The sequence below is a fragment of the Panicum hallii genome, chromosome 7 (assembly GCF_002211085.1).
Source record: "Panicum hallii strain FIL2 chromosome 7, PHallii_v3.1, whole genome shotgun sequence".
NCBI lineage: Eukaryota > Viridiplantae > Streptophyta > Magnoliopsida > Poales > Poaceae > Panicum > Panicum hallii.
Window position 1 is genome coordinate 27289425 of NC_038048.1, and position 71139 is coordinate 27360563.

The 71139-nt window shown below is 44.2% G+C and overlaps 6 protein-coding genes, 1 long non-coding RNA gene and 3 pseudogenes across 8 annotated transcripts; 6 read left to right on the plus strand and 4 right to left on the minus strand.

Annotated features, from left to right (window-relative positions):
• Positions 1-1613: 1613 nt before the first annotated feature.
• Positions 1614-4305, minus strand: LOC112900562 (annotated as a pseudogene).
• Positions 4306-5807: 1502 nt separating this feature from the next.
• LOC112900563 lies at positions 5808-7469 on the minus strand (annotated as a pseudogene).
• A 3140-nt stretch (positions 7470-10609) lies between these two features.
• Positions 10610-12583, plus strand: LOC112900564. Its single transcript, XM_025969412.1, has 6 exons — positions 10610-11016; positions 11484-11527; positions 11889-11929; positions 12138-12292; positions 12384-12449; positions 12546-12583. The coding sequence occupies exons 1-6, from the start codon at positions 10803-10805 to the stop codon at positions 12581-12583; spliced, it is 558 nt and encodes a 185-aa protein (XP_025825197.1). The 5' UTR covers positions 10610-10802.
• Positions 12581-13357, plus strand: LOC112899068. The gene is made up of 3 exons (XR_003229974.1): positions 12581-12654; positions 12749-12832; positions 13187-13357. It is a non-coding gene; the product is annotated as an uncharacterized LOC112899068 (long non-coding RNA).
• A 1766-nt stretch (positions 13358-15123) lies between these two features.
• Positions 15124-16201, plus strand: LOC112900565 (PE-PGRS family protein PE_PGRS26-like). Its single transcript, XM_025969413.1, has 2 exons — positions 15124-15521; positions 16147-16201. Exons 1-2 carry the CDS (start codon positions 15124-15126, stop codon positions 16199-16201), a joined length of 453 nt encoding a protein of 150 aa, XP_025825198.1.
• A 2882-nt stretch (positions 16202-19083) lies between these two features.
• Positions 19084-29577, minus strand: LOC112900567 (annotated as a pseudogene).
• A 2619-nt stretch (positions 29578-32196) lies between these two features.
• On the plus strand, positions 32197-33036 carry LOC112900569. Its single transcript, XM_025969415.1, has 2 exons — positions 32197-32799; positions 32896-33036. Exons 1-2 carry the CDS (start codon positions 32197-32199, stop codon positions 33034-33036), a joined length of 744 nt encoding a protein of 247 aa, XP_025825200.1.
• Positions 33037-34449: 1413 nt separating this feature from the next.
• On the plus strand, positions 34450-36192 carry LOC112900570. Its single transcript, XM_025969417.1, has 3 exons — positions 34450-34750; positions 34955-35288; positions 35805-36192. Exons 1-3 carry the CDS (start codon positions 34450-34452, stop codon positions 36190-36192), a joined length of 1023 nt encoding a protein of 340 aa, XP_025825202.1.
• Positions 36193-40994: 4802 nt separating this feature from the next.
• On the plus strand, positions 40995-45644 carry LOC112901663. 2 transcript variants are annotated; one of them, XM_025970623.1, is made up of 5 exons: positions 40995-41420; positions 44582-44684; positions 45012-45176; positions 45272-45406; positions 45546-45642. In XM_025970623.1, exons 1-4 carry the CDS (start codon positions 41149-41151, stop codon positions 45401-45403), a joined length of 672 nt encoding a protein of 223 aa, XP_025826408.1. In that variant the 5' UTR covers positions 40995-41148; the 3' UTR covers positions 45404-45406; positions 45546-45642. The 2 variants fall into 2 exon arrangements, with proteins under 2 accessions (XP_025826408.1, XP_025826407.1); XM_025970622.1 differs by having other exon boundaries at positions 40999-41420; positions 45272-45644.
• A 14124-nt stretch (positions 45645-59768) lies between these two features.
• LOC112901538 (hydroxycinnamoyltransferase 4-like) lies at positions 59769-61114 on the minus strand. The gene has a single exon (XM_025970469.1). The coding sequence runs from the start codon at positions 61112-61114 to the stop codon at positions 59804-59806; it is 1311 nt and encodes a 436-aa protein (XP_025826254.1). The 3' UTR covers positions 59769-59803.
• Positions 61115-71139: the final 10025 nt, after the last annotated feature.

Below are 71139 nucleotides of genomic sequence, written 5' to 3' on the forward strand. Positions count from 1 at the left end.
CAGCCGTGTGCTGCGGTCAGTGAGTGCTTGCTGGTAAAATACTTTATTTGATCACCCTTGATGTGTGCTGTGTGCCGTACTGCCGTGCGCTCCCTTTCTGCCTCGACAGTCGACAGCCCGGCCGTACCCCGTGTGGTGCGCGTGCTCATGAGCCGTGGCCCATCGGGCATGCATCCGGGAGCCGGCTGTGCAGTGAGCTAGCTGGGGAGAGTCGGCTGTACATATACAATGGGAAAGGGCAATATGGACTTATAACATACGTAGCAAAACTTTAAGATATGGCTTGTTGAGTTGGCATGCCTACATGGACGTCTAGCTTGGATGGAGGATGAAATTGAACCGGAGAACAAGAGTTCATGGACTAAATTGATCTTTGCAAGAGTACAGGGACGAACTTGACTCGAAAGCAAAAGTTTAAAAACGACATTGCCTATTTTGCAGAAGATAAACAGAAGGGGCAGTACGGAGGCGGGCGGCGGAGCGGCGAGGACAGAGAGCTGACCGTGCCCGGACGGTGGTGAATCCACTCTATAACCAATGGTCACACCTACAAAGCTGCAACTGACATTAAGCCTGGAGCCAACCGAAAAGGAACATTAATGGGCCATGGCTGTTTGGCCCGCGGTGTACTTCTGTATGGTCATATTTTTTATAGTCTCGAAATTTGTATTACTCCTATTTTGCAAATATGTTAATGAGATGAGGCCAAGTTTGTCAATTTTTGACTATCAATAATACATGATTTATTTAGAAAATAGGAAATCACATGTGTAGGTTTATATTGAAAAATACTTTCAGCACGTCATAACTTTTGTAATGTTCAAAATTTATTTTAGGAATTAATGATGGTCCAATTTACTATTTCAAGACTATCATGTCCAAAATATCAAGTATTTTGGCAACATATTATTTTATCTTTCACAAAAAAAATTATTTAAGAACCGGATGGTAACGGATGCATTGTTTCAAAATTATGTGTAAACTAGAGAGAAGAACAATTGCCACATTTTTAGAAAATAAGGATCCACAAGTTCAAGTGGTAGAATACGAATATAAACTCTCGACTAGCTAAATGAAAATTACAATTTAATTCAACAAGTGGGGTTTTGAAAACTAGCTAGATATGACAACATGTAGGAAAAAATCCCTCTAAATAAATGTTGCCAATTAATCATCCAAGCATTGATCTCCCATGCTGTTCCTTAGATTCTTCACAAAATTCATCCCCAAAAGTACTCTTTACACACTTGAGAGGAAAAATAAAATAAATGGAGAATTGTGGATGAGTGTCACAGATTCTTTCGCATCCCCAGGAGGACCAATGATGCAACGGCGCGGGCCTTTTTTGTTTCAGCTCAAATATACACAATCTACCCAAATAAGAATATGTGAATCTTTTGATCAAAATTATTAGTTGTACATCTATACACCGTGCATCTTATCGAAAAAATTTAACGTCATCAAACTAAGCGGCACAAGGCTAGTTCTACCATGCATTGCTGATTTCTTTTCTTCCTTTCAGAAAAAAAGTGAGTCCCAACCTCTGCTGAAAGCGAACCATGCTGATTCCTTGGGAAGTCTCATGTACAAGTATGGCCTCCGAAGCTGCATCGTTACGGATGCAGATTCTCTGACGACTGACGATATGTGAGGCCACGAGCGTGTTCATGTGGACTAGCGGCTACCTTCACCTTGTCGAATTGGGGGGGTGTGATCCCTTTCTCCAGGTAATACGCCTTCTCCGCATCAGCCAATCTAGTGCGGAACATCCGCCATTCCAGATTGCAGCGCGCATTTACCTGTGGATTCACAGTCAAATTAAAACAGTACAGGAGCAGTGGTGGACAGATCAGAGCTCACGCTCTGAAAAAAAATTCATGAGATCAGCAGATACTGCCTTACCCCTTTCCATGGTGCTCGTCTATTAACAGCCTCTCCCTGTCAAAACATCGACATTACAGAATCAGGAGGCATTGTGTGGAATCAAGTCTTGTGAGCTGTAGCCTATTGTTGCCTATACCTATAGTCTATACCTGATTCCCAAGCGAGGGGATGGCTTGATGAACAACCCATTGAGCATCAACAACTCCAATCTTCTCATGAGCAGGCTGTTCAGTTGAAGAGACAAAGCAAAAGGGGCCCAGCTCAGCGAAACCTGTACGAATGGCTCGTAGTAGCATGAAACATGCGGAAAATTTAGCAAGCCGAAGATTCATCCAATACCTCCACTCACCTCCTAAGGGCAAGGTCCATACCCCACCCATGTACCAAGTCATTCTGCGCAACACCGTGTCTAAGCATCAGCATACCAGTTTAAACAAATTCATAAATTAGCATGTGTTGCATCACCCCACCTGAACCATGTACCATACACAGTGCCATGCATTTCTAGAAAACACGGTCGCCATGATTTCGACAAATCTGCATATCAGATTGAACATGAAGGCAGCAGATGTTGGGCAAAAGGAGACTAGCTATAATCTGGAACAAAAATTGGGACCCTATGCTGCGCATGGCAGTAGATAGATGGGGATCAGTGCACCAGCCTGGTCTCTCCTCGGTTTCTCTGAATGAAGCAAAATATTACATGAGAAACTAATATTGATGACACCTTTGTGGTATTAAGCATTGAGAACTAATATGGATTCAGCTTCACTTGTGAACTTCTTGATCACTTTGTCGTTTGGTCATACGCCATGCTGGTTCTTTCTAAGATTCCAAACCAGGCTGAGAAATTTCCAACCCGTGCTTCCTGACAAGCTCAATGTACCTGGAATGCAGCATCAATGTCTCATCCTACTCAACATGGACCCAAAAAAAAACAGAAACAATTATATGTTGCTTACGCCTCTGCGTTGAAATGCTCGACACCAAGATCCTCGTCCCAGATGAATATGTACTCATAACTGGAAACAACATCTGCATGAAGAAAACGTTTTGGGAACCACCTTATGAAACAATAGAAGTACACAATTTTAAATTCCTAGACAAATGTCTCATACAAACATATTAGGTCAGGATGTTGTTATAAAACCTACCATTTAGTCTGTTTCCCAGCACTAACATGGATGGCTCTTCTGGACCACTCAAATTCATTCCATTCAGTGGTGCGACCATCATAATGGAATAACATAATGTTGAAGTTATCTGAAAACTATATAAGAAAAGAATGATTACAATTTCATACGGAACAAAGTGACTACCATGTCTACTCGGATGCATGGAAAATTATTTTACATCATTATTATGGAGCTGATATGTCTCATGTACTCAGTTTAAGAAGCAGGTAAATGTGTGTAAGTAGTTACCTTCTTTACTGCAGCGTCAATATTTGCTTTTTGTGCGATGCCAACTGTAAAAGTAACAAGGTACCTCGGCTGGCTAGTAAGATCCTGACGTATGACCATATAATTTAGATTATAGATCACACATGAAAGGGGCTAAAAAGAAACAGAATCCATGGGTTACAGCAGAAACAACCACCAACCTCACTAGGTTCACCCCATGATCTTCGGGGATAAAGATCTGTTTCAGGCACAAGAATGCCTGGTGGAATTCTTTCAGCACCTTTTGGGTTTGTAGAAACATAAATCTGCAGGTAGTTATGTACAGGTTTTTAAAAGATATTGAAAATCAAGGTTAGTTCTTGAGCTAATTGCGTGACACATAGTGCAGGCACAACAATTGGGCGAAGGCAATGGCTGGTCTACCTTCTATAAGCAGAGCACCATATATTTACACCCTTGGCATATGTCTTGATCTTATTTTTTTTTACACAATGCATGAGGAAGAACTAACAACAAGGCATGAACTAAATATAAGAAAGTACCAGACACAGTAAAATCAGGGCCTAAGACAGTATATAACTGATATAACAAGATCAGAAATACCTTGGGAATTTCGTCATATTTTGAGTCAGAACTGTCCTTAAGACTATTTTCGGTTGTGATGACAGCACTACGATCTTCAATGTAGGGGATAACAGAGGAAGGGAGATCAAACTACTAAGGGCGGTAGATTAAGATCTTTTAACCTCTGAACACACAGCAGGATAAAACATGATGAAAAGGGGGGACAATTTACGTTGGTTATGTTAACTGCAGGGAAGGAGATCACAAACAGGTAACCCAACAAGACGCCAGCAACAGCAAACGTCGAAAATACGAGTTTCATGCCCTCGTTTGACCTTGGTGTGCCGCTGCTGCTGAAAGTTAAACAGATGCATTACAGCCGCTAGCTTGGAGCCATTGCGCAAAGGGCTGAAATTGCATACCTCGGGCCGACACCATTGGGAAGCTTCGCCATGGGAGGTGCCAATGTTTTCTGCAGAGAAAGAACAAGAAACCAGAGCTCCTTGATCGTGCCAACTGCCAAACGATTTATTGAGCAATGATGCCTTCATAGGCACAAATGCTTTTTTCTCAGCAGGTAAGCAGCTGATTATGAGGCGATGCTAATCGATGCTAGAGCTTACCGGTCAAACGAGACCAAAGGAAACCAGAAGGATCGGAGTAGGACTCCGGCCGGCGCAGCAGGGTGGGGGTGGATTCGGACAGGGAAGCGGCGGTGCGCCCGCAACAAAGGGGGCGGGGGGCCCGGGGGGGGGGGTGTTCATTGGTTTGTTTGACGACGGAGGGAACCGAGTTTATGCTTACTGTAGTTTGGACTCTTCCGGTAAATCTGGGCCATCCATTCCGTTAATTATGTGGTGTCATTGGAACGTCGTTATAGCAATGAACCGGTGATTGCCGGTTTTAGTTGGAAAGTGCACTTCCCAATTTTGCTGTCAGCTGCCTGTAATCTCTCCTACTAAAAAGAGGCTAAGGGACGTTTTTTTCGGTCGTCGTCCCTGGTGCAACCGTCGCCCCCCCTCACGCTAATCGTCCCGCCGCTACGAAATCTCGACCGCGTGTTTATCAGGGATCACCGCTCGCCCACCTCGCCCTCCCCGACATCCTCCACCTCGCCCGCCCCCAACGCCCTCCTCCTCTCCGACTCCTCCTCTGCCGTCGCTCTCCCTCCTCTCCGACTCCATCGCGACGCCGGGGTGTTCTCCCTCCTCCTCCTTCGCCTCTGCGTAGATCCTCCACCACCACCAACCGCAGCCCCCCTCTTCCATGCAGATCCTCCCTCCTTCCTCCTCTAGCCAGGGTTTTCATTACCGGAAAAAAAATTATCGGAGGTTACAGATAAACAGGATATATCGGATCAAATTCAATTTTTTTTAAATTTTTGGCAGAATTTCACTTGAAACTGCCTCTAATCCATTAATCCATTAGTTATCACTGATTGCATATAACACCAAAAGAATATTGCAATAAAGGAGCACATATGAAAGGTTCAGCATAGAATGTAACTAAGTGACACATATTACAGTCACATAGGCCATATTACAGTCCATTGGATAGCAAAGTATTGGCTGCCTCAGATATTAGCATGTTACAAAAGTTTGGAGTGCATTTAAGCTACAGCACAACCACACAAAATCCTGAACCAATGAAGCATGCCACATCTTTTCCGCGGAGTTGTACAGCCCTAAAATTAATTACATAGGAAATGTTTAAACTCTATTCATGAAATGAAATCACACTAAAGCAATGGTTATAAAGTTAGCAAAGGAAAGGGTCATCAAACCTTTTATAGTTCATTGATGCTCTTGAGAGTTGGCTTCTTTTTTCTAGTTGATCTTGGCCGTAGAGGAGCTGATTCCCCATGATTAGCACCTACAATGTGATCACATGTATTTATTTTTGTCACCAACCAATACAATTATAGAAAGCCTACTTGCAAAAGTATGCAATTGTAGTTTAGTCACCTGAGCTAAAACCATCTGATACACCTACATGAGCTCTAGTACCACCACTTCCTTCACCACCATCATTATCACCTTTGCAAGAAAAAATAATATTCCAAAGAACAAAATTTACATGATGTTAATAGGAAATCTAAACTAGAAAATTGAACTGAAACTCACCATCACCTTCATTGGAACTACTATCACCTGACTCAGCATAAATTGGGCTGCCTTGTTCATGAGAAGAATCAGATGCATAGTCCTCTATAACTTCTTCTTCTTCATCCCATTGCTTTCTCTTTTTCTTTTTTCTGCCATTTTTTCCCAAGCAAAGCTTCCTCTTGAATGCAGCCAGCTCTTCTATGTCCATTTGCAGACTTTCAATGAGAAAGCTGCTAGGTGTGTTCCAATCAAGATCATCATCATCGTATTCATCGAGAATTGGTGTGGAATCGCTCATTGAATTATTTAGCCAATCCATGATTGGGTTTTGTTCATCATAAAGGGCAACATCCATCATCATAGCACATGGATCAACATCTTTTTCTTGAAGGTTTTGAAAGTCAGCTTCGAATTGTTAGATCTGTAGCTTCAAGTTATAATGCACTTTCACCAACTTGTGCAGCTTATCAAAGCCTAATTTATTTCTTAATTTTGTGTGAACAAGAGCAAAGGTGCTCCAATTTCTTTCACATCCACTAGATGATACATATTGTGAGACAATGCGTCTTGCAATCTTTTGCAATGTAGGGCATTGCCCTCCATATGAACCCCACCACTCAACTGCAATTAATTAAAATAATAATAATATGCAACAACAGCACATAAAGTAAGTTTCTATACATTGTAACTTGCTGCACTAACAACTTGCAATAAATGATCCAGCAAAGAGCACATTGGATTATTTCACTAAGATTCTCTGCACTAGTAACTTGCCAAAATGATCCAAGAATAGTAGCACAAGATTTTCTGGTTTCAACTAAGGACACAAGGAGTAACTAGGCATAGATATGCTTGTTTCAACTAGTAACTAGGCATAGAAGTGCACCTGGACTGCTTTTGCAATGAAGTGCTGACCAACGAGCTTCTGGATCTCCAAATACACCCTTCTTTTCAATGAAACAAGAATATTGGTCAATTGCAGCAGCAGCCTCTGAAGTTAAAGTAGCCAGTTTCTTTATTGCTAAAGTTACAGCCAATTGACAACATGATTTTTTTGCATGGTTTGATCTGTATAGCTCTCCAGGGTCAAGTGCAGCAGCTACAAAGGAAAAAAAAATAAGAAAACAATATTAGAGACATGAAAAAATACACATGAATTGAACAAACTATTTGTCCAGTTGTTACCTGCAAGCACAAGTGTCTCATTAAGAAGATATCGTGTTCTCTTACTGATTACTTTGGCTGTTTTGTTAAGGAGATCTCTTTTTCCCTGTTCACCTTTTCTCAACTTAGCACATGTATCATTATATGCCTATATCATCTTTGGAAGTAAGCCGGATAGAGTAGCATTCTTTTGCCGGTCAACAAAGCGAAGAACAAAGAAGATGGGTCCAACAGCATTAAGCACCGATTCCATCTTATCCCACCAAACCCTATTTGTCAGGCAATCATATGCAAAGGCATGGTCTTGCTCATTTCTCCATTCACTGTTTTTCCACTAAGCAGAGACCATCAATGACTTCAACTTGTCCTGCGTATCCCAAAAACTCTGCAAGCACAAAAACACTGTGCCAAACCTAGTGGCATTCCACCGAATCAGCTCTCCACCAATCTTCTCCCTCATCATAGCATGAAGTCTATTATGGTTGTAGAAGAACCTACATATGCGCTTTGCGCTATCCACTACATATGCAACATCGTCAAATCTTCCTATATCCTTCAACATCAAATTAATAGTATGAGCAGCACATGGCTGCCAAGTAATGTGTGGATGTTCAGTAGTGAGCTGCTTGCATGCTTTTTTATAATTTGAACCATTATCCATCACAATCTGAACGACAAACTTAGCCCCAACTTCATCAACCACTACATCTCTAATCTTCTCATAAATAAATTCTGCATTTTGAACTTCTCCGGTTGCATTCACAGATTTATGAAAGAACATGCGACCATTGCAAAAAATCATAAAATTGATAATACACATCATTGTAGGGCCTGTCCATGAATCGCACATAATTGTAACCCCATAATGACTCCAATCTTCCTTAAAAGATTCCATATGAGCTTCCAAGTCATTATAGTTCATATCTAACAGTGGTCCATCTATATCTCTTCCTTTTGGGATAGGTAGTTCCTCAAGCTGTTGAGTCAATTTAACTGCAGCCCGAAAGTAGGGGTAGTCAGCTTTCCTACCAGGTAAGTCATTGGCATGAAACCACTTCGCCCAATCCTTCCAAAGCTTAAGCTTGGAATCCCCATCAAGCATAATATCCACTCGTGGTTGTGATGGTGCCCTACTACGTACCAAATCTATATCAAACGGACTGTTGTGGCCTGGGTAGAAAGAATGCAATGAACTTTGTTTACTCAAGCTACCACAGCTACTGCCACTGCCAGTGCCAACTGTCTTGCCGACATTTCCAGCTTCACTACTAGTTCCACTTGCTCTCCCAAAAGAAGACTTGGTATTTGCCCCTCCAAGATTGGATACCCCAGAACTACTAGCAGCCCGAATGACAATACCACCACCTCTTGCTCTACCATCACGAGTCAAGTTAAAATCCCTTAGCGACTCACTCACTACTAACTCATATTGTGCCTCTTCATCAAGGCTAGCAATAGCTGTTCTATAATCATGCTCTATGAGAGCCTTCTCAATATAGAGATGACTTTCCCTTGTATCCCTCTTCTTTTGTTTGCTTTTTGCTAATTCATCCAACAGTATGTCCCTAACTTCGCGTGGCACCTTAGAACATGGCTGCACATTACCTTGTAATCCACACAAGTGCTCCCTTAGACGGGTAACACCTCCGCTTTGCTGGCCTGTAGGACAGTAGCCACACTTCCATCCAAATTTACCAACTTGTGTCCCATGGCTCCATGTGTCTCTAATTTTTCCTTCCAATTCTATCCGTTTCCCTAAAAAAGAATGAGATCTATTGTTAAAAAAAATACACATATGGAGGGAACTTGGAAAAATGACATGTATTTTGTGTCAAACGAACCTGCTCTATCAACTACATATGTCTTGGACGACCCACCAGCTGCACTGCATACCTCGTCCCTATCTGGTATGGCCTTCTCTTTGCCCTTGCCACTGCCACGGCAATCCATTCTCTGCAGTATGTCCTTAGCATTAATTTCAATTAATATAAAAGAAAATAAAATCTGTGTATAATCTGTTCGTTAAAGAACAATCAGACAATATATTTTTACTAGTATGTGATCCAGCAAGTCGAAACCAATAAAATAAATCATCACTCAAGCAGCTAAAATGAAAAAGGAACTTTCATTACTCAACAATTCAACATTAATCTACTACATTCATGCACTCCAAAATTTCAATCACTTCTTACAAATTTTACACTACACATCATCACAAATAATGTTGCTTCACGGATAACCAATTGGTATTTAACACACAGATGCAGATCATATGGCTCAAAATAGAAATAAAGATGCTAGCTACAAATCAATTACTTTAGTTGAAAGGAGGAACCTTAATCGCTAGAGAAAATCAGGAGCCACTCACAGGGAATCTTTGCTTCAAGTTCGGCCGCTTGACGTTCTTCTCCAAGAGCTCCTCTCAGGGCCTTCAACACTGACAGGGAGCCAAGGCCAGGATTAGTAGTTGTTAAGCAGGAACACATACACATCATACTAGAAATTCAAATCAATATGACCCCATGGCACTCAAATCAGCAAACAGTAAAAGCTTGAGCATGCATCCTGAATATAGATGAAGAAATAAAGACATCATATATATCTGAGATAGAGCAGAGAAGGTTATCTTTCTCTACGTCCTGCAAATTAAATTCACTAGCACTGGAAGCACTTGTAGGAGGAGGAGGAGCCGAGGATGGCGGTGTGGTGGTCTATTGTGGTTCACCGGACGGCGACGGTTTGTCGTCCTCCTCCTTCTCGCCGGCGCCTCCTGATGTCCCTGCGCCCTCTGCGGTCACAATAGGAGGTGGCACGAAAGGAGGGGCGGCGGTGGCGCTCCTACGCTTGCGCTTCTTCTTCTCGTAGGGGACCTTGGCCTGCGCCTCCCGCACCTCGCGGAGCGGTGGAGGTAGATGCGCACGGTGCGGGCGGCGAAGGGGTTGGACTCGGGGCGGCCGCCGAACTCCTCGTACGCGGCGCGGAGGCGGCCGATGAGAGTGTCGAGGCTGCCCCAGGCCTGGCGCAGCGGGCACGCGCAGGGCGCCGGCGGGTTGGGCTGGCCGAACCGCCGAAGTAGGCGCAGCCCTCCGCAGCCTGGAGGCCGGACCGCGGAGGGGCGGAGGGTGGGGGTTTGGAGGAAGAAGGAACAAGCGCCGCCGACGCCGCGAGCCTGTGCCTGGAGGCTGGAGGGTGGGGGATTTTAGGGTTTTGATGGGCTAGAAAGGTAAATGGGCCGGCGTGGGTAAATTTTGGACCACGGTGGCGCGCGCGGGAAAGGCCGAAATTTTTAGCCGGTATGGGAAAAAATCGGACCCCACCGATAAACGAGAAATATCGGAAAAATCGGTAAAAATCGGCCGATAAAAAAAACTCTGCCTCTAGCTCACCCTCACCCTCCCCCGAGGCGCGAGCCGCGGGCGAGAGACTCCCGAGCCGCCCGCACCCCCTCCTATGCTGCGCTGCCGGGGCGCGATCCGCGGGCCTGCGCGCTCGGCACCCCCTTCCTCCGCCGCGCATCCAAGGCACGAGCCACGGGCGGCCTGCGTCGCCCTCTTCCTGCGACATCCCGTTCTCCGCCAGCAGGTCGTGCCGCGAACAGACCGCCGCCTGCTCCTTGCCGGGCAAATTCCGGCCGCCACGGTGCCCCTCCTCCATGGGTAAGAGGTAAAACGGAACACCCTCGATGTCTCCTCTCTCTGTTCCCCCGCTCCCCGCGCTCTCCCATGGACTAAATCGCTGGAATTTTTGTCAACCCAAGTCATGGTTGACTTGTTGTCAATTGTTTCTGCTAAATAAAATGGAATTATCTGATGCCATATGTGTGCTCTTCTGGTCCATTTGCAGTGTTTTCTGCGGTTTCAGGCTCGAATTGTCGATGGAAAAGGAGCAGAACAAATGTAGGTTAAATCCTTTCTTTGATTGCACGCTTTCCACTATATGGTACATAGTTGAATTAATAGTAGGCAATGTTTCAGTTACATTTGAATTATGTTAGTTTCAGTCAACTTATTGTTTATATGTTCAATTGTGCCATGCTTATGAGATGTGCACTGCAACAAGTTGGGTTTCTTTTTGCACTAGTATGCATTTGGCTTCTTTGCATAAGTGCAATAGACCTCTACAATTTCAACCATTGGGACCACTATGTCTATCAAGTCCTCTCCCCATACTACATGTATCAATTTCTCAAGAAGACTCAAATTGGTGGCTGGATGTTAATGGGTGGAATCTTTCTATGTGTAACAGGTACAGATATGCTGTGCTGCTATTGCCTACTGTTTGGTTGTGGCCCTACTTGAATTGAAATGTCATAAGGCTGACACCTAGCTTTTTCTATTATTGTTGAAACTTTTGTGCTCTGAAGCTATGTATGCAGATCTTGGACACTTCTCACAATCATCAATTCAGGTATGAGATGAGTCTGTTACAACTTACAAGAACATGATGCATGTTTTGTACGAAATGGGAAAGTTGCTCTTCGTTGTACTATTTCTACATATCATGAGCATTGCCCCTCTGACAGGCAATGCAATTGTTGTGTATCTTTAATGCCAATTTGGACCTTCAAATTCACCTTTTTCCCATATGTTCTTTATTATACGACTTCATCTTTTATGGCTAGCTACTATGCAGCAGTTTAATCTTTTACCATTGATTAAAAGGAGCACTGAACATAAGCATTGATATATGATAGTTTGATATATATGATTGAATAATTTATTGTGACTTGGATTGCTTGATTGATTAAAGTTGGACCGCTCATTTGCAGGATGTTGCCAACTGCATCCGCCCTCTCCGGTTCCACCACAAGTGTGTATCTATAGGAACATGTTGATATTCTTCTTGTGTGCCAAACTCTTAGAATAAGCTTTGCGTCAGATTTTGCTTTTGGAGAATGCCGGAGACAGGCAAAGCTCTGCAATCATATCCCTATTACTTTGGGTTTTAGTTTTTTTCCCCTTCATGATTATGAATATGATGGCTTATTACGTATTTTTCATGCATTCATGCCTTGTAGATCACAAATGGGGGGCGCGTGTTTCTCTACACAACTCATTGATGGTGATGGGGTCTTCAATGTCTCCAAATTGGAGAACTTCATGAAGGAAGTTAGATTGGGTGCATGCAGGCTCTCGTATGCTATTGTATCAATAATGGGCCCGCAAAGTAGTGGTATGCGGTCTCTTTTTTTTCCATTGTTTCGACTCTGTTTACTTGATATTTCCGTTTGTCTGATTTCACCATCTTCCTCTTTTTCTTTCAGGGAAAAGTACACTTCTGAATCATCTTTTGGCCCCAATGTTAGGGAGACGGATGCTTTCAAAGGAAGGTGTGCTACTATTCCTATATATTTGTCACTAAACTTTCTGGGTTGTAGTTCTGTGTGTTCTTGTGTAATTTAATTAGTATTTCTTTACATGTTCAGGTCACAGACTACCAAAGGTATATGGTTGGAGTTGGTGAAGGCTAAAAACATTGAACCATGCACCCTTGTAATGGACTTGGAAGGAACTGATGGAAGAGAGAGGGGAGAGGTAATATAAATGAGCATACCTCCAATTTGGAAGTGGTTTGAATGTGTTTCTACTAGGTCACAGAAACCAAACCATACACTTGTTATTGCTGCAGCAGGATGAGAGCCTGGGGATTGGGTTGAATGCAATTGTGAAAAACATCAAAGGGGAACTTGACTAGCGTGCTACACCAGAGGTGGTGAAGTCCTGCTTTGCTTATTTCTCTATTTTTTTAATTGATGAAAAGTTGTTGAAGGCTTCTGAAATCCCTGCTCTGCTCTGAATGATGCAAAACATTGTAGTTTCCAGTAAAATTGATTATTTTTATATTTTAAATGTCTTATGGTCCTGCACACTAGCTACCTATTTGTTAAAATCTTGCTATGAGTATTGCGTTGTGCGAGCGTGGTGAGTTAGCACCGCAACAGCCAACAACTGGTATCACTTAATTAGTGCCTCCTTTCATAATCATTCTTGAATTAGTGCCTCCTGCCCTCCTTTCATACTCTAATATGACCTTCCTGCTACACAAATCATATTGGATGAGTTGCAGGTTTACCTTCTTGAAAAAAGCCACAGCTGACAGCGATCATTGACTCCACGAGCAGCCATAGCCTGGGGAATTTTTACTGGTTTATCTGGTGCCATGTCTCGAAGTGCACTTACCATTTTGTAGGTGTGAATTGTTCATTGTTGGTCCTCAACATTGGTGTTAATCTGAGCACTTTGGTTTGTATAAGAAGGCACAAAATAAGTTGTTTCATTTACTATGTTAATTAAGAAATTGCTCTAACTATTGCAGAGAATTTGGTCCATAATCTAAAATTATATATCCATCTTTATATTTTTGTCTGGTCTCCTTACTGTATAAAGGTTAACCGATTGGGTTTGAAAGGATTAAAGGGTGTATAAGAGGAACCTGCAAAAAAAAGTATATTTCTTAGATTTAGACTGTGGCATTTATGACATGTATTATTTGAGGAAATTAGTCACATGCTTATTCCTTTGTCAGGTTGAGATAAAGAATTTACAAATGCAAAGTTCTCATTTTTATATGCCAAATTAGGGATGGCAACGGGTAAAACCCGTGCGGATATTAACTTTGTATATCCGTATCCGCGAACCGAAATCCGCACCCGCGCCCGCAACCCGCCACGGGCACGAAACGACGCCCGTATCCGCTATCCGCGGATACCCGCGTACCCGCGGGCATGCCCGTGTACCCGCAAATTTTAGAAAATTAAGCACATATTACATTTCAATAGGAAGTAAACATCATATATGGGACAAAATGCTCTTTACAGCTATAGTTTCAGGTTTGAAGCATTACAGAAGTAGTTTACAGCTATAGTTACAGAAGTAATTAAAGCATTACTTTGAGATCTCATTTTGATGGGACAATTCTGAATGATGCTATTTACAGTTAATTTACAGCTATAGTATATATTTCATCAAATACAAAATTCAGATGGTATTGAATATGAATCCAAGGAATTCAGATAGCAATATCATAGAGAAACCGCAACCACCGACCCACACCGCCACACGACGAAGCGACCAAACGACCACCACAACAAAAAAACCACCAACGAGACCACCACGGCTCCAGCAACCAAGAGACACCCTGCACATTGAAACACCCTGTTAGTAATTAAATTATGTCGATACTATCATTTTCTTTATGATGTCTAATTGTCCAATGTTTTTTATGGTTCTTTTTAGTGATATGGCAGTAAGATATTAATGGCTCCAGGGGTTTTTTCTTCTGAATTTTCATTGACAGGTTAATGGTGTATGTATGCTTCTGAGCTGCCATGCAGAGATACTGCTATCTCTTGAATTCATCCACTGCCAGCTTTATCCTGCTGTCATGGATAAAATTTGCGTGGCTGTTTTGCAAAAGGGATCTCAAAGCCATGGAATCAAACAATTACGTATTATATCATCCCGTATTTGTGAAACCAGGTCTCTGACCATCTCTTCTGGTCTGTTAAATTTTCTATCATCTGCCAAGTAAGCACTGCATGGGGTATTGACCACTTATGTGTTTCTGAGCTAAGTCATCATTGCAACTTATATGCATTTGTTGTATGGATACTTAATGCAGTTCATTGGCAGTAAAGATAAATGATGTCTACTATAAAATCTAACATGTGCCATAACCATGACCTATGAAATTGATATTTAATTTACTATTATTGTCTACTATAATTTTTTTAAGCAAATTGGCAGGAGCTCTGCCTTTCGTTTTAGGTAGAAAAAAGAGTTAAGCAGAACAATAACCTAGTGCAAAAGACTATGGCATGGCACATTGGCACCCTCCCACAGCCTCAAAAAATAGGATAGCTCAACACAAGAAACACATGTGCAGGCAATACAATTATACAACATGGCACAATGGGCAACATGAGCAACCAAACAGGATCAGGAGTTTAGGACATCAACATTACCAAACCGGCACGGCGCGGGCGGGGATGGAGACGGCCGGGGATGGGGACGGCGGCGGACGGCTGCATGGCGCGGGCTGTGATAGGGACGGCCGGGGATGGGGAGTTGGAGACGGCCGGCGGCGGTGGCGGGAATGGGGATGGCGGCACGGCGCGGGCGGGGATGGAGACGGCCGGGGATGGGGAGTTGGAGACGGCCGGCGGCGGTGGCGGGAATGGGGACGGCGGCACGGCGCGGGCGGGGATGGAGACGGCCGGGGATGGGGAGTTGGAGACGGCCGGCAGCGGTGGCGGGAATGGGGTCGGCGGCACGGCGCGGGCGGGGATGGAGACGTCCGGGGATGGGGACGGCCGGCGGCGGGGGGATGGGGACGGCGCTGGCAGGGATCGGGGCGGGCGGCGGCAGCAGGGATGGGGACGGTGGCGGCGGGGATGGGCACGGTGCGGGCGGGGATGGGGACAGGCGGCGGCGGTGGGGATAGGCAACGGCGGCGGACGGCGGCACCGCGCGGCGGCGGGGATGGGCGACGGTGCTGGCCGCTGGGTGGGGTGGCGCCGTGGCCGTGGGTCGTGGCGGGCCGCGGGCTGGTGGTGGTGGAGTGGCGGCTGGGAGAGATGGGGACGGGAATCAGATGAAACCCTAGAATTGTTGTGTATATATATAACCATGCGGGCCCACATGTCAGCGGGTGTGGCGGGTTTGCAGGTTCGGGTATCAATTTTTCAAACCCGTTAGAAAATATCCGTCGGGTTTAGAGCTGTACCCGCGCCCGTACCCGCGGGCACAAATCCAAACCCGTACCCGTGCCCATCGGATTTGGTATCCGCGGGTACGCGGATATTTCGTACCCGTTGCCATCCCTATGCCAAATCCTCTACTACCTCAAAGGACCTCATCGTCGGCCTCTATGGATTTCAGCCGCCCGCCGCTTTTGGCACTACAGATGAGGGTCCAAAAGAGGAGCCTACGACTAATTATGTGTTCAGAGAATGGTTTCAGCCACCCTCCACTTTTGACTTAGTGTGTATCCATATTGCTTCTATGTCTACATTGAAATTTATGTAGGCATAGCAATTACCAGATCAAGATTCCAATTGTAGATACTGTGTCCAGAAAATAGTTTCTCGTGACATATGCACCAATAATCTGTTTGTTGTTGTTAACACCAAAGCTTCTCCATGATGATTATGCTCAGATAGCATGTGAAACATTTGGCCAGATAAGGTGTAATTGCAACATAACATGGAACAGGCGCATGCTACAATAATTTACACGTTTATGCTTTGAGCACATGAAAGGCAAAATTTTAAATAAGTGTTAAAAACATTTTCATGTTGTAACAAATGGATCACGGTAAATTTGAATGAAGTGGTTTTAGTTAATAAGCTGATTCTTTGATAGCAGTCACTTGATTCTACTACCATTGCATACAAGATCATCCCTTGATTTTAATGCTACTGAACATATGATTATTGTCCCGTTGCAATGCATGGGCATGAACCTAGTCTAAACTTATATTAGTCTTTTACGTAAGACTCTTTTGATCTCGGCCAAGTACTCTATTGCACATCCTATCAATATGTTTAGCTGGGTCGACCAGCCCCTGCTGTCACTAACAAACCCTTGCAAATGAATTCATGTACATGTACTTACCCACAGTAGCTGCACACACAGCTACCAGGGCTAGCCAACCGTCAATTGACCGCCTCAATCGAGATATCCTGTTGATGTCATTTAAGTTAATGACTTTGTTACGGCCAGTCGTGTGTTTGTCCTCTTGCACGGCAGCCTAAATTTACTATCCACCCTCCCAAGCAATAGCACATGCAAGCAATTTCAAAACTTAAAAAATTATAATTCTTAAACCATTCATCAAATTCACATTACGATTGTACAATTGTATCTCTTTCAAAGAGACCTTCAAAACAAGACCCCAGTCGTATATGTTTCGATAATATTTTTTAAACACACACAAATTGCTTTATGTATGATGGAAAAATACCAAAATAAATTAGTTAAAATGCTGAACTGATCTGCTAAAATTGCTATTATTAATCATGCGATATACATTCACCTACCCAACAAAGTTGTTTACCCTCATCCACTAATGACACAAAACAATTGATCTGAACTCCAATATCCACTTAACTGAACTCAGGAATGTGAAGCAACATTCTGTAAAGTCATAAACAATTTTTGCAAACATCATAAGCAAATTAGAGTCCATTAAAAGGTATTTTCTCTCAAAGAAAATATATCATTGAAATATAGTGGTTTGAGATCTCGTTTTGATGCTTTTATTGAAAAAAACAACTTTGTAATCGGATTTTGATTTCGATGCTCGACTTTGAAACTACGATCTTTCTATTTTAAAATTATGTGCATGCATCCGCTTACATCATTCGTCTTTTTTTTCCTTCTCTCCTTGACCCTCACGTGCATGCACACACCCACTACATGCACACATATTTGTAAAACGGGACGGCCGTGCGGTCAGTCTAATTTATGGCCATGTCCGTCATTTAATAACACTTACTAGTGTGAATCATAGGTTTACGAATGAGTTGTAGCTTTTATCTTAGGCCGACTTTCGAAGCAAGCACTAATACATGAAATGATTTGTAGGAGCACTAATACTGTAGGATCCAACCCACCTTTGGATATGGGTTTGCAGGGACGGACCACACCGTCAACCATCACTGAAAATCATACTGATTTTTAGGAGTGGATGATAACATGAACCGCACCTAAAAATAGATATTTTCAGGGACAGCTCATATTTCCATCCGTCCCTAGAAATCGTGGAGCTTTTTAAGGGTGGTTTATCCCGTTGTCCGCCCTTGCAAACCTATTTTTTTGTTGGGGGGGGGGGTATGGGGGTTCCGGGGGGAGGGGTTGGGGGTTCCAACATCATCCGCCCCTAAAAAATTGAACTGTATAGTGCTTCATCTTCTTCATCCCCGAGCTCATCACGATAGTGTTGGACCGAAAAAAGGGGAGGTTCTGCCGAAATTGCAAAAAGAGAAAAAGGAGGAGTTTTTTCTCTTCATTTCCTTGGAGTTCGAGGCTATAGGAGGTAAACTATGCTAATACTTTTATGCATTTTTTTGCTTCATAGGATAAAGAACAATTATAGCATGTTTAGAATATCTAGTCATGGTGTGGTTGGGTCATTTCGACCTCCATTCTGCCTAAATTTACTTTAGTTGAGTAGGACCTTAAGATTTATCTAGTATTTTAGCTCAATTCCAAGTCTTGTAGCCTTCCTCCATCGCCCGCCACTTCTCCTCGGCCTCGTCTCCGCCTCTCGGACCTCCTCCCGCCGTTCCAGCCCGCCCTCCACACGGCGCCCCTTCATGCGGTGCCCCTTTACGTTTGTTGATCCGTAGTTGGATCACTTATATCGGGTTGCCGCCATATCGATTGTTATCTCCTTCTGGCGGAAGATTGGACGCTTACATTCCCATCATCTTCAGTCATGGTGTTAATAATGGTGACAACCGTTTAGAGTTGCTTTTTTTCCATTTCTTTTTACAGAAGGTCTTACTCGTGGTTCTATAATGTAGTAAGTACCCTAGAAACGGGAATGGTAACTACCCCATATGCTCCCGCATGCGTATTCCCGATTCAAAAATCTAGGACCAAAAGGGGTTTTGGAGCCGGAGTGAAACACAGTTTAATGTGTCTAGTGCCTTGAAAAATCTTCACCTAGCTGGCAAGTTTTTGGATCTCCAATGCCATTTAGTAAAAACAAAGACCTCCCTTGATTAACTGACTGCCACTCCTGGCATTTACATATTCTATCTCCATCTGTTGTTTCTACTGCACCCCTACATTTTATATATTGTACTGCACATACATAATCTATAGATATTTATCTATACCCCCAAGACAATTACTAGCAGCTATTCTACTGTTCATCCAATAAATACTAGTAGTGGGTTTGCGTTTTGTGATGCATGCTAGTATGACACATACAGTAAACATTATACCACAATTTATTCAACTTGCAAAGCAATTCCATTTCCGAGTTTTAGTATCTGGCGCTGTCTTGGCCTTTAGGATATCCAGCGGTTTCCATTCGGCATCAGATGTATTCTCCGGTCGCTGCTTCCTCTCCAGGCTGCAGCATCTCAGTGCTAGCTTGAGCAACCGCTCGGTGTCCACCTCCGGCCAGGGCCCCGCGGACTTGTCCAGCACACTGTGCATCTTGACAGCCCCTCTCACCCTTCTCGGCGATGTTGAGGCTGTCCAACCCCGTGAGCAGCTGCATGATCACCACGCCGAATGCGTACACGTCCGACTCCGTGGTGAGGAGCTCGCTGGTCGTGAAGAAGACAGGGTCCATGTACCCTATTGTGCCCATCGGGTTGGTGCGCCGGATGATGGTCTCCTCTTCCAGCGGCTTCACGGGCACCATGCGCGCTGTCCTGAAGTCTCCCAGTCGGCTCATGTCAGCGCCATCAAGGAGGATGTTGGTTAGCTTCAGGTCGGCGTGGATAATGGCGTTGGGGCGGCGAGAATGAAGGTCCTTCAGCGTGTTCCGCTGCTTAATGCGGTCCTCCCACAGGGGCCCAGGAGTGTGTTGTCACTGCTACAGAAAATATTTTTAAGGGTAGGTAAAACGGTATTTGTAGACGTGGATGCGGTACCTGCTTCTTCTTCTCGCAGCTAAAATTAGCTGTTTGCAGGGGCGGCTAATACATTACTTGCCCCTGAAAGCCCATTTCCAGGGGCGGGATCCGCTCATGGAAATCGATTTGTAGGGGTGGATTTGGGGTGACCGGCCCCTGAAAATCGATTTCCAACGGCAGGTTAGGGGTGACCCGCCCCTGAAAATCTATATTCAGGGGCGGCTTAGGTGGTCACCCGCCCCTGAAAATATCCTTCCCACCTAAAATTTTACTGATTTGAATTTAAATTTTTCAAATCTATTTTCCGCTACCTTTTAAAATTTTTTACTCGCCAATTTTGACCTATCAAGCTAGTGTGCGATCAAATATCATAGTGATCAACATGGAATATGTTTCATGAATATAAATAGTTGCACATACAAAATTAAATCATATAGAAATAAAGCATACATATACATATATCATTACAGTATATCATTAAAAGTGCCGCTTGAATACATATTTTTTTCCTAATTTCCAACGCTACTTGAGGTGGCAAGGTGCTGCAGGTTCGCCCACTCATGAAGACTAATGTATTTAGGGTCCGTTGCTAATTCGTGGTCTTTAAAAAATATGTCCATTAGGTGGATCACTTCATGCATAATAAAATGGCATAAATCGGCTACTACTTCTAGGAGTTGCTTCTCATGGAGTGGTCCCATGTTCCTTCTTGGATGAATCTGCAATTAATAAATCCATGAAAATATTAAGCAATGTTAGATAGAGTCTCTTACTGAAAGGATCTTGATGATGCTTAGAGGGGGAGGTGAATAGACGTACCTGAAAAACCTAAAAAATTCTTTGCAGGAATTAAATGTGTCGAAACTTCCAACGCTGGAACGGAACTTCCAACAAAACTAAAGTTTTTATACGAAATTCAAAATTAAACTTGAAACTGCAGAACCTGGCTGAATCAAAAGTTGCACAATGATACTAGGAGACTTCTGCAGGTGATCTTTGCAAGCATAACAACTTGAGTACGTAGATCGATACAAAACAAACTCTAGGTCAATAAGAACTAAATAAATGCAATAATCACAAGACACAACAGATTTGTTTCCGAAATTCACTTTCACTAAGGAAGCTACATCTCCATTGAGGAGCTCCCAAAGAGCTGGATCTTCCACTAACACTTTACCTCAATCAACCACAAAGGAGGATTGAGTCACTTACTATGAAATCCACAGAGGATAGGGTAATACAAACTTTCCGGGGCGCGCACACACGAGAGGGCGCTCCATGGGTGACACCAAACCGTCTAGAAACAAGCTTCAAGAGTAACAAACGTGAATCGAAGGATGAAGATGCTTCAAGTGCTCTTGAGATGAACTTGGTTGTCCTTTCACTTAAAACATTGAGTCTAACACCTCAATCTTGCTCTCACTCAAACCCTAGCTCAAATCAACTAAAGGATTAACTCAATGAGGGATTGGGGAGGAGTAGTAAATACTCTTGGAGGTGTTTGTCTCAGGTTAGATCAGCAACAAGTGGGGGGGGGGGGAGGGACTGAGAGGGTATAAATACCCAAGCCCCCAAAACTAGCCAAGCCCCAAAAACTAGCCGTTAGTGCACTGGTTAAGTGACCTACTTAGGGGGCCAAATGCACTTTCACTTACACATATACCTCCATCCCTAATAAAGAGTAATCTCTTACACGTTCAGGATCTATTGTGTATCTCCCTTGCACCCGTATATGCTCGCACATGTAATACCCGCAATATCCAAAATTTGCATGTTGCTTGTGGTACGGGAAGTTTGTGTGTAGACTCATATTTATGAATACTCTCATATTCTTGCAAAATTTTTTTTGTCAAAATATTCACTGTGTTTTCTCATTTTTTGTGTGGTTTTCCGCAGCTTGAATAAATTTGTTAAGTTCTCCACAGAAATAGGCATCCTTCCTTTGTGCTTTGTACATCCATATCTTATCCATCTCTGAACATCAACAAATAATTTGAATGGATTAAAATAAGCTCTTCCAATGATTTAGAAAATATATATCTTTATATACGCCTAGATATGCATGTGTGCAAATATAAAAAACTTAAATTTTTTTCTATCTCCTCCATGGATCTAGGAAACTGGTTACTTAGAAATGAGGCTAAAACATAAAGATCTGGTCAAAATGATTAGATAATATAGTTCTTCTACTAAAATAACATAACTTCATCCAAAAGTTTGAGGCAAATAGATCCCCAAATAGCCATAAATATATACTTTTATATATGTATAGATATTGGAAAAAGTCAATTTAACATGTAGAAACTAAAAAAAATCAAAATCCAACCATTGAACAACTAAATTTTGTTGAAAATAACTATCATGCATGTCTATTAATATAGAAAAAACAAATCTTCTTCTCTCTCCTCCATGGATCTAGAAATTTGTTTACTTGGAAATAAGGCCAAAATATAGAGATTGACCTAAAATGAATACATAATCTTGTTCTCCTACTAAAATAATATAACTTCATCCAAAAACTTGAGTCAAATGGAGCCCCAAATAATAAATCTACACCATGGAGATCTAGATCTAGCTAGAGGCAAAGAGAGAACCATTTAAGTCTTAAAACTAACAGAAAAAGCTTAGAAAAGATATGAGATTAACACCAACTTACCTCCTACGGCCTCCAACTCGAAGAAAATCAAGTTTAAAATATTCCTCCCCTTTTTCCTTTTTTTGCATTTTCGGGCGCACCTTCCTCGAGCAAGCAATGTAATGACGGGAAGAGAAAGAAGAGGGCACCCAGATTTGTAGGGGGGGTGATGGCGTCACCCGCCCCTACAAATGTATATTTTTAGGGGGGTGATGCCGTCACCCACCCCTGAAAATGGGTGCCATTTTTAGGGGCAGGTGATGACGTCACCCGCCTCTAGAAATACTTTTCAGGGGCGGGTCGGTTGCTACAGTACTCCCGCTTTCTTTGTAGGAGCGGGGTACATCTTGACCCGCCTTTGGAAAAAAAGAGAGGGTTGCTATCCATCGTTTTTGTAGTAGTGCGTTAGGGAGGTGCTTGTGCACGAGGCTGCACGACTCCTGGCAAACGCGGATCAGCCTCACAATGTGTGGATGCTCCAATCTGCTAAGCAGCACCACCTGCTCGATGGAATTCTAAGCGCAATCTGTTAGGCTATTCAAAGTGGAGGTTTCATATTACAAGAAAACCACATAAGCAAAGGAGCATTTGATCCATAGTTGGAATAGCTTTATACAACGTAGTTTCATATTTAGTTGTTTCTTAGACTACATGGAAGACATAAGTTATATTGAAAATAGTGTACATAGCCGCATAGGGTTTCATGTACGGAGCAGATGAAACTCATTTCACTTCTTTCTATATTAATTCTTTACCACATCATCTTTTTTAAGACTTTACACTCTATTTAATGAGAAGGACAAAGTTTATTTTACCACCCTCACCAGTCCACTATGTCGACATATTCCCTTGAATGAAATTTAGACTCGACAAACTCCCTCAATCTATTTTAGTTGGTCCAATCTACCCCTAGTGAGATTTGTTTTTTTCCCTCCATGTCAAGATTGAGTTTTAATATAAGTTCAAACTTTGAGAGAGGATAGGGAACATGATATCTTACGTTAGAAAAATGAGTTAAGAATTTTTATGGTTATTTTCATAGGTAAGAAATATTTAATATGAAACTGATCCTAGAGATACATAGTTGCATGAAAAAAAGAAAAATGTTCTAAAGTGTTTTTCTAACATAGGGTATCATGTTACAAAGCCACCTCATAAAATTTAAACTTAAAACTTAACTTGTATGTGAAGAAACAAAATAGAAAAATCTTATTAGGGATAGATTGGATCAACTGAAATAGTTCAAGTGAGTAATCGAGCCTAATTTTTGTTCAGGGGGTTAACCTGACAAAGTAAAATCTGGCGGTAGTAAAATGAACTTTTTACTAATGAAACTTGTATTGAAAAATGAACTTCTTCGGGGTAGTAAGGTCTAATAAGATGTATTAACTCTTTGTCTCTTGCATGCATGCAAGTTGTTTGTGAAAGGCCATATGAGGATCTTACCAATGAACAAGATATTGAAATGTGCAGAAATTGGATATCAAATCCAAAATGGTACTGCTGTTCAAAATTCAAATCAAATAACTCTATGTCTGCATTTTTCTCTCTAATTGTTGCATCAAGTTGCTTTCTTCTCATTCAAGCAATACAATTGGCCCATTGCCTTTGAATGGATGACTAGATAGAATCTAAATATATATTTGGAATTACCTCATGCCGATACTCCGGGTAACCTTGTCTGCCATGAGGCCTCAACAACTTGATAGCCACATGCATGCCCCCCCCCCCCCGGGAGGTCTCCTCTATACACTGGCCCATATCCTCCTCCTATGAGATTTTCTGTGTGGAAGTTACGGGTCGCTTTCCTGATTTGTGACATCGAGAACTGGCCAATGTGCTCTGGAATTTGCAGCTCATGGTATCTTGGTTTTGATAAAGACTTCTTCGGTGAAGTGGCAATTTGCCTTGCTATCAAGCTGTCTTCATCATGATTATGGCTCTCTCCTTGCAGCTCCTTCAGTTTCTCTATTTCCTCCTGTCCGAAGACAACACGGAGTGCTGAATATCCAAACTGATATGAAGCAGTAACCAGTTGCACAACTATGTGTAGATTGTGAAAACTATCACAAAACTTCAAATTTTAAAAAGTTGTATTATAAAACTACAAATTTAACATGTCAGAGTATCACAAAACTATACATTTAATCTGTCATGTATGTATTACGAAACTACAAATTTAGTGTGTCAATATGTCAGAAAACCACATATTTTACCTAGATGAGATGTGTGGTTCTGTGATACATTGGCTTGCTAACTGTATAGATTTGTCATAAATCACATACTAAATGTGTAGTTTTATACATTACAGATTAAATTTGTAGTCTTGGGATACATCTCCTTAATTTTTAGTTTTACAAAACAAGAACATATTAAACCTGTAGGTCTGCAATACCACTTAAATCTGTAGTTTTCCCATAGTTTTGATAACCTAAGTTTAGTTTTGCAAAATTTACTAATTGATGCTCTCTTTTTTGTCAGCAACAATGAGATTCTTAAAGAAATACGAGGGGAGTCTCCTAATGTAGTATATAGCAAAATAATAAAATAAGTTATTTGCAAGGATCACGTCCTCCCACTACACTAGAACAGAATTACCTTGGCGGCCAGGAAATTTCTTGGCGGCCAAGTTTGAACTGCCAAGAAATACAATCTAAATTTGGGGGTGCTTGTTAACAGCCAAGAAAACATAATTCCATAGCGGTTTTTGTAGGCAGCCAAGAAAAATTATAATTGCCTTCGCGGTTTCACAGTCCACCAAGAAAAATGCGCATTTCCTTGGCCGTTTTGTCAAACTGCCAAGAAAAGGTCGCATTTCCTTGGCCGTTTCGTTAAACCACCAAAGAAAGTGCGCTTCCTTGGCCGTTTCATGAACCCGCCAAGGAAAGTGCGCATTTCCTTGGCTGTTTCATCAAACCACCAAGTAAAGTGTGCATTTATATACATATATACCTTGTTTGTGGCACATTAGATTCAAATATTAATTGTCATATTTTAGTTTTATCAAACAAAAAACACCTTAGTTTTGCAACAATTTTTAAAATTGACATGCGATGGATAAACTTCTTGATGGTGTGTACACGTGGGTTTGGCGCATCTCATCCTAAATGAGTACACATGTGATGTAACCATGAAAGGAGAACACATAAGAGTTGTTTTAGTTCTTATATTTATATCTACATCTCAAGCCGCCAAGGAATGTAATTTACTTGGCGGTCGATAGCCGCCACAGAAATTATATCCTTAGCGGTTGCAACATTTCCTTGGCGCAATGTAGATTGTCCGTTAGTCCATTTCGCTTGGTGGCCAAACCGCCAAGAAAATAATCCTTGGCGGCTAGTCATCAAGTAAATCGAGTTTCCTTAGCCCTCTATCCTTGGCGGCCAGCCGCCAACACTACACCACAACACCAATTTAGCGATGGACATGTAACAGTCCAGCATTACCGATGAATAATTAGTCAGTAAATGATCTCAACATGCAGTCTGTCGGTGATTCTTGTTTTACAGAGGTACCGTCAGTCGGTAAAGATATTTATGTTTAAAGATGAAAGGTCCGTCGGCGATTGTTACAAGATGTCTATGGGTATATGTTGGTCTGTTGATATATCTCCACGGCTCGTCAAACTGTCCATCGGTAAAAGTATTGTCCGTTAGTAAACACTTTTACCGACTGGACTTACACCGACAGTAAATGTCTGTCGGTATAACTTTATAACGACATACCTTCCATCGGTAAAACAGCTTATACCGACTGTCTGTCAGTCGCTGTTCCAGGGTTCTGGTGTAGTGCAAGGATCATTTCTTGGCGGTTTTGGTATATTCCTTGACAGTTTTTGGCCGCCAAGGCAATTCGATTCTGATGTAGTGTCCTTCCACAACAATAGCAACTTCTGAGGGAAGATGTCTATTTTCCACAACAATAGTAATAAAATTATCATTGGACATGCATTTTATTTTTCTGTATCATATTGCCTACTTCCTCCATTCTAAATTATATGTTGTTTTGTATTTTCTAAATACATAGTAAAATTTATTTATCTAGTTATAGCGTATATCTAGGTGCATATTAAAACTTATAAATCTAAAAAAGCTAAAACTACCTATAATTTGAAACAGAAAGAGTATGTTTCAGAGGGAAGAAGTCTACATAACCCGCTAAGGTATTAAGGGTTGACTACATCACACCCTTATCTATAAAATTGGATATTTGATCCTCTCAACCTTGCAAAACCGTTTAGATAACCCCGGGGGTGGTTTGAGCATCGTTGCATGCCATGCTGGCACGCGGGCCCACCTGTAAGTGGGTGCTGTTGTCTTTTTTACTCCTCCGTGATCCCTTTGCTACATGCTCGCGTGAGCGCACTGAACATAGGGGCCGATTGCAGGCGCGCACAGCTCGGCAAATCCCCCCTCGATGTCATCCATTTCGACCACCACACGTGGATCCGCCGGCCATATGGTCCCCCCGGCCCGCTGCAGCTGCGGCAAATCTTCTCCACTCCATCGTCCCACCTTGCATACGCATGGGGCAAGCCACATGCCGCTGTCCACGATGCGTGACCGCTGCTAAGCCCAGCAGGGGAACAGGGAGGAAGAGGAGTAAAAAAATACAGTGGCACCGACTGGTGCGCCCGCATGCCAGCATGGCATGCAATGATGTCAAAACCACTTGCAAAACTAACCTAGGGGTTATTTAAACTGTTTTGTAGAGTTGGGTCAAATACCTTATTTCCGATTTTATAGTTGAGGGCTAGGGATGATGTAGTCCACCGTTAATATATTGACGGGTTATATAGATTTATTCCTTTTTCTGAGCCTATCTGTTTGTGTGTTCTACTTACATTCATTAGTACTCCGTATTAAAATTTAAGATATTTTAGTTTTTTTCTAAGTTAAGCTTCGCTAACTTTAACCGAATTTATTGCAAATACATCAATATTTGCAACGTCAAATTAGTCTCATTATATCCACAGAGAAAAATATCTTGATTGTATATTTATTTGGTATTATAGATATTGATATGTCTTTCTATAAACTTGGTCGAACGTATAAAAGTTTGAGTTATGACGGAAAAAGAAGGGGGGGGGGGGGCGGGTTTTGCCATTTTAGTTTTAAACAAACGGTTGTTTTCACAAGTGGTAACAATCATATTGCTAAATTTCGTTTCTGTGTCTATATTTAACCAAGGTTTTTGGCTCTGTTTTCACGAGTACAATCCATGTAAGGGCACTATGTAATGTATCTTTTACCCAGATTTTTGCAGCTTCTTCACCGTCTTCATAAAAGGTACCCATCTCGTAAGAGCTTGATTTCTCAGTTACTTTTCCAGTTAATGTTTCATCATCCTGCACATCATGGAAGAAGTTAGCACTCAAATCCATCGTACCTACACAAAATCTAGAGTTCAGAAATTAAATTGACATAGTGGAGTTTGCCTATTTCCTTTTGTCTGAAGGCAATATATCTTTTTAGATAAATTGTTCCAGCCTTTTAATCTGACGCACAGAGAAAATGATTCAACATTATAGTCTTAATATTGAGCTCTGAGTACCTACTCTGCACTTCTGATCCCATTCGTCTATAGATGCCAAAATAACTGAGCTCTCCCCGTATCCAAAATTTGGGCTATGCTCCACATGATCATTGCTGTATTATTTTGGAATGTTTGTATTGATCGAGTCATTTCCAGATCTTATCCAGATGCTACTGAAACAATGTCATGAACATTGACTGACTTAGCTGATATCTCAATTACCACCCAAACCTGACAGCATCGCCTAAGCACCTCTTCCGTTGACATCTCTTGCATATCTTAGTTAGAGTTTGTCATAGAGCATATAGGAATATTGTTTTATTGTATCTATGCACAAAATGTACATAGAGTTCATGTCATGATGCCTAGTTTTGGGAATGTGTATGTCAAGTTCTGACCTTGAACCGATGACAATTCTCTACCGATGACAATTTTCTTAATTTGAGCTTCTTTTCCAGGCTCACAACACCAACAACAATGTCATGGTGTGTAAGGTAATATGCACTAACCTGCACAGACAAATACGTGTTTAGGGAACATTTTTTGCGCCAAATTGCTACCTCGTTATACTTAACTTTCAGAATCCTATTGCAATTTCAATTTTTCAATTTGCACATTCTATCGTGGTTGCTTGCCAGTCGTATGAGTACGTCCCTCTTATCCTTTTAAGAAAAGCCAGGGTTAGTAATAATATGAATCTTGGCCGTATATATCCAAGGTGGATACAGAGCCTAGAGGCTGGTTTAATCCTTTATCTAAAAAGTAATAATATGATTTGTCCATCCGACCGCTGTACGGGCTTGGGAAAGAAAATCGAACTTGGGTTATTTCACATCTCACATGAGGGTTCCACGGCTACGCAGATGTCGGGGGAAGAGGTAATACTTCAAAACTTGACTGTTTCAGAGACTAATTGGATGTCCAAACAGACTACTGTAATGCTCAGTGGTTTCCCAAACAAATTATGAAGAGCACCATAGTCCTTGACTTCTTATATGAATACAAACTAAAGTAAAATATAAGGATAAATTAGCATGACCTTTCTTGTACCGCATAGACGCTTTTACTTCGATAACATCTTGATCGTTGCTGCCGTTTCTTAGCCTCTATGCCTCTCCTTCTCCTTTTCGTCGGCAAACTTGTATAACACTCCGCCGCCCACTGCAACTGATAGATAGGAATAATTAATGGTATATACAGCTCATGACAACATTCACTGGGCTATTCATCAAGCATAGCCAGTGTATTGCTAATATTATGGTTTATAGTCCTGTAAACCATTATATTTGTGTTTAACATTATTCACTGCGGCTGTTCTCTTTGGATTTGAAGTCATATATTAACTATTTTGTAACGCAAAGGTGCCTATAAATCATCAAATCATCTTCTTGTATCTGCGATTTTCTGATCCTTTGTACATGGGTAGGAAAATTGCAGCCATATTGACTGTAGGTAAAATATGGAATGAATCACAGGCACATAGGTAATAACCTTTAGAGCATACAAAGGATGGAAAGATTAATCTGAACAAGTATATATAAAGATCTTACTGAAGGGCATCCACTTAGAGGGCCAGTGAACATGGACAAGAACTATAGTTGCCCTTGGAAAATTTGCAGCAGCCCATAGTATGTTAGGCTCCTCCTTTATCGAGTTCTTCCCAACTGCGATATGAACCTCTTCCTCATCCATCTTTCTTGCTCCCTACATGTTCCATCAATAACAAAAATCTGATCCTCCCATCTGCTTCAGCAGGTAACCCTGAAAGCATGATTACCTGTTTGTGCTCCACCTCTTTACATCAAAAGAATTAATGGTATTGCTATCAGCGTCTCCCTCGCTCGTCCCTTATATCTGCCACATTGGTAGGAATTGAGGCTTAGCTCAGGGAACACCCAAATGATACAGGCTGGAGGTGTGGTATTGAAGCGCATCTAGGCCGATAGATGCATATGGTAAGTTTCGGTGATTATGATTAATGACAACTGTATGTGACTAGCGTGTGTTTTGAAGGAGATATCATTTAATGGTTATGTCACATATGAAATATGAAAGGAGACCCCTCAATTTTCATTGAAATGCGTGTCAAGGACTCGGACATGATGATTAAGGACTTTTCTAGTGTCAAGTGTCACAAGGAGATAAAGGACACTTGATTTAGTTCAAGTTTTATAGTTTTTAGTCTTTGACGTACTATTAAGAGGGGCCTTTAAGTTAGTAGCTTGACCTACTGAAAGTTGGCCTAGAAATCATGCACACTTGCTAAGCTCAGTACTAGATAACTCAATGAAGTCAGAGCAACACTTGGAAGAAGAAGAAACTCAAAGAAAAACTCAATTCCAAGCCCATTGCACAAGTTGCAGAAAGTTACAGTTGTCAGGCTAAACCAACACCCTACAAACATAACGGGTCGGTGCATTGGTATATGCTATGGAAGGACAAGTGAAGAAAACTCTCTAGCACCAATTAAACTGACGCTAGGACCAGATGCGTCGGTGCATTGGTACTGCTATTACTTAGTACCTCTTTTTCAGGTGCAGTAGCCTAACCTAGCAAACCCTTAAGGACCGGTTACACCGACGCTCAACTTTGATTGTCGGTGCATTAGTTCTAGGGTTACACAGTATCTATGTTGCGTGGCAGAAGCGTTGGGCTGGAAGTTCTTTCAGCACCGGTTAAACCGACGACCCGTCGGTGCTACTGTTGGTGAAATTACGTCTGCTGCAGAAGGCTGTTAGAAGTCCAACAGCTACTATTTGAGCTCAGTGTGACCGGTTAACCCGACACAGGCAACCGCTTTAACCGAAGCTTTGTACTTTTCGGGGAAAGGACAGTCAACGGCTATGGCTTGATCTGTAGCTTATATACCCCTTCCTCAGGTCACATGAGCTGCCTTTGACACCCTAAATCCCTGAGGCTACTCCAGAGCACAAGAGAAGCACTTGAAGCTATGAGAAGAAGAGTTTGAGCTTGAGAGTTGATCCAAACACAAAGAAAACATCCATTTGGGAGTAGCAAGTGTGCTTGAGCTTAGGGCCAGCTTAGTGTAGGTCAAGTGAAGGCTTAAGGCTTGTTACTCTTGGTGTTTGATGGCACCTAGATGGTCTTGGTGATCGGTGGCTATTGGTGAGCTCTTGGAGTTTGTGGGAGCCCCAAGAAGAGAAGATTGTACGTGGTTTGAAGCTCGCCACTCCAAAGATGGAAAAGGAGTATTCTTAGTGAGCACTTGCTTCTTGGTGATGCAAGGGAGTTTAACCCTTAGTGGGTGCCCCAACGTGGATTAGGGGATAGCGTCAACTCCTCGATACCATGGGAAAAAATCCAGTTGTCTCATGTCCCTCTCTTAGTCTTTACCTACCTAGGTTGCTTATCTTAGTGTGCTCTAGTTGATAGGTTCAAATTTCATAGATTGGGCAACACTAGTTGTAGGTTAAGGACTTGATAGAAATTGAAAAAAGTCCCAATTCAACCCCTTCCTGGGCCACGATCCTTTCAATTAGTATTAGAGCATAGGCTCTCTTTTATAGGCTTAAAATCCTTGAGAATGGCCCCTGGGGGTAGTAGTGGACCACCCAAGTTCGATGGGAGAAATTATGGCTATTGGAAAGCTTGCATGGCGAGTTACCTTGAGGCTTTCTTCCCGATGCTTGGGAGGTCACTAAGAAAGCTATGCCTAGAGATCCTAGCGAATCTCAAGTTAAGCGGAATCCTCGTGCTAAAAATTCTTTGTTTGAGGCTATAAGTGAAGAAATCTTTGCTCGTGTGCGTAGCAAGGCTAGTGCACATGATGTTTGAGATGAGCTTGAAAAGATTCACGTTGGGTCCAAAAGACTCCGTGAAGAGAAGTAACAAGTGTTTAAGGACAAGCTAAATGATTTTAAAATGCTTCCTAATGAGCTTGTTGAGCAAATGTACTCTAGATTAAATGTGCTTGTTGAAGATATTAATGCACTTGAAATTTCTACTTTGACCAACAGTGACATCATCCGGAAGATACTCCATTCGCTCATCAAGCCCAAGTACAACATCGTCACATCTCTTCTTTGTGAGACGGATCTCAACACGCTTGAATTGGCCAATGTTGCTGGGAAGATCCGGTCGCATCAAATGTTCCTCATGGGTGAAATTGAGCCTCCTCAAGCCAAGAAGGATCTTGCACTCAAAGCCAAGAGTGACCACAAGTCAAAGAAAAAGAACAAGTGCAAGGCCCCTCCATCAAGCTCAAGTGAAGATGAAGCTAGCAATGACTCAAGTGATGAAGATTGAGATGGGGATGTAGAGTTGGATCTTCTTATGAGGAAGACCACAAAAATGATGTCAAGATTTAACAAGAAAGGGTACAACTATGATCCCAAGAAGAACAAATTTCGTACCCGGAGAAACAAGGAAGGTGGCAACAAGAAGTGCTACAATTGTGGGAAATATGATCATATTTCCTATGATTGCCCTGAGCCATCAAGAATCAACAAGAAGCATGAAGATGAGGGCAATCAATACAAGCACAAGAAGAAAGACTATGAGAAAAGTGACCACAAGAAAAAGTCTTTCAAGAAGAGGGAACAAATCAAGGCCTTACTAGGTGAGTGGATCACCGATGGCGAAACCTCAAGTGATGATTCAAGCGATGATGATTCCAAGAAGAAGATCGCGGGGATTGCCATCAATGATGATGAACCACCTCTACCTCCACCACCCATGTGTCTCATGGCAAGAGGTAACTCCAAGGTGAGCGATGATGAACACTCTTCTAGGGATGATGATAGTGACAATGACTTATTGCCTAATGAGTTGAGGTCGATTCTAGAGGAATACACTGATGTTATCAAGAAGTATAAGTCAAAATGCAAGTCTCTTGAGGGTGAACATATCAAGCTTAAGGCCTCATATGACGAGTTGCTAGTTAGACACAATGAGGTAGTTGAAACTCATGAATCATGTGTTGTGTCTAACAAGTAACTTAGAGAGGATCATGACAAGATACTTGCTAAGCACAATCAATTGCTTCTAAAGCATTATGAAGTAGTTTTGCTTAATAAGTCCCTAGAGTCATGTAACAAGAAACTTAAGCTTGACTATGGGAACTTGAACATGAAGTACCAAGAGCTTGAATTTGCTTTTGATGCCATTGATGATGAGCTAGAAATAGCATAGGCCAAACCCATCAAAGTCAATGCATCAACTTCTTGTGAAGATCTTGTGGAGTCACCTCACTCAACTACTTGTCATCTTGTTTATCCTTATTCGTCAAAGACTAACCATGATAGGGAGAAAGAACTAGAAGAGGAGCTTGAAAATTTGACAAAATGTGTGTACACGGTGACAAGAGGAGAGTACTTGCAAAGAGATCCTCTTCCACAACACAAGTCACTTTGGGAAGAATGGACTTGGAACCTTCCCCAAGCCTCCGGAAAATTGTCCCAAGTCCCAGGAGCTCAAGGAGTGCTTCAACAAGGAAGTTGGATCCTTTTGCCAACATTGCCAAGTCACCGGGCACTACACAAGGGAGTGTCCTATTCCTAATCGCCCTCTTCCCACCTTGCCTCCTAATAAATCTCAATTCGATAACCATCATTTCTTGTTGAGTAAGCTCAAGAGTGGCAAGGTGGTGGCAAATTTCATTGGTACCCAAGAGAAGAGAAAGCTTCCACGCCAAATATGGGTTCCCAAAGTTTAGCAACTCATGTAAACGGACCCAAACTTGCTTGGGTTCCCAAACCTCAAAAATGATTCATTTGTGTGTAGGTAAACTACAAAGCCGGTGGAAAGCATTGGATGCTTGTTAGCGGATGTGCACAACATATGACTGGCTATGTAAAGATGTTGACCTCACTAGATGAAGATGTGGGCGATCATGAACACGGCACCTTTGGTGATAACTCTAAAGGAAAAGTGGTAGGTTTGGGTAAGGTGTCCATAACCAAGGATCTCTCTATTTCTAATGTCTTGTTTGTAGAATCCATTAGCTTTAACTTGCTTTCTATTGCACAACTTTGTGATTTGGGACTAACTTGCACCTTTAGTGAGAGGGATGTTGTTGTGACAAGCAAGGAGGACAAGAGCCTTATTTTAAAAGGGTTTCAACATGGTAACATCTACCTTGTTGACTTCTCTTCTAATGAAGCAAGCTTGGCAACGTGACTCTTCATCAAGATGTCATTGGGTTGGCTTTGGCATTGCCACATTGCTCATATTGGAATGAGCCAACTCAAGAAGGCATTCAAACGAGGAATGGTGGTTGGTGTGAAGGATGTGAAGTTCGAGAAGGACAAATTGTGTAGTGCTTGCCAAGCCGGGAAGCAATTTGCAACTTCACATCCCATGAAGGCCTACTTGTCAACATGAAGACCATAGGAGCTTCTTCACATGGATCTCTTCGTGCCAACCACCTACAAGAGTCTTGGTAGAAATCTCTATTGTCTTGTCATTATTGATGATTACTCTAGATATGCTTGGACTTTCTTTCTAGAGGACAAGGGCAAGACGGTGGGGATCTTCAAGACCTTCGTCAAGCAAGCCCAAAATGAGTTTGGGTCAAGTGTTGTGAAGTTATGAAGTGATAATGGCATGGAGTTCAAGAACACTCAAGTTGAAGACTTTTGTGACGACTTCGGCATCAAGCATGAGTTTTCATCAACTTACACTTCTCAACAAAATGGAGTGGTGGAGAGGAAGAATAAGACCTTGATCACCCTTGCAAGAGCCATGTTGGATGACTATGGCACATCTCAAAGGTTTTGGGCGGAGGCCATCAACACCGTATGCCATGCATCCAACCCGGTGTATCTCCACCACTTCTTGAAGAAGACACCCTATGAGCTTCTCATTGGGAGTAAGCCCAACATCTCCTACTTCTGGGTCTTCAGTTGTAAGTGCTACATCTTTAAGTAAAGGAAGCACCTAGGGAAGTTTTAAAGTCATTGTGATGTTGGTATTTTTGTTGGTTACTCTTCTAATTCCAAGGCATATAGAGTATTCAATAATTGTACTCTCATGGTTGAAGAAACATGTGACGTGGAGTTTGATGAAACTAATGGCTCCCAAGAGGAGGGTTTCACTTGTGATGATGTAGGTGATGAACCACTCCGTGATGTAATGAAGAAGATGGCCATTGGGCAGATCAAGCCAAAGGAGGAGGACGAAGAGCTTCCCATACCACCTATTCAAGTTGAAGCCTCTTCCAAGGATGACCCCAAGGTTGAAGAAACTACTCCAACACATTCTCATATACACTATGAGTCATCCGATGAAGAAGATGGTGCTTCACATCCTCCACAAGATGCCCAACGTGATCAAGATGAAGAACAACTTCCATTACATGACACTCACATCACATTTCAACAAGCTCAAGCTCAAGCCGAAGATGTTCATCCACCGCAAGCTACGTCACCTCTACCACAAGAAAGGCAAACAAGGAAAACTCGGAACCACCCCATTGACTTGGTTATGGGTGACCCTTCCGGTGGAGTAAGAACTCGTAGACGTCAATATGCCTCTTTTTGTGAACATTGCTCGTTTGTTTCTTGCTTGGAACCCACACATATAGATGAAGCTCTTGAGAACCCAGATTGGGTGATGGCCATGCAAGAAGAACTCAACAACTTCACTTGCAATGAAGTTTGGGTTCTTGAAGAACATCCTCAAGACAAGAACATCATTGGCACCAAGTGGGTCTTTCGCAACAAGCAAGATGAACATGGTGTGGTGGTTCGTAACAAGGCAAGACTTGTGTCTAAGGGCTTCGCACAAGTTGAAGCGTTGGACTTTGGTGAAACATTCACCCCCGTCGCAAGACTTGAAGCCATCCGTATCCTTTTAGCGTACGCTTCACATCATAACATGAAACTCTTTCAAATGGATGTGAAGAGTGCATTCTTAAATAGCTTCATTAACGAGTTGGTGTTTGTTGAACAACCTCCCAGGTTTGAAGACCCTAGATATCCTAATCATGTTTATAGCTTGAACAAGACGCTCTACGGGCTCAAGCAAGCACCTCGGGATTGGTATGAACACCTTCGGGACTTCCTACTTGAGAAGGGCTTCAAGATCGAGAGGGTGGATACGACTCTTTTCACAAGAATCATCAACGATGAGCTCTTCGTATGTCAAATCTATGTTGATGATATCATATTTGGTTCAACTAAACCCTCCTTGTGCAAGGAATTTGGAGATATAATGGCTAAGGAATTCGAGATGTCCATGATCGGTGAGCTCAACTTCTTCCTCAGCTTTCAAGTCAAGCAATTGAAGGAAGGGACATTCATCCATCAAGAGAAGTACACGAGGGACATCCTCAAAAATTCAAGATGAATGATTGCAAGCCGATCAAGACTCCAATGCCAACCAATGGTCATCTCAACTTTGATAAGGGAGGTAAACCGGTGGACCAAAAGCTTTATCATTCTATGATTGGGTTGCTTCTTTACCTTACCGCATCTAGGCCTGATATCATGTTTACCATATGTATGTGCGCTCGTTTTCAAGCTAACCCTAAGGAATCTCACCTTAGTGCCGTGAAACGGATCCTTAGATACCTCAAACATACACCTAGCATAGGCTTGTGGTACCCCAAAGGTGCTAGTTTTACTCTCTTGGGATACTCGGATTCGGACTTTGCCGGATATCGTGTGGATCGCAAGAGTACCTTGGGTGGGTGCCACTTGCTAGGGCGTTCCTTGGTCTCTTGGTCCTCAAAGAAACAAAATTCCGTGGCCTTGTCAACCGCGGAGGCGGAATACATTGCCGTCGGAGCTTGTTGTGCTCAAATCCTCTATATGAAGCGAAGCCTCTTGGACTATGGTGTGAAGTTAGATAGGATCCCGCTCCTTTGTGATAACGAGAGTGCCGTAAAAATTGCTAACAACCCGGTTCAACACTCTCGCACGAGGCATATAGATATTCACCATCACTTTCTAAGAGATCATGTGGCAAGAAATGATATATCACTTTGTGGTGTTCGTTTCGAAGATCAATTGGCGGATATCTTCACAAAACCATTAGATGAGAGCATCTTTTGTAGGTTGCGAAGTGAGCTTAGTGTTCTAGATGATTCTAACATCATGTAATTGCTTTGTCATGTAATTACATCTCATTTGTACATGTGTTAGGGGCTTCTCAAACCTTTCAAGATAGTGATGAACATGGGTCTTGCATGAGCCGGTGGTCCCTTGTTTCGCTCATGGCATGTTGTTGGGTTCACCATGAGGAAGCTTGACAAGGGTCCAAACTTGACAAGATAGATTTATTTTATGCAATGCATTTTGCTTGTCTTATAGCTTGCATTCATGTTTACCTTCTTGTCTTGCACAGCATTGCATCGTGTTAGTAGCATCACAAAGGAGCAAATCGCCCTTAGAGAATGATATTCATGCTAAATTTGATATGTCAACTCAACACGAGTGATAAGGTCAATGTTGCGCTTTCATGCCTATTGAGTCATGCCCTAGCAAACTTAAAGTTTCAATTTCTAAATTCGTAGGCATATGGCTCATACATACCTTGGATCTTGTGTTTATTCTCGCTTGGTTCTCATTGCCTATGTTATGTAAAGCTTTTGAGCAACTATAATATATGAGTGCTTGAGGGGTGAGGTTGTCTCTCGAAAATGGTCTAAATTGAGTGTTTATGCCTTTGGTTCTTTGAAATTTGGACCATAAGTAGAGTATGTAGTTCAGCAGTGCAATTTCAGTACATCGGTTAAACTGACGCTGCATCGGTTTAAGTGTCGGTTTAACCGGTGCTATTGAAATTCTTTCCTAAAACTTCCATTCCATACTTTTAACCTGTCAGTATATAATTTGGGACGTCAGTGCAACCGATCGATATTGTTTTGCTACTGCTTCCGTTCCACCGACCTTTGCACCGAGTCGACGGTTCAAATCTTATCAAATTAGTTAACATCTAACCGATGGTTGCACCGACGCATGGGTTCTCGAGCGTCGGTTCAACTGGTATATCTGAAAGTTGCGGGTCCACTCTGTCAGCACCACTCTATGAGCGCGCCGCCACCACACACCCACGCCTCTGTTCTCGTTGCCGCGCCACCCGTGCTCCACCTCACCGCGACCAGCCGCCGGCGCCTGCACTCCACCGCGCGCCACACCACCTCACGCGCGCCGCCGCCACTGCAGCCAAACCGGGCCGAGCTTTCCTTCTCCACCTCCTGCTCAGGCGCTCACTAGATGTTCGGTAGATTGCTTGTGTGATTGCTTGTGAGGCATTTTGTTCGGTAGACAGCGTCGATTGACGAAAAACAATTCCTCCATCGATTAATGAGGAGTAAATCTGTTAAGATAATGATGCTAGCCATGTATGAACATTTTGTGTTTGTTATCTTTGAGAAGTATACTTTTATGTTCATTCAAAAACTTCCTTTCATATGGCCTTTGTTTCCGGTTGATATCATGCAGATAAGTGAAACGCATGGCAAGTTTGGGACATTCTTAAGGTGAAACCACTGCCAGTTTTCCGTTTCGTTTTGCTAAATCTAAGAGTTCAGTTTTGTTTCACAAGCAAAGCAAACATTTATTTTTTTCGTGAGGCTTGCTGCTGTCTGCGTCCTCCTCGGAAGCTCCAGTGTAGAACAGACCTTTCATCTTTAGCATTAGTCCCGGCTGCTATTGGACCCGGGATTAATGATGGCATTAGTCCCGGGTCCAAAAGTTAGGGACCGGAAGGGATTTTTAGTTCCGGTTGGAGCCACCAAATAGAACAAAAGGTCCATCATTAGTCCCAGTTGGTGTGACCAACGGGGACTAAAAGTCTATACCTTAAGTTCCGGTTGGTAACACATCCGAGACTAAAGGGTGATCCTTTAGGGTGATCCTTTAGTCTTAGTTGGTGGCTCCAAACCCAAACTAAAAGATCATTTAGTCCCGGTTGGCTCCAACCGGGACTGGAGGGTCCTCTGCAGGTTAGTTTATTGAGAAAGCATTCCATCTAGAATCATATACGATGTGTAGGTGGGTTGATAAGGAGGCGCTATACACGATAAGTAAGATGTCTTGGGTTCAAATTCTAGGGATTGCTATGATGGATTGGAAAGTTGTCTTGTAATTTGTAAGCATATTATTAATATCATTTTCAGTGTTATGATTTTATCCTGTATTTATTTTAGATGTTGTACTTAGAAATATTTATCATTTAGTATATCTATTATTCATATGTCAAATAATTTCATCATGAGGAATTTTATATCATCCGTCTCAATTATGTGCTACCAATATGTACTCTAGATTATAAGAAAATTTCACCATTTAAAATTTTTGAATATCCGTATCCCAAATCCTGGGTCCGTCCGCCCCTGATTGGACCCATGTTTCATATGAACACCTCTTCTCTATCTCGCTGGCTTTGTCATGGGGCAGCCTTTAATGCTTCAACGCGTATTTCATCGTGTGCACCAGTTGGCCCCAGAAAAAATAATTATTTAATATCTGGTTTCTTAATTTTAATTACATGCCCCTGCGAAAACCAGCCCATGTACAACTAAACCCGCAAACGGAACTTCGTCCGATAAAGAATAGTGTTGCAACTTGGTTAGAGAACCAAGCTGTATGCACGTACCACATAAAAGCCCCCAAATAGGTAAACGGATATTGACAACCATTAACGGGTGCGCACAGTGTGGACCCGATAACACTAAACCGGGCTCAGTGCGGGCCTAATAATAGCTAAGCGGGTACACGCGCATGATTGTGGCGGGCCCGGTTAACTAATTACACAGGAGACGATCACCTTCGTCCATCACCGATCCGGCCGTCGACAGCGTCGATTGACGCAAAACAATTCCTCCATCGATTAATGAGGAGTAAATCTGTTAAGATAATGATGCTAGCCATGTATGAACATTTTGTGTTTGTTATCTTTGAGAAGTATACTTTTATGTTCATTCAAAAACTTTCTTTCATATGGCCTTTGTTTCCCGTTGATATCATGCGGATAAGTGAAACGCATGGCAAGTTTGGGACATTCTTAAGGTGAAACCACTGCCAGTTTTCCTTTCGTTTTGCTAAATCTAGGAGTTCAGTTTTGTTTCACAAGCAAAGCAAACATTTATTTTTTCCGTGAGGCTTGCTGCTGTCGTGCGTCCTCCTCGGAAGCTCCAGTATACAACAGACCTTTCATCTTTAACATTAGTTCCGGCTGCTATTGGATCCGGGATTAATGCTGGTATTAGTTCCGGATCCAAAAGTTAGGGACCGGAAGGGACCTTTGGTCCCGATTGGAGCCACCAACCGGAACAAAAGATCCATCATGAGTCCCAGTTGGTATGACTAACTGGGACTAAAAGTCTAGACTTGTCTAAGTTCCTGCTGGTAACACATCCGAGACTAAAGGATGATCCTTTAGTCCTGGTTGGTGGCTCCAAACCTGAACTAAAGTATCCTTTAGTCCCGGTTGGCTCCAACGGGACTAGAGGGTCCTCTGCAGGTTAGTTTACACAGAAAGCATTCCATCTAGAGTCATATACAATGTGTAGGTAGGTTAGTAAGGAGGCGCTATACACAATAAGTAAGATGTCTTGGGTTCAAATTCTAGAGATTACGGGTGGTGGCGCTTTTCAGTTATTTTTTTAATATTGTTGCACGCTATTTAGTCCCGTTTGCTACCACCAGGACTAAAATAGGTTGTGAATCGGGACTAAAGCCCATTTCATTCTGTACTAGTGAAGCGGTTCATTAGTTACCATAAGCAGTAGCTACCGTACCTAAAGTTACGACTATTTCTCCATCAAATTCAAATAATAATGAAATCCCAAACAAAATCACCATTGGGTAGCTTACAGATGGCGCGGCAACGCCGCGCCCCATGTTTTTATAGTATTTCACCAAACTTCAGCTAGCTACCAAACTCGCAAACGCTATCGGGACCCATCTGGAACAAGAAATTGAAAAGAATCCCATGGGGTGTCAAACGAAATTCATGCATACTATATTTCGGCATGACTATGACGTAATCTCAACATCCTTGTGATGTCACTGGCTGGGCCGGCCAATACCGGCACCTTCTCCAGCTACCGGAATGTCACCCTGTGCCCATGAAGTCGTTGAGTGGTAGCCGTCAGCACCCACTACACTTTCTGGCTTTCGGGCGAAGTGTATGCGCAACTCAGGTGCAATCATTCAGTGTCTGATCCTGCAATCATTCAGCTGGTTCTAAGCATACAAGCTTTTTATGTGCAGAGGTGCTATACTTGAGCAAATTGACGCACAAGAGGCCAATAAGTAGCACGCCCCAGAGAGTGACTGTGTGAGTGTGTGAGAGATGGAGGCCAGCCGGCGTGTCTCTCTTCCGCTCCTGGCGATCATCGGGTGCTGTGCGTGCTTGGTGGGCTGCCGCGCGCAGCTCCCGGTACCGGCGAGGACAGACGGGTTCGTGTACGGCGGGAAGCCGCCGGCGTGGGGCGAGACGGTGGTGGTAGAGGCGTTCTTCGACCCGGTCTGCCCCGACAGCCGCGATGCGTGGCCGGCGCTCAAGAAGGCCGTCGAGCACTACGGCTCTCGCGTGTCTGTTGTCGTGCACCTCTTCCCGCTTCCGTGAGTGCAACTTAATCCTGTTCTGTCGTTCGTTCCTGTTCTTTTAGAAAGTCCGTTCCTTCTTGCTTTTATTTTCTTTATCAAAAATTTACTTATGCACGTTTGTTTTGATATTCATTCGTATTGTACATACTTGAAATAGAATTTCTTAGACAGTACGCAGTCGCAGTTTCAAAACTTCAATGACCACTAAAATATTTAGATATATCAGTAGGTTTGTTTCATGAGTTTGATAACGATATTTTATTGAAATATATCATCCTAATTCTTGTAAGTTTTATCCTTACATACTTAGAAAAGGTAAGTCTCTCGCAAGAAAAAGCAAAAGCAAAAGAGAAAAATTAATAGTCACTATCTTTTGCTAGAGATAGCTATCCCTGCTCGGAAAGTAGATCCCACTTTTCGCCTCTACTCGTTTACTGGCGTGAGGGAGTTTCATCGTGCAATGCCCGATAAACCTGAGAAATTGGGGCACCGCATAGATCTTTAAGAGTTCAACATACTCTGCGAATCCACGCGGAAGAATCAGTTGAGCCTGCGCATTAGTGCTACTGATTTCGTGAAACTAAAAAACTGGTGCATGTTCAGGTGAATCAGATGTGGTTTCTACGTGAGCATACCTGATACCGTGCCAGTTCGCAAGAGCCTCTGGGGATGAGGGAGAGAGAAGATGGCAGTTAATTGGGATATAATCAGGGAGGAAAATCCGTGGTTGCCTTTACAACTGTGAGCTATTTATGGTACGATTCTCGAGAGTTTAAATCATTTCAGTAGTCTATCCAAAACGAGAGGTCTAGGACCATAAAAAGCACTGCATCTTTTTACACACTATGGTTTTGCCTGCAGTTACGCCTTTAAATACGTGGGAGTAATTATGTTGGGCTGGCGGTTTCGCTGCGCTTTGATTTTCCGCTGGGCGGAGCTGCGGGCGCTGCCGCCGAGATGTTGAATATTAATTATTGAGCTCTCGGATGGACTTGGGCTTAAATTAATTGGATTGAACATTAGCATTTTTCGTTGTGTTTAGATTGACCTTGAATTTATTGAACTGTACAAACCTTCCTACATGAATTTATTATATGAGTGAAGAAAAAGTATATTTTTGAAAGGAAAAGGAATGTTATCCACCAAACTTATCAAGCAACAAAGAGCTTGGCAGTTAGAAAGTGAACCGTCCTGATGATAAGACAGGAAAATAATAAATGACCCATTACACGAAGTGCTTTGGGCTTGGTATATGTCAATTCACGAGGCCCAACCTAGAGTCTTTAGGCAAAAGAAAAGGCGAGAAGACCATACTTTATTATTGTCTAGAAGAAGAGAAAGCTCACGTTTCACCGAACAAAAGTTATCGTACTTTGTTTATATAAATTTCATTTCCAGTTCTACCTGATGCGAATACTTTTCTCGCTTTTTCATTTAACGAATCACGTGTAGAGCTTTCCAAACCCCACCATTACCGATTCCAAAGAGACCTGGCGGTGATAGTACGCATCACCGCAGAATTTAATACGAACCGGCATTAATACGGTGATAATTAATACGTATCACCGCTGGATCATAGATATCGTTATGACCAGATGGTGATACCAACATTATCCTTATTATCTCGTTTCTCTTCTTCTCATTTTATATTCTCCAATCTTATCCTCTCCCTTCCCCCCTCATCCTCCCCACGGGATCCCCTTCCCCACCGTCACCTCCTCCTCCCCTCTCCTCCATCGGCTTCCCACCTCCTCTCCGCCGCCGGCTTCCCACCTCCTCCCCCCTCCGCCCGCTACCTCTCCTCCCCCCTCCGCCGCTCCCTCCCTTCCCCCGCCCTTCCCCTCCCCCTCCTCTCCGCGGCGGTGCGGGCGGAGGGGCGCCGCGGCGCCTCCCCTCCCCTCCCCTCCCTTCTTCATGATCTGCTCCCTCCTACTCTCGGTCTATTCCTCGCCCTTGCTGCCACATCCGAATTCAAGGGACCTGCAGGTCGCGTGCAAGGGGAGACGCCACCCCCACCGCCTCGAGCCCCCATCGCTTCAAGCCATGGGCAGGGGCGGCGTGGCGCGGCCGCAGCATCAGCTGGTGGCGGTGGGCGCGTGGCGCGTGCGGAGCCGCAGAGGCCGGCGTGCTGTGTGGGTAGCGCAAGCAGGCGGGACGGGGCGAGCGGCCGGTGCGGCGGGGCACGGCCCGAGCGGAGCGTCGGGCGAGCTGAGCGGAGTGAGCGAGCGGGCGTCGCGACGCGAGCGGGCAGCATGGGGCAGCCGGCATCCATTTTTTCATATTTTTGAAAGGCCATCACTGCCGGTTCTGCACCCGGCGTTGATTCTGCACCCGGCGGTGATGGCTCGGGCTATCATCGTCGATTTAAATCCAACGGACGCCTGAACCGGCGGCGATCCCCATTTTGAACCGGTGGTGACGAGGGGTGCTGTAGTAGTGAATCCCACGGTATACAACAGATGTAGAACACTAGTAGGAAACAAATAGGATAACAGATTATAATCTGTTCAAAGAGACCAAGATGCTAGGTAGCACGAACAAAAGACATGCAATATTTTTTGGGCCTGCTCATCTCTAAGTAAAAATATCAGTATTACTTTATTTGAAAAGACAATATCAGTATTGTTGTCTCCACAAATAATTTGACGTTATTACCATATTATATTGTCTCTCTCAATATTTCCTAAAATGCAAGAAGGGTAAATTTCACAACAGACACAATATGTTTTTCAGATTTACTACTGTAGGACCATGGTTTATGAAAAAAACTATTTTAGAACTGTATTTCCAAATTTCGTGATTGTTTTGCCAAAAGTGTTGTGGTACTGCATTGGGATCTTCGCTTATAAAAAATAATGTAGCAAAGCAACATACTATATTCGATAAGTTCGCTGGTTATTTGAGTCTTCCTAGGAACAGCGGATTGCAGCTTTCAGTATATATGTAGGTGTTAAAAATAAAAACATCTCTTCCAATTCAATAACCATGAAAGTGTTATCGGAACGTCCCCATAAACTTGGTTTACGAGGAAAGTTTTTTTAAGGACTACTGAAGATGATCTTACATGCAAGTGCTAATATATATGAACAAGTAACAAAATGCAAAATAGATGTTGCATTAAAATTTTAATATCCCCTTAACTGGTTCAATAACAATTTATTCTGCGAACTGTGCAGCTACCACAGCTATGCCTTCATTGCTTGCCGGTCAATTCATACAGTGAACAAGCTAAATCCATTGTTCGTGTACCCGCTGCTCGAGAAATTCTTCAAATACCAGGTTTTGTCTCTCCAGTAGTTGATGCATATGTAGTGACATATTCGAATCGACACATAATTAATAAATATAGTGTTTTAAAGTAAACTTGACTATAGTCCCAAAACATATACTGGATTCCAGTTTTCAAATCTGAAAAACGATGAACATATATACTAAGTTATAGAATCATCACATGATCGAGCTTCTATCTCAAAGTTTATACAAGAGGAAGTACTGTAGCCTATTTAAGTTCAAAACATATATACTGAACATGATTTTACATTATTATAAGTTTCCTGACAATCCTTGTCCAAATTAATAGCATCATATAATTAAATCAACTTTCAGGAAGGTTATTATAACCAGCCGACCTACACGAAATCAAGAGCTACCGTAGTTGACGAAATAACCAAAAACCTTGTCGTGTCCATCATTGGCGAAAGCAATTTGTCCGCATATAAAGCAGGCTTCAACGATTCACAATCTGATCAAGCTGCAAGGATATCTTTCAAGGTGACAACCGTTATTCTGGCTGTGATAGTGTATTCTTAATTTATGCATGTTATTTGCCCTGTGAAAACTTTTTTTTCACTTCCTTTCTTTTATAGAACGGTTGTGCACGAGGTGTGGCTGGGACACCCTACTTCTTTGTGAATGGCATACCACTCAGCTATTCGGGTTCACCTCTCGAGTACAAGTATTGGATATCCATCCTGGATCCATTGGTTGGCAAGATGTAATGACTAAGGCCCCGTTCGGTTACCTCCATTCCGGGCCGTTCCTGCCTCGGAACTAATCCAGCTGATCATTGCTACTATAAATAAACCTGCCATTCCAGCTAGAACAGTTCCAGGCACCTGTTTCCATGTAAACGAACGGGCCCTAATGAGTTTCTCCATCTGGCTTGTTCAAAAACGTCGAGCTGAACTAAATACAAGTGGAATAAGTAATGGGAATATAATAGCTTGATGTTCAGCAAGATGTGCATGGAAAGTACACTGGTGCATTTATATCTTTACAGCTGAAAAGACTAATTGGGAGAAAAAACTTTGGTGCGACATTGACCCCAATCCCATGGTCGTTCTGCTGTGCAGCAACCTCAACTGTCCACCGAAGCAACCCTAATCTGTGCGTTTGTTGGTTCCCTCCCCCGATTTGTCGCCCACGCACATGCCTCCTCCGCGTCGTAACCCGCCCGAGCTGTCACCCTTGCCCTCAACCCCACGTTCACCCTTGCCCTCGATGTCATCGCACCTCCTACGAGCCGTCGCCGTCACCTCCTCCTCCTCTGAGCCGGTGCTGCAAATCGAACCCGAGATGTTGTCGTCACCGTTGCCCTCGCCTCCTACGAGTCCTCACCCTCAATATCGCCCCCGCCGCATCCCCTCCTCCCCCAACAACTCTGGCCTCCCCGGCCCATGCGGCCATCTCCTCCATGCCGGCCTTCCCGGCGCGCACCCTCCCGACCCATCCCCGGCGGACGAGCAAGTTCACGACCCCAATGCTCTCAGGCAAGCGCGACCTCCCCAGGCCCCGCGGACCAGTGCTCGCTGATGCGCGCGAAGTCCACGGGGCCGCGTGGACCGGCGCCTGCGGACATGTGGGCGGGCTCATGGTTGCGCCGCCTCCCCCACGCCGCCCAGTGAACAAGCAAAAGGAAATCCTGAGATCCCAAATGTGAAACAACGGAAGAGCTTCTTGCATCCTTGGCACTAACGGCGGCAGAAGTTCTAGCGACCACGGGGCCTGCCTTGCAGAAGGTCTGGAACCACAGGTGGTAACTATGTCATGAGGCATTGCGATTCGTTTATCTTCTTTTCCTCAAAATTCTGAGTCTTTGCGTAATTGCATGCTCCGCTATGATTGGGTTCACTCAAGGTCAATATTAGTCTCTAAAGATTTTCTTGAATGGGTTGCTCGGTAATGTAATTGGAAAATTCATTTTATTCTGAATGTGCGTTGCATTGGATGGGGTGTTTTTTCATTGTGTCTCCTGTTGCGGCCGTAGTGACGCTAGTTGAGCATAATTTAATAGTCTTCAACGCGTGCTCTCAGGGATTAATTGAGTTCCATACACAAGGAGAGCTTTGGAAAGCTGTCAATGTGCAGTGACTCTACCATATAGGGTGGCAAAACTGCAATAGTCCCTTTAGTTGATACTCCAAATGATCCTGAGATTGATTCTTCCTTCCTCTTAGTGATGCATACTACAGGACTTTCAACTGAAATTAGGAGCATGATCGATGCATGCTACCCAAGCAGCACATAATGTGTGCGACGGTGTGAGCACATGATACATGTTCCAACGGCTACTACACATGAACCGGCGGTGAAAGTCTATCCCCGCCGGTTTGAGTTCAACCGAAAGTGATGAGGTGTTGGGGATGGTCATATCTTAATAGTGCTTATGCTGAAGATAACTATTAAATAGATTTGAATGTACATATTATAGAAAGATACATGATGAGGATATCACCATGCTGGATACACCCGAGCCTTGGTCTTCTCAAAGTTACGTGTCGTCACCAACTTGGTCTTCGCGTTCGGTTTAGAATTAGCCCATCACCCTGGACGGTGACGGTGATATCTCTTTCATACAACATCAAAATGAGGTGTTGTTTGATGAGTTGGAAAGAAGATGACGAAACCTTTCATCTGGCTGGTCTTCGATCTAGAAGCATCATGGATCATTCTGTGTGACCACGATAATATGCTGTGTCACCTGTTTTGGGGAAAGTTGGCCTTGTACCGTGTCGGACCTTAAGCCCATGTTGTGGGCGCCCCCTGGTCTCCCCCAACCCTAGCCCATCCCTTTTGTTATAAACTTAGTAGCTGTTACTGTAGAAATTTAGGTTTTTTTTAGTTCTAGTTTTCCATTAAGAAATTGAGATTGATTGATTGTAACTGTGGCGACAAGTCCTTTTACTGTGATCCGGGGCCTCTATTCTTGTTCTTCTCGACTATGTCGATTAGTCCTTTCGAATTGAGAGCTTGAAACTTTTACTCAGATCTATTCTTTTACATCTGCAATTTGAGATTGCATGCTTATACTTTCTTTCTTGCTTGTGTTTTTTGATTGCTTGTGTTTTTCGATTCGCTTGCAGGGAAAAACCTTCTTGGCGAGGTCAATCGATTTGTACTTGGTTGATAACCAACGGAGCAGTGGTGTAGTGCTTGCAGGGATTTGAATTGTGTCCAATTAGAAGCAAATCGTCCACGTTGAGTTCTCCACCAATCGAATTACTCATACCTAATGATAGATCGGGCTAGTGCTACATCAAGTGGTATAAGGATTCCAGGTTGCCTGTGAGGTATATTATTGTGTCCCCTTTAGACTCATTTCGTTTGTGTTCCCTAGAGTCCACAAAATGCCCAAAAACACATGCACTTTTTAGCCTTTGCAATTTTGTTTCAGATTTGCTTTGTTGAGTTTGTGCCTGTGGTTGAGTTTTGTTGCTGGTTTAGTGTGTTTGTTGTCGTATTTCAGTCGCTCGTTGCTGTTTTGTTTCTGCAACTATCCCATCCACCTTTACCCATACAACAAGTAGAGCTATCACATTAATTGACTTGCCCTGCAAGCCGCCTTGTGTGATTTCTCGCTGCGCAAGCCCTAGATAGATTGCAAGCTGCCTTGGGCCTTTCGCCTTGCATCGCAGCCTTCTTGATTCATCTAGCGATACCTATTGCTGCATATACCAGGGAAGCTTTGTAGTTGGTTGCTTGCTGACATGCTTTGCTCAGCCGTGATCGGTGTTGGGAGGTAGGGATTCTTTGCCCTAGCCGCCGCCACCTTGTATGCCTAGTTGTGCCTTCCAAAAACTCTGACTCAGAGCTCCTTTCTTAAAATAGGCAAACTTTTCGCTCGTAACTTGGATTGAGGTGATTTTTTTTAAATTGGCTGAAATTAAATTTTCGCACATTGATTTCCCAGGCTTCACCATATTTTCCATTCTCAAATGTGCCAAATTCTCCCTAGAAGTGGGACTTCTCAAGCTCCAAAGTTGATGTGAAACGAACCGGATTTCCAAATCGAGGAATCCGACTCCCTGTATCATTGTGATAGTCCCTGGATCAAGCGCTGAACTCATTCCAGGCATAATATCATAGTCATACTCCGCATAAGGTCAAAAATGGGTTTAATTATTATATAAATCCATAGGATTTGTAGTACGGAATTGATTACAAGCCTCTCGGCTAGAACGATTCAAGCAGGAAACGTAAAGCGGTAACTAGGCCTCTGGCCGTCCTTCATCTTTTGGGAACCTCCTCCACAGGCAACTCGAGCGTAGCACGGGCTTCAGTCGTACCAACCGTCGTTGTTGTGGTCGAACTTCGGATTGGATCCTACATCGTACCAGGCTATCCCCAAGGTGTGGGATAGGTTCATGTCACTATTCGGATGCAAGCTTTATAATGAACTATACTAAAGGTATAACAAAGTTCAAGGAGTAAAGCTGGGGTTTCCTATGCATGCAACATCTTACATAAGTATTCATTTCCTCTTCCATCCCCGACTCGGGCCCTTCCGGCATTCCAGACTCCCGGTCAACGCACACCTTCCAAACCGCCAAGTCGATGCGAGGACTCCCTCTCCTCGCATCTCAATTGCCCCCTGGCAGGAAGTCATTCTAGAGAGAGGTAGAAACCATGAGTAACACTAACTAATAAGAGCAACAGAAGAGTAGGGATATCCATGACCGAGGATGTGGCTATACGCATAGATTTCACCCTGCAGGGGTTGTACACCTGGACCCACTCGAATCGACACCAGTCGGAGATTAGCCGACTAATAGATGAAACACCGGTCTACTAAAATAGGACTAGTAGCCATGGCACCATCCGGCTTTCCCGGGTCTTGGGCGTATCCTCCCACAAGAGGTTGCCCCGGCACTGTGAAGCCTCCCATGCGTCTCGGGGAACGTGAGGTCCGCACCCCTCCCCCTGCATCGATATTTGATCCTCCTACCGGCTTGGTACTGCACTTGCTAACCCTGGACCGAGCCCAACCTCATAATGGGTAAGTGGTGTGCACGCTTAACATATTCCCACAAGTCATAGTTACTCTCACCCGGTCCTTAACTGCCGAAGCGGGCATCTTCGTCACATGCGTCTCCACCACGGTGGTCTGCAACTGCACCCTTGATGGGTGCCCCCAACACCTCAACCACATAACCAAAAAGTTGTACCCGCCACAGGTACTCCGTAGGGTGTGCCAAGATACACACCCCAAGCCCTCGATCCATGGTCGAGTTAAGTTTGCCCACTCCCGGCTAAGCCCTAAACACCAACTCCTAAGTAGTGTATCTCCACTCACACCAAGACTATCCATCCATTCCCACACATACACATTCAAGGTACAGCAAGGCATTTCATATATTAGACAAGTGTGATAGGATTGCAAGGAGTACGGGTAAATAAGATAGGCTATGCAGGTTCATCTCGATAGAATTACACAAGTAGCGATAGCATATCTAGCAAGCAATGCCTATTAGGTATTCGGATCGTAGATGGGCGTGAACCTAGCGTCTCTTCAAAGTCCTCCTGAGCTTCCGGGTAGTCCTGGCCGTCGGTCAACTCCTCGTAGTCGGGTCCTATTCGTAAATACGAGTAAGGGCAAGGATCAAAGTGAAAGATGCACAAAACTCTTCAAATAAGATCCCAATCACCACAAAATCTACGCTAACGGGTAGTTCATGATTTTAGAGGAATTATGAAGCTAGTTTCATAATTTTCAGAGGTCCGGTCGATTTATTATGAATTTTCTAAGAAAAACATATTTCTGAAATTAATATAAGAATTTCGAAAAAGAAAATCACTCAGCAGTGACATGTGGCAGCACCGGAGTGTGCCACGTGGTATGCTGACATCAGCATGACGTCACTGGTGGGGTCAGTACCTGCTGACGTCAGCAGTGGGCCCTGCTGACATCAGCGTTGACCGGTCAATGTTGACCGGTCAACGGTCAACGGGTCAAGGAGTCAGTGGGCCCCACGGGTCAGCCTCACTCTGAGGCTGACAGGTGGGGCCCCCATCAGGTCGGGTAAAAGAAAAAGAAGAGGGGTACGGTTTGGTTCTTGGGCCCAAAGGTGTTGGGCCAGCTCAAGGCCCAACCAGGCTCGGCTTGGCTTCATGGGTCAGCTCGGCCTGCGGCTCAGCAGACCGACCCAGTCCTTGGGCTGGCTAGGCATGTAGGCCGGCGCGGCTCAAGAGGCCGGTGTACAGCCCACCACTGTCTCCCTCTCTCTCTCTCTCTGACAAAACAGGCCCAGGGGCCAGCGCCCCACGTTTCCCTCAACAGGCGGGGTCCACTTGTCGGTCTCCTACCTGTTCTGGTGTGGCTGCCAGATCCGGTGCGCCTCGGGTTCTGGGTGGTCGTGTGTTTGTGTGAGCGCCGGTGTGTGTGTGGCAAGCGCCCCGGGCGTGCTCGAGGGAATGCCCTAGGGGGCATGGCCGCGACGTGAACGCGACGTCGCGGTCGCATCGCGTGGTCACCGCGCATGGCAAGGCCGTGGTGGGGGTTGTGGTGCGGCACAATGTGGGGGTGCAGCTCGGCCTAACGGCTGCGCGGCGAGGCTGGGGCACGGCTCGGCCTCGCGGTGCGGGTGCGCACGCACGCGCGCAGGTCCTAGCTTCCCAGGGCCGCAGTGTGGCCGTGCCGTGCGCGGGGCTCCGGCATCCTGGGCCCGCGGCACGACGCGGCGGCGAAGGGTGACAGCGGTTGCGGGCTCGATGAGCGGTGCGACGGGTCCCTGCACAAGAGCGGCACGATGGCTGGATGGGAGAGGGGGTCCTAAGGCCGGGCTAAGGAGGGCTCATCGACGGCCCGTGGCTCACGCCGGCAGCAAGAGATAGAGGGGCGGCGGTTGCGCTCACCGGTGGGCTCACTGGCGAGGGCCTGGCGCGGTTGCAGGTTGGAGCAGGTGGGTCGGGGCCGTGCAGGGCGCGCGGCTGCGTTGACGTCGTTGTTCAGGTGCAGGCCCGGTGGAGGTGCTCCGGCGTGGCGGCGTCGTCCCCCTCCTCGCGATGCTTCTTCTCCTCCTTTTCCCCCTTCTCCTCCTCTTTCTCCCCCTTCTCCTCTTCTGGTGTGGCGACGGCGGAAAGGGGAAAAGCACGGGGTGGCTAGGGTTTCACGGCTATGGCTTCTTATATGCGGCACTAGGGTTGGGGTGCGGCTGCGGCCGGGGGATCTCGGCGTTCGTGCCAGGACGCATGGCGGCATCACGGCGGTGCAGCACGGCTCGGTGGCCGACATGGGAGGCGTGGCGGTTTCGCTCCCGTGTCGTGGAGCGGGGACAGGCGAGGCACGAGGCAGGCCGGTGACGCGAGCGGGGGCAGCGTGGCACAGGCAAAAGGGGAAAGGGGCGCGGCGGTTAGGCGCTTGTCGCGGGACGGAGCGAACGGAGCCGGGGTGGAGCGAGCGCGGCGCGGTGAGAGAAGGAAGGGAAAGCTGACAAGCGGGTCCCGCGTATCAGCTGCCCGGGCGGAAGGTGAAGGGGCGCGACGAGAGGCTGGCTGGGCTAGGCCGCGGTGCTTATGGGCTGTGCTGTGCGGAGAAAAAGAAAATAGGGAGGTGGGCTGGGCCGTGCGCTAGCGGGCCGTGTCTCGCGGGAAAAGAGGAGAAGGGAGGTGAGCTGGCTTGGGCTGTCGGCCAAGGAGGGTTTATAAGATTAGCTTTTGAATTTGAATTTGAATGGCCCATTCAAATTCAAATTCCACTCAATTGGATCAAGACAAATTGGAAACTGAAAGGACCAACACTAGGCCTAGAGGGGGGGGTGAATAGGCCTTGTTCAAATTTTCCTGAAAAACTTGGCAGATAAACGTCAGCGGCCGGATGATCCGGCACAAGGTCGGATCTTTCGGGGGTCGGATGATCTGGCCTAAGGTCGGATCTTCCTGCCAGGAGAAAATGACCAACAACTAAATTCAAAATATACTTAACTTTTGACAATTCCCTTTGAATACAAAGTTGGTAAAAGGTATTGCAAAGCCTATGCAGGTATCCAATATGCGAGATCTACACCTATCTAGTAGATCGGGTCAAAACAAGCTCAAGAATGATATGAACAACAATAAGTAAATGGAGACACAATATTTAATCCGAAGTTTACTCCACAAAGGAGGTACGTCTCCATTAAGATGCTCACAAAGAGCCGGGCTGTCACTAGCCCCAAGTCTCTCACAATCAACCAGAAAGGAGGATTGAGTTACTTACTATTGATCTCACAAAGAGATGGGTAATACAAACTTCCAGGAGCTCAAACCACAAGGGAATGGGAGCTTCCCGGCACCTCTAACCGTCTAGGAGCTGGGCTCCAAGAGTAACAAACGCAAATCGACGAATCAAAGGATGCTTCAAGTGCTTCTTGAGATGAACAAGTGATAGCCCACGAAGTGCTCTCTTCCCACACCCCAAATCTCACTTCCTCTCAATCCCTAGGTGAATCTTTGCAAGAATCAAGCTCTTGGATGGAGGAGAGAGTTGAAATCAATGCTGTGGAGGGGTGTTTGGTCGTGGGAAGTAGCAGCAATGAATGAGGGGGGTGAGAGGGTATAAATACCCCACCTTCCTCAAGTGACCGTTATGTGTATTCTGAGGGGTATCGGATCATCCGGCATATGGTCGGATCATCCGACCCAGCACTCACTTTAAGCACGAAAAGCTCTCCAGAATTCCTAGGGCCGGATCATCCGGCCACGGGTCGGTTCATCCGACAGGCAACAGAAGGTTTTAGGCATATAGGCCGGATCATCCGACCCAGGGCAAAGGGGAATAGCCAGGCAGACCGGATCATCCGGCCTGGGGCAGAGGACATTGGCTGGCAGGCCGGATCATCCGGCCTAGGGCCGGATCATCCGTCCCAGATGAATTTGGAAGGAAGGTTTTCTCAATAAAGTATTTCATCTCAAATTGAAGCACTTTGACAACCTGGATCAATCGACAACATCCCCCTTTATAGTACGGTGGTCCTATACTCAAATTCAAATGAAAATTTGAATTAAATCACCAGTGAACTCCACCACCATACATATTTGAATTGGGGACCTTCGTTTCATCTTCTTCTCAATTCTTTCATTTTATTCCTGCTCACAACTTCATTAAAGCATCATATCCCAAATTGTGATTGTCAAGAATCACCAAAATCAATTAGGGGCCTAGATGCACTTTCAGAAACCATTCAAATGAAATCCAAACAACAATTTTAAACAAGATATATTGCAATTAAATCCAAAAAGACTCCAAATAGTCACGCTAACATCTTAATGGTCCTTAATTTTAAAATGTTAAGTTCAATTTACTAGAATTTCGAGTTGGAGAGAACTTTTGACATTTGGAACTAGCAATAGTACATACACGAAAAGTTTTTGAAAGTCCAAATTTTTGCACAATAACATTCTGGGTGTAAACCCGGGACGTTACATGATGCATGCTTTTCAGAGAAGTTGCCTTATTTTCTGTGGACTACATCCTAACTCTGTTTAAGCTGAAAATTTTTGTAGTTCCATCTCGTGTGATCCTGTTTGGAGAAAAGTTAAAAAAATAAAAAAGCTGCAAAAAAAACAACGACCGGAGGAAAAATTAGGAAAAAAGAGAAAAACAATTGCACGAGTTACTGGTTGCTTGTTCTTTGAGTTCTGTCATCATCCTTTGATCCATCTTGTTATGCTATGTCTAGGTACACATCTTAGCCATCAATAGTGACTAGTACTTTGGATACTTATTGAACTTTGCTAATTTGTTTTCAATAATTGCTATTCCTTGAGTCATATTGTGCCTGCCGGAGCTACACATATAATTCCATCAGTACAGGTTCACCTTGCAACTGTTAAACTCAAGCTTGACAATAGATTATGCCGCCCTGTGGCTTAGGTAAGAAAACTTGCAAGAGGTGGTAAGCCTCTTGAGATATTGCATTCCGCCTTCTCCACCACCTAGTAGTTGCTATTTGATAGGGATAATTCTTTCATGTTGTCTTTTGCTGTCGTCTAACCATGTCAAGGAAAGTGGAGTCCCCTTGGAACTTCAACAAGTGTATGTTTAAGGATGAGCTTACGAGGCTTCTTGATTACCAACACACCTACATCAATGAGAAATTTGATGAGTTGATGCGCAACATTGACAATATGGTCACCCGGATTGAACATATTGAACAAAGACCTCCCCAGAGCGGCCCTTGACAATGCCAACCTCCTGATAGTGAGGTGCATGAGGAGGACGATGACGATGATCCTAACTTTGATGATGGTGCACGCGATGTGAACCGTCTTGGCGTAATCGTAGTGGTATGAGGTAATCACAATCATGGTAATAATGATCCTTTTGCTAAAACAAAGTTTACCATGATTCCCTTTGTTAGTAATGCTGATCCTGAGGCTTATTTAGACTGGGAACATGCTATTGAATAAAAAATTTAATTCAAAATTTAGTTCATGCTGAGTATAGAGTTATACTTGCTACCAGTAAGTTTACTGGTTTTGCTCTATTTTGGTGGAATAATCTTTGCATTGCTCCTAACAATGCCAATCTATACCTTAGACATGAAATGATTTAAAAAGACGTATGAAATCTTGTTTTGTGCCTCCTTATTATCAATGTGGCTTGCGTTTAAAATTGCAAAGTTTAAATCAGGGTGACAAAGGAGTAGAGGAATATTATTAGGAGCTAATTATTGGTTTAGCACGTTGTAATATATATGAGGATGATTAGGATATTTGTGCTAGATTTTTTGGTTGTTTCCATCGTGATATATAGGATATTCTTGATTGTAAAGATTGGACCAAGTTTAGCCAATTATATCATCTTGCTCTTAAAGCTGAAAGGGATGTACATGGATGACGACAACAACAATAGACTCCCGGATCCAACACTGGAAGATCTTTTCCATAGTGTTTCGACCTCGACAAGCCCAAGGCTCATGTTGCCAAGCCACCAGCGACACCGCCTGCTACTACACATGCTTCCGAGGTGAGTAATTTGTCTACTGTGTAGTCCCAACCGCAAAACAGCCTACAACGAGCAGCTCCACCAATATCATGTGCCACCGCTGCAAGGGCATATGGGACACGTTATGAAGGATTGCCTGAGTCATCGTGCAAACATTGCTACCAATGATGGAGGATATATAAGTGCTAGTGATGTTGAAGATGATTTGGCTCTTGCAACTAACCTTGTTGCAAACTCTAAGGAGGATGAGGGTGAGGCCCTTGATCCATTGGTTGCCACGGCAGGTCACAAGAATATTGCTGTGCAACGTGTGTTGAGTACATAGATGGGACATGAAGCAGACAAGCTACAACGCTATAATTTGTTCGATATATTTCTCATCATCAAGAATTACCGTGTCCGCACTATAATTGATAGTGGGAGTTGCAACAACTTGGTTAGTTCAAATCTGGTTAAGAAGCTTGGCTTGACCACACGTACGCATAGTAAACCTTACCACCTATAATGGTTCAACAACAATGGTAAGACAAAGGTAACTAGATCAGTGCAAGTGCATTTTTTCATTGGCTCATATCATGACTGTGCTGATTTTGATGTTGTACCTATGCAATCATGTTCGCTTTTGTTAGGCCGGCTATGGGAATACGATATGGAAGCTTTACACCATGGTAGAACTAATACATATACTTTCATGCATAAGGATGAGAAAAATACTTTTCTTGCTTTATCTCCTGCGGATAGTTGGAACCATGATAAAGAGATTGATGAAATTTCTAAGCCTGCACCTGCATTATATTCGTCTAGTCCTACACACAATGAGATCAAATTAAAAAGAGATGCTTTTCTTGCATCCACATCTGTTGCTGCTGTGCAATGTGCTAATAATGATGCACATTGCTATACTATGCTTTGTCAAAATGTGTGTTTTACCCATGAGCCTATCTCTTGTACCTTGCATCTTGCTGTAACTAAACTGTTGTAGGAGTTTGATGTTGGGATGGAGTCAAGGATGACTCCAATTCAAGAAGAGGAGGATGATGAATATATTGTCACGCTGAATACACCCGAGCCTTGGTCTTCTCCAAGTTACAAGTCGTCACCAATTTGGCTTCGCGTTTGGTTCCGAATCAACCGACCATCTTGGACGAAAATGGCGATATCTCCTTCATACGACATCGAAACGAGGTGTTCTTTGATACGTTGGAAAGAAGACGAAACCTTTCATTTGGTTCTGGTCCAAGCCCCTGAAGCGTCATGGATAATTCTGTGTGACCATGATAATATCTGTGTCTCCAGTTTTGGGCCACGTTGGCTTTGTATCGTGTTGGGCCTTAAGCCCATGTTGTGGGCGCCCCCCTGGTCGCCCCCAACTCTAGCTCGTCCTTTTTGTTATAAACTCAGTAGCCGCTGCCTTAGAAATTTGGGTTTTGTTTAGTTCTAGTTTTCCATTGAGAAACTGAGATTGATTCATTGTAACTGTGGTGACAAGTCATTTTACTGTGATCTAGGGCCACTGTTCTTGTTCTCCTCGAGTGTGTCGATTAGTCCTTTCGGATTGAGAGCTTGATACTTTTACTCATACCTATTCTTTTACATCTACAATTTCAGATTGCGTGTTTATACTTTCTTGCTTGTGTTCTTCGATTCGCTTGCAGGGAAAAGTTTTCTTGGCGTAATCAATTGAGTTGTGCTTGGTTGATAACCAATGGAGCAGCGGTGTAGTGGTTGGAGGTATTTCAGTCGTGTCTGATTAGAAGCCCAAATCGTTCCAATGCTACATCAATACAATTACGTTTATGTAGAGCAGAACTTAAAAGCTTTCATGTAGAATGCAAAGTATGTAGTCCCTGATTTTTTTGAATAAAACACAAGTTAGCCATCCACCATTTATATCATAACAGAAGTGATATGAACTTCAGTTGCGCACATATATAATGCATTTCACTAATAGCATCAGGGGTCTAGGAAAGCCAAGTATGCCAATAACCGTGTTGCAGATTCACTACGTCAGGTGACAATTTTAGAAGCCGCGCCACAGCCCTAGGTTTATATCCATTTCAAATTTTTTATCAAATTCTACTGAAAGCTGTCAATGTGCAGTGCACTTATTAGGTAATGCCATCTGTTTAACATAGATTTAGACATACATGCAAACAATAAATTTTGAGTCCACAGCTCATTTATGTGCCTTATTCTCCTTTCAGGAGAATTATGGTACTATAAGTGAATAGAACACACCATCCAATGGTGGACAGGACAATCCGGTTAAGCCAAAAGCAGATGGTAATGTTGGTATCAATATTGGATCGTCAACGTGGCCTTCCTGGTTCACCAGGTAAGCTGATTATAAGGTGGTCCCTCACAGTAGGCCCAAAAGGTAAGACTTTCTTCTTTCATTGATAAAATTTTTGGAATCTTCAATCTAACTTTTAACTATAGATAGTATGAAAGACCATCCATCCAACAATCTACCACACGAGCCATGATGTCAGGCTCTCTCGACGAACACGCCATCAGCTAGCGGTGCAATAGCTGCTAGCTCCATGCTTTTCATTGTTTCTCTTTCCTATGTGTCACTCCAGGCCGGCAACATCGTCTCCCATTGGGGATGACCCTAGGCTCCGCCTATTGGGATGGTGGGTTGACAGCCAGAAAGAGAGGAGGAACGGATTAAGTTAACTAACGGATTTGGTGGGGCTCCAAGTAGTACCATTTGGATTTAGATTTTTATTATTTTAGAAAATAATTTTTTGGTTCAAACAAATTTAGGAAAAATACCAAAAATGCTTTTTAAACAAAAATATCCCAAAAATTTCCAACAACCTGAAAAACCCAAAAAGGGTTTTAAATAGTGGCGGGGACAGAAAAAAGTTATGGTATGGCGAAGTTAAGACCTAAAAAGCCATTGCCCCTCCGTGCGGCGTCCCCGGCCGGCCGCCGTCACCCGTATGCTTTGTTTTCGTCGCGAGTGGCGATTATTCACATCATCGGCCAGAATTAGGGAGTGCAAGGGTGGGAGAGAGCTGGTGTGGTCGTGGGATTAATGGGCAAAGACGGGTCAGCGGAATCGTGGCCCAAAAAAGTCATCTGCCAGCCAAAACTGCGTCTTATTTCCTTGTGTGTCTTCAAATTGGAAGCCACAATGGCAGCTGCATGGCGTCTGTGGGTTTTGGTGGCAGGATCCAGGTACGGCGAGTGCCATATGGCAAGGGCCCTCCGTCCCATACTTCTCCTTATTTTTCCTGCAGACTTTTCTAGGAGTTATTCCATTATTTATAAATTTTCAAGGAGTTATTCCACTATTTACAAGATCACAAGAAGAAATTGATTCAGAGAGTGTTCGAAGAAATTAGATTAGTGAATATTTTATTGCAATTAATTAGTAATTAATGATATAATTAGCCGTTACTAATCACGAAAGGGCCAATCCCGAAAGGACGTGTCCCTTCGGCCCTTTGTTCTCCTGAGCATGTATAAATATCTGAACAGTAGTCCCCCATCAATACACAATTCATTCAATGATCTCTCTTTCAACTTTTCTCCCACACCATAATTCTCCGAGAGGGGGTTTCTGCAGAACTCGTCACGCAAGAAATTTTTGTGTCACCATGTCAGATTTTTCTTATCATGTTCCTGATTTTAAATGCTATTTTTCAGAGTAGTGCTAATTAATGCTACTTACTATGAACTGTTTTATACCAGTCAAGCTTGCGTACTTATTACTAGCCATCATGTTGGAGAGCACGTATAAATTAAAGATGCAAGTGAGTATCTAATAATATTTTTTAGATCACTAATTAATTACAATGGCATGCCACTCTAATTTATTTGTTCTCCTAAATTATTTACGCAGAACGCCATTCAAGAAGCACGAGGATAAAAGTGGAAAGCGGCATACCCATCTCTTGACCAACATATATATATAAGCAATAATTACCACATGCATAATAATAATTTACGTGTGAAAAAAAACTAAGGTGACGATTGAAAACCACGGGACATATAATGAGACTTCTGTGTCCACTATAGTCAAAATGGACACATTCATCAAGTATCAAACTTGACGTCAGCCACAACAACCTTATATATCTAATAAGTCAACTCGCATACATGCACATCTTTCCATGCATGTTGAACTTACTTAGTAAACCCATAGTATTTACGATATGAGGGGTGCTCATCACGTATGGACGTACTATGGAGTTGCTACTGCAGCTCGATCGAGACGCACGACCTCTTCAGCAAACACCTTCCTGAACTCCGGCATGGACTCGGGCTCCAGCGACAGCGCGAGCACGACGGCGTCATCCTTCCCCGCCGCGTGCAGGACGTGCAAGAAGCCGCTGTAGTACATGAGCGCCGGCCCCATGAACGCCGGCGAGCCCCAGCCGAAGTCGGCACTGTGCACCGACATGCCCATCCAGCTGATGGCACGGAGGTGCGCCCGCGAAATGCCGCTCCTCGGCAGGTTCATCGTGTCCACGCCTTCCAGGTAGTCCACCAACGAGCGAGCGTAGTCATCGCCCTGGCTCGTCGCCGTGCGCACGTGGCGCGCAGCGTGGCCGACGGGGTTGGACACCACCTCCTCGACGGTGGCCACCGCCGACGTGCGGATCACCGCGTTGCCGAAGTAGCCCTGAGGCAGCGGCGGGGATAGACGCGGGCGCATGTCGATCATGGTGTGCAGCCTCGTCTCCGCCTCCTGCGGCAGCGACCGTGCCCGGCACGCGCACTGCCACACGAGCGCCACCACCGCGCGGAACGTGGACGCCCCCTCGCACCGCCCCTTGAGCGCGCTTACCTGTGCCTTGGTGAGCGTGATGAGGGCGCTGGCGTAGGTAGACACGGCGGTGACCGCGTGCGCCGGCGGCGTTGGCTCGGGCTTGTACTCCGGGTGGTCGTAGAGCACTACCGGCGCCGGCCGCGCGCTGAGAAGCTTGTGATCGAAGCATGGTGACAGGAGCGTGTCCTCATCGGAGGAGCCACGCGCGATGCTCGCCCACGTCTCGACGAACTGCGCTGCGCTCCTCGCGTCGACGAGAGAGTGGTGCGCCGCCAGACCGAGCACGACGCCGCCGCACCGCAGGAACGTGACCTGCGCCAGCAGAAGCACGCACGGCGGGCTCGGCGCCGGCTCCGGCGGCACGAACAGGTCGCGCATCTCTCTGCACGGCACGAAGTTGTCCATCAGGTCGTCGAGGGCGTAATCGGAGCGTGCGGTCACGAAGACCACGCCCTCGCCGGTGCAGTCGACCTGGAGGCGGCCAGTATCGTCCGACCCAAGGCGGCCGGCGAGCGGGTGGAACGCCACCAGCGCCTTGGCGAGGCTGTCCTTGATGACGTCGACAGCGAAGAAGCCCGGCTCGCTGTTTGATTGATAGAAGTAGACCGTGGGCGTGTAGCCGCGGCGCGCGGCCAGGTCGAGGTTGGACAGCCAGACAGCCCCCGCCGGTGTCGGCTCGGCCGGTACGACCATCTCCGACGTCAACAACTCCACCGTGGCCATTTTGCAATCACGTGACCGTCTTCCTGCTGTGGAAACTAAGCTGCGCCGGCGGGTGTTTCTGATGGTCTTTCCCGAGTGTTTCGAGCTGAATTGTGTGCTGTACTGCTGTTGTGGTTTTTCCTCGATCTTCTGGATTGGCTTATATAGGAGAAGCAGGTTTGAAGCATGTGTTGCACACGGTTGGCTGCAGTACATTTCACCTTTTGTTTTGAAAGATCCTTAACCTTGCTTGGCCTATATTAATAAAAAAAGAGAATTGACTCAGTTTATAGGTAAACTGGGCCTGAAAGCCGTACAACACCTATAATACTACAGAGCAACACCAGCCGGCTACATAGGGCATTAGCACACGCCACACAACATTATCGAACCACTCAACTGAACTTAACGTCAGTCGGTTGGATTAGGGCATCAACACGCACCGAACTCAACTCATCTCCAATAACTATGGCTGATCTCGACAGGCACCGCACACTGGTCGGCTGGATTGGGGCGTCAATCCGACCACACCACTCAAACTCAAGAACAACAACTAGCAACCACCACCTACACACCATCGCCAACCCATCCATTACTGCTCCAGCAAGCAGACACTGGAACTACCACCGAGGCATCCTCCAACGAGGAAAATGTCATCCTCAGATGTCGTCATCGTCGCTCTGACCGGAGCATAGTTTTTACCTAGAGGACCTCCCGTCGAGGAGAGGGGAGAGCAGTCATCAAATCAACTCCTCCAAGAAGGAGTGTGGCACCCGAAGGTGTCACCGCCGCAAGGCTTTCACCCGATGCCATGCAAACCCCACTCGGCAATGTATCAGCCAGGAGCAGAAGGTGGCCCAACGCTGCCCACCACACCGGCGTCGCTGATGCGTACCCGCTCAGCCGCAGCCAGCAACGCCACCACGGCGCTGCTGGCACACATTCAAGAAGACCACCAGCGGCCGCGCCACCACGGCATAGCAGCTCTCCAAACCTCCTCGCTGCCGCACTAGCCATCCGCCACCACCTCACCTTGCCAAACTCACCGCCACCGCCGGGAGCCCCACCTGCACCTATGCAGGACCCCCACATGCCGCTTCCGCGCCAGCACAGGGCCGCCGCACAACCTCCTCCACGCCCCTGCTCCAGCGTAGGGCCTTGTTGGCCGCTTCCATGCCAGCATGCGGCCGCCGCACACGAGCGCCACGCAGCCACGCCCGCACCTCCGCAGCGCCTCCTGCCGGCACATCCTTCTCCACGCCCCCATGACCGCCCAAGCCTCCTACTTTGCGATCGCCTCCTGCCCAACCGATCTGCTCATGCTCCCGCTAGCGACGCTGCCTTGCCGATGCTGTTGCCGTCGCAGGCCCCACCTCTACCGGCGGTCTCCACATTGCGTCAAATCTGGCACCACGGGAGCCGCCAGCACCGCCACCGCCCACCCGGCGGCGGGCTCCCCCCGGCACCTGCAGCGGCCGCGCTTGCTAGGTGGGTGTGGGAGGGGGGGGGGTGGGGGGGAGGGCTGCCCTGCCGCCACCGTCCTCGCGGGCCGTGCAGGCTTCCGGCGGCGGTGGCCGGTGGACGGGGGCATCTCCCCGAGTCGCCCTATGCGGGGATGACGCGGGGGCAACTTACGTGCGTTACCAGTACATTTCATTTTTCACTTGACCGAGAGTCTACGCACACAGAAATTAAATACCAGCAAATTTAAAAATTATCCACACAAAAGCAATCCACATATGATGACCAATTGTAAATTCTACATCCCCTAATAAGTAAGAACTAATCTCAATGCAAGAAATGCAGGATTTACCTGCTGCCGTTACATGCCCTAATAAGTAAGAACTATAACTATTTTTTTCCCAAACTCTATCTCAGTGGTGGCATCATTTTCGTTCACCACATCTTTTATGAGGCAGCTACAGTTTGATGTCTAAAATTCTTTGTGAAAAGCAAGATTGACCACCAACCAAAACAGGCCCTTAGGCTTTTCACTCTTGTTCGCAATTAGATAGAATGGTGAACTTTATGACCTATGAGATGACTTGACAAACCGAATGCCTAGAAGGAATTGCATTGAAAACCTTGCAAGGATCTGAGTCATTTTTCTTAGTTGCGCAATTTACGTTTTTCTTTTATATCTTCCTTTTGAAAATTATTTATGTTACTAAACATCATTCTTGAGTTGTATTGTTGCATCTAATGCTGGAACACACATGCAAACCCGAACAAATATCAGACATAAACCCTAGATTGCATGCATTAAATATTTATTAACGTGAAAAAGATATCACCGCCGGTTTGAACCGGTGGTGAAGTGTGCCCACACCACCGGTTTGTGTTTTGAACCGGCGGTGCTAGGGATAGATGCCCACCACCATCGTTTCTTGACCTGGTATGACTGTTGACCTAAATCCGACGAGCACCGGAACCGGCGGTGATGCCTATCTTAAACCGGTGGTGATGGGGTGCTGGAGTAGTGGAAGTATATATATGCTATCATCTTGAAGGGTACCAGTGGTGTTGTTATCTTAGATGTCGGATTAACACGCCTGCCATATATTTGAGCAAAAAGACAGTTCTCCATTTCGTGGAAAATAGAAAAGGCTAGTGGGAAGCAACAGGCTTCTATGGCCAACGAGTGAGCAGTTCCATATGGATTTGTAAGGCTTTTCTTGCCGAGTATAGTGGGCCTCTCCCTAAAATTTAACTTGTAAAGAGATTGTAGAGACAAAGAATCAGATTCTATTTGGCAGAATGGTCTTAATGCGTGTTATTTTTTGATGATTACCTTTTGATCAGTTTGTAAGCTGGCGTAGTTGTAACACTTTGGTTCAGTATGGTCAGAATAATTCCCTTTTCAGAAAAAAAGATAAATAAAGATGCGTGGCATGATTCATGCATAGGGCATGCAAGATTAATCTTCCGTGCCGCGTAACTGCTCCAGCCAGTCCAAAAAGATGGTCCAAGGCTAGTCATTTGCAAAATAAATCAACCCCGTGTAATGGGCGATGACTGGTCAAAAGATGCTCCGAGGTGTGTGCATACAAAGGGACCTTTAATTTGTACAAAATAAACATCGTGCTATGGCATCATCAGACAAAAAATATGGCATGCCTGAGGGCATGTACAGCCCATTGTTACAGCCGTCTCTTGAGGGGTCTTAAGGGGGTAAATGAATAAAATTTTAAGAGACAGGCTCTTCGTTAAGAGACGGTCTCTTGCACATCTTTTTAAGAGTAAGAGACAATACCTAGTTTCTAGTGTGTACAACCCTATAAATGCTTGTCTCTTTGGGAGTCTCTACTCTTAATTATTTATTAAGAGACATCTTGTAGAGACCTTGGGCTGTACTTAAGTGTCTCTTAGTATCTCTTGTGCCTTGAAAACTGTACAAGGAGTCTCAAGGCTGTACATGCCCTGATGCTTACGAGTCGGTCAAACTAATTAACTTATGCAAGGTACACGCAAATACCTTTCTTAACCGAGGAGGTACGGTCATAAACAACATTTTGTTTCATCAACCGATGCTTCTAAATGCACATATTCCTACCACCGCTTATGCTTACATATTCCCTCCAAGGCTTTCTTTTATCTATGTTAATAACAGTTATAGTCATATATATAGAATAGTGTGAATCACATGTATTCAACTTGAGAATAAACTTTGTTTTCCTTAGAAAGGAACGGTCTAAACACGCCTATAATTCGGAGGTTTGGTCAAGTGCAGAGTCACTAAATACGCTCTTGGATATATAGTTTGACGTGCAGGCGCAGCACGCAGCAAGGCATGTACGTGATGCACATTGTGTAGTTTCAGAGAATATTTGGTGAAAACACCGGAATTAATTATTGTTGTTTGCACCAAAATTTGGTAATTTTATGGCAAATGGAGTATATGAAAGGAAGCTTAACACGATCAGTGAAAGAAGCTTTATTAGCAAGAACCCTGCAAAAGAGAAATTAGAGTCCGTGTATCTTAATATTTCCTTTTATCTAGATATTTTTTGTTAGGCAAGTTTTGTTTACATATTTCTGGTTAGGCAAGTTTTGTGTCAACCCAGGGTATAAATATAAACCCCAGCTATTGTATCAACTATCTCTCGATCAATACAACATAACTTTCAGCGCATCGCTACCCTCTTTTCCGAGATTTTCATCACCAGTGGAGCTTGGTACCTGACACGGGGCTGCATCGATTCGATCTCTGGTGAAGGGGTAAGTCCTAAGTTCCACTAGTCCCGGCAATTGTATCATCTATATCGACATCATTCAAGGCTGCATTGTTTCGATCTCTTGGATTGTTCTGGTTCGGTTGCTATAATTGCCCACCAGTTATCGATTCTTATCATATCCTGTAACGCTGCATCATCAGATCTCTTGCTAGATCCAGTGGAATCACAGTTATCTTAGCCTTGTTTAAATCTATCGGCTTATATCTACTAAATTTGTTGCTTAACAATTAACAAAATTTTAAATAGCCGGCTATAGCTGCCGCTAAAGCCGGCTATAGCCCGCTAAATGCCTTAGCCGGTGATTTAAAATTATAGCTGTTAATAATAGTTTAATTTCTTTATTAAAAATATCAGATTAGTTTTCATTAGCTGATAGTTCTTTGTCTTGGCCTTATTTAAGCTTTTATTTAATTTATATCTTGCCGCAACTAGATTCATTAGCTTGTGCTTTTGATTTATCGCCCTCCTGCTAGCGCTGTCTCGGTTAGGTCCGATCCGACTAGTGGTGACAGTAAATTAATTGTTATCGATTTGTTGATTCTGTTCCGATGAAATAAATATTCAATAATTGCTCAATCTTCATTGGACTACTGGCCGATGACTTTTATCGGAATGCTAGCGGATAAGTTATCTTTATGTGTCCTCCAACAGAGGATCAACATCAGCTGATTGTTTAAAATCCTTTAGACATCGGCTAATATCGCTACATCGGCCTATAGGCTGATCGGCTGTTTTTATCTATCTTGTCAGTTGCAGGATCAAACTGACTGGCATGCCTCGAACCTCAAGAAACTAAGGGCTGGAGCTAAGCAGATCTTCCGGACCGATGTGTTGCTCGATGGAGCAATTTTTTGCGGCAACAATTATAATATGGTTGCTTGATGATGCGCGTGGGTTCTTAATTTCTGCGTGATTAGCAGCACATTGGACACCTACGACCCCATATCCTTGTCCCTATTTTTGTTGTTCAGGAATCCATGACCAAAGCCGAACGGGTCGACTTAATTGTCATCTAACTGATGGAGTGAAAAATCATATTTTTTATGAATTACACGGGCATAGGCATCTAGAGTGCCCAACCAATTCTTACCCCATGCACATTAATTTGGTCACATTTTTTTCTATATCTTGCATCAGAAAACATCAGTTAGGGCTGCGGATCATAGCTGGATGGTACGGTCCTATTGTCCTAGCCTATACAAACAACACATATGTTACCTCTTATCGCCGAAGAAAAGGGAGTTACCCCAGGCTATCGATTACTGTTTACGAATCGAAACTCAACACCTTTACCATTGGTCGACTCAAATATTAATAAAATAAATTAGAATAATATTCTACGTAAATAATTTAGGAGAAAAAATTAATTAAAGTGGTTTGCCATCGTACCGGAAACATCTTCTGCGTTTCTGCGTCAAATTAACGCCGTCAAAAACTTTTGACATGGGAGGCCCCACCGACGACAGAGAAAGGCAGCCGCACCGTCAGTGTGTGCCCGTGGTTTCGCTGTCCCATCATCATCGTTCCTCTCTGCTCCCTTCCCTCAGCTCCGTCGCCCTCCCCTTCCCTCGGCATCTCCGCTCGTGGCCCGTTACTGATACTGCGTCGTCCAAAATGTCGACCGCTTCGCTCCTCTTCTCCGTTGCCGCCGATTTAGATGGAGATGCGATCGGTGACGGCGTATGACAACCCTGGCCACCGTCTTCAACCACCTCTAAGTCCCACACCGGCACCCTCCTGGCCTCCTCCACCGCCCCCGCTCGAGTTCGCCGAGCGCATCGTCCAGTTCCAGCAACACGCCGACGGCATGGTACAGCCGCTGCCAAGCTTCACCTCCATTGGAACCGGTAAATTTTCTTGATTTCGTGTGCTAATTTCATTTGTTTCGGTCATTCGTTGCCTATCATCTTCGCTTCATTTTACATCCACAGCAGAAGCACGCCATCACAACAGGAAAGGACTACCCATCATCCTTGAAGCAGAACCAACCTGAATTACACTGGCTCACCGGCTCAAGTACGCAAGTCCTCTTTCAAGCGCTCCAACATACTTCAAACGGTGTAATCTCTTGGCCTGTCGGGTAACGTCCCGATAAACCACCGAATGCAGGATCAAATAAGGTACCTCGCACGAAGGCGAGTCCAGAGATACAATTACCATCATATTTTACATTACAGGCATTTATATTACAAGAGTTTCTAAAAGTAGCATCAGTTCTAAACTGATAGGATTTATCACAAACCAGTTCAAGGTTTCAGGTTTACAGCAGCGGAATTTAGAACACGACAACTATACACATCGCGAGTCCGGATATCATGCCAAGCCCTGGCATGACATCACTCGGTACGATCAGTGTTGGCCGGGGACGGGTCCCATTTCACGGACCAACCATCGGGAAGTGCATAGGACCAAGGCATGGGAAGAGTAGGTTCTTCAGAGACATTACCTGAAATAAAGTCATATTGCAAGGCTGAGTACTCTAATACTCAGCAAGACTTACCCGTTTCATGGTATATTTAGCCATGTAACTAGATTTATGAAGGTTTTTAGTGGTTTTGGGTATAGTTTTCAGCTGAAAAGCAACAAAGATTAGATCCTTAATTTCAATTTTAGCTTTCAGGTTCTAGTTGATTATTCATCCTAAGTAAGCAACTATAACTACTCAAGCATTATAGGATCTTTAAACAAACATCATCTTTAATAACCATAAAGTTGCTCTTGTTACTCTATGTGGCAAAGGAATTAAGCAGTCTCAATCTCCGCGAGAAACGGACGATTCTGAATCGAATTTCACAACCTTACAAGGGTAAACCTAACTCACACGCTTGGAACATCTAATGAGTGTTCCGAAGCAACCATTTGCCTTTCATTCCGACTCATAGATCAGATTCACCACAAACGATTGCAGGACTATACGCACATCCAATGTGCAGGACGTACGTCAACAGTGCTACTGTATGACCATACTCCTGGCTGCCCTGCAACACGTATTCCCACATGTCGAAGTGAGTAACCGGGAAAACCAAATACGAGTGGTGGGAGGTATGTCCACTTCTCGGGCCGATTGGTTACTAGGCTTACCGCTTACCATATTTCACGGCATGTGGCTAGTACTTTCAAACGCTTAACCACCGCTATGTTGTCGGTCAAAACCCACCGGCAAGCAGCGACAGGCAACACGAGGAGCCGGGAGGCTTCCGGGACTGCTGGTAGGCCCCGGTCCCTCGGTCAACGGTCCAAGAGTCCGGCACACGCCCTGGCTTGGTGAAGTGCTAGGCGTGCCACCTGACCTATACCTGATCAGGAAGGTGTAGAAGTCGTTTGTCATCTATCTTCCTGCATGCACAAACACGTTAAACATTAGTCCGAGCCGTGATCGGCTCTTACAATGACTCCCAGGTTCAGCTAAAGAAGCCGACGGAGTCATTGTACTAGGTCGGACCTGTCACGACAACAGGTTAGACCTTCGGGTACTTATCAGAATCGGCTAGAAAAAGCCGATTGCCATGTTTAACAGATCGGATCTACTAAACATATGATCATTCGCACAGATCCAATGGAAAAGATAGAAACATACTCTGTAATTACCAAGCTAATTCAATCTACGACGGTAAAAGCTTTCACTGTATAACCGGAACATCCTACGCGTGGTTAAGCCTAACGAACATGAAAGGTAGCAATACGCTAACCCAAAAAGAGGCCTAAAAACCAACTAACAAGTCGATTCTCGGAACAATCCCTTGTCAGGTTATCATAAGGCACCAAACATGCAGCCGGAACATTTATCCCGTTTGAAGGGCCTAATCATACAGATATTAAACCAATTCTTTGTAAGATAAAGAACTACCATAATAGATTAGATCTACTAAGTAATAACAGAGCAAGGCGCTGCCCCTGCGCCCGAGATCGGACACAAGGACAGCTAAATGATTATAAACAGCAAGCAAAGCGTGGATTTATTATTCAGAATCATTGCAGTATCATAGTCGTTTAAGATAACTAGTGCTACTCGCCATCAAAAACGCTTCAATACGAGCAACACAAGGATAAACAGATAAACGCGACGTTGCTCCGACCATGCAGGACATGATCGGAGCAGCATGTCGATTACCTGGAGAAAGCCCTTAGGAAGGGGTGGCGATGCGCCGAGAGTTTGTTGTGGATGATTGATTCTTTTTATTGATTCTCATGATACATATTTATAGTCCGGAGACTTTGATCTTAACTAACCCTAGCTGATTATCTCTAGCTTACTATATTTAAACTATCCTTAGATACACGGCCATCGTGTCTGTCACACCCGGTTTTTTTAAGGACAAAACCGAATGCATAACTATATGTATGCCAGGATCAAGTTCCATACATATAGTGACCTCATCAGTGAATAATCAGCAACAGTATCAAAAAAAGAGAATTAAAAGACTATAAAAGATTATCAGAGTTATAAAGCTTATCCTGGAAACGAAGACTCCAAACTTCACAGGCAATCGACCGGGGGTTCCGCGGGCCTAGAACTCAGCATCATCTTCAAAAGACTTCACATCACTTTCTCCTCTGAGCAGGAATTATAACAAGCGTGAGTACACTTATGGTTGGTACTCAGCAAGTGTTGGGAATTATATGACATGAAGGCTAAAATCAAGGAAAGGCTGACTGGCTTACTGCGATAAGCAATTTTAGTTGGTAAAGTTTTATTAGCACCTGATTACTGAGGTATAAGTTCATACCAAAACCCACTTTAAAAGAAAAGGAAGAGATATAGCATAAGCATAACCACAACCATAAACATGGTCCACGATAACCATAACCATAACCATGGTCCACGATTTAATTCATCTTCAAGTTCAATTAATCATGTGAGGGTCCAAGCTGCTCTTAACCGTGAGCACGGCTGATATATCAGTTTTCACTCTGCAGAGGCTGTACACTTTACCCACAATTCGTGTCTCCCGATTTGCCCGAGGTAGCTAGCCTCTTAAACACTTCCGAGGTGAGTGGCAAGAGATTCACTACGAGGCCTTTACAAAAATTCCCTAACTTATGACAGTCCGCTGAGGTTTCAAGTCAAAGCGGTCATAACTCTCCCTAATGAGGCGGACGCCTTACCCAGGACCATATCATACCCTCAAGAGGACCGAGCTATACCCCGACGATGCAACCCCTCTTGCCCTTTCGGTAAGATTATCATAAGCTAGAGTCTCTAATTAATTAGCCAAGACCAGAGCCATATAGTATTATGGTTGCATTGTTTTCCTAGGTGGTTCTCCATGTTCCGATTAAACATATAATCTTGTATTAACAACGCATAGCGCATGAACATGGATAAAACAGGTGTAACATCATCATTGTTGTCATCATGGTTATATATTATTCCCAAACCAGAACCAGTTATAGCAACTAAGCAATAGCTACCCAACAATAAAGGTAAAACCCAGGTTGATAAGGAATGATCATAAAGACTAGGCATATCCTTAATTAGGATCCATCAAAATTAGGACACATGCATGCATATAAAGAAAAAGTTATATTTAGTGTGATTATTAGGACAAAAGTATGATCCAAGAAACACTTGCCTTTCTTTTAGAGAATAGCTGCTCAGAGTCTTCAACTCTTGTTCTTGAAACTCTAAATCTTCAAAGCTCTTGGATCACGCTCCTTCTAACGTCACACAAGCATCCGACCGAAGCATACAAGCAAGCAAACAAACAAGAACAACTAAGAACAGATACAACAAACAAAAGGAAAGCTTTAAAAGAGCGAACTAAACGATAGGGCTCGTTGCTACGATCACGAGAAAGAAAGAAACGCGAA

Coding starts and splice junctions, on each gene's coding strand:
- LOC112900570 (XM_025969417.1), top strand. CDS start 34,450: ATGGAGTTCAAGAACACTCAAGTTGAAGACTTTTGTGACGACTTCGGC. Junction 34,751..34,954: donor CTACTTCTGGGTCTTCAGTT/GTAAGTGCTACA, acceptor GTGATGATGTAG/GTGATGAACCACTCCGTGAT. Junction 35,289..35,804: donor TCACCTCTACCACAAGAAAG/GCAAACAAGGAA, acceptor ACAACCTCCCAG/GTTTGAAGACCCTAGATATC.
- LOC112900565 (XM_025969413.1), top strand. CDS start 15,124: ATGGGGACGGCGGCGGACGGCTGCATGGCGCGGGCTGTGATAGGGACG. Junction 15,522..16,146: donor TGGCGGCGGGGATGGGCACG/GTGCGGGCGGGG, acceptor AAATTTATGTAG/GCATAGCAATTACCAGATCA.
- LOC112900569 (XM_025969415.1), top strand. CDS start 32,197: ATGATGTCAAGATTTAACAAGAAAGGGTACAACTATGATCCCAAGAAG. Junction 32,800..32,895: donor TGCTAGTTAGACACAATGAG/GTAGTTGAAACT, acceptor TTGCTTCTAAAG/CATTATGAAGTAGTTTTGCT.
- LOC112901538 (XM_025970469.1), bottom strand. CDS start 61,114: ATGGCCACGGTGGAGTTGTTGACGTCGGAGATGGTCGTACCGGCCGAG.
- LOC112900564 (XM_025969412.1), top strand. CDS start 10,803: ATGTCTCCTCTCTCTGTTCCCCCGCTCCCCGCGCTCTCCCATGGACTA. Junction 11,930..12,137: donor CCTCTCCGGTTCCACCACAA/GTGTGTATCTAT, acceptor CATGCCTTGTAG/ATCACAAATGGGGGGCGCGT. Junction 12,450..12,545: donor ACGGATGCTTTCAAAGGAAG/GTGTGCTACTAT, acceptor TTACATGTTCAG/GTCACAGACTACCAAAGGTA.
- LOC112901663 (XM_025970623.1), top strand. CDS start 41,149: ATGGAGGCCAGCCGGCGTGTCTCTCTTCCGCTCCTGGCGATCATCGGG. Junction 41,421..44,581: donor GTGCACCTCTTCCCGCTTCC/GTGAGTGCAACT, acceptor CGAACTGTGCAG/CTACCACAGCTATGCCTTCA. Junction 44,685..45,011: donor AGAAATTCTTCAAATACCAG/GTTTTGTCTCTC, acceptor ATCAACTTTCAG/GAAGGTTATTATAACCAGCC.